This window comes from Sceloporus occidentalis, unplaced genomic scaffold (assembly GCF_023333645.1).
Source record: "Sceloporus occidentalis isolate IW3139 unplaced genomic scaffold, rSceOcc1.0.p SCAF_208, whole genome shotgun sequence".
NCBI classification, from domain to species: Eukaryota; Metazoa; Chordata; class Lepidosauria; order Squamata; family Phrynosomatidae; genus Sceloporus; species Sceloporus occidentalis.
Genome location: NW_028317188.1, coordinates 567,632 through 639,720, shown reverse-complemented (window position 1 = coordinate 639,720; position 72,089 = coordinate 567,632). Strand labels below are relative to the sequence as shown.

The 72,089-nt window shown below is 39.0% G+C and overlaps 2 protein-coding genes across 2 annotated transcripts; both read right to left on the bottom strand.

Moving 5' to 3' along the window:
* Positions 1–26,978: 26,978 nt before the first annotated feature.
* Positions 26,979–46,737, bottom strand: LOC149277629 (pyridine nucleotide-disulfide oxidoreductase domain-containing protein 2-like). The gene is made up of 16 exons (XM_089502676.1): positions 46,623–46,737; positions 44,418–44,437; positions 42,181–42,274; positions 41,075–41,148; positions 40,246–40,398; positions 39,884–40,037; positions 39,450–39,511; positions 39,110–39,207; positions 38,287–38,428; positions 37,620–37,754; positions 36,957–37,029; positions 35,310–35,466; positions 34,848–35,002; positions 33,397–33,503; positions 30,569–30,689; positions 26,979–27,055 (listed from the first exon to the last, which is right to left on the bottom strand). The coding sequence occupies exons 1-16, from the start codon at positions 46,735–46,737 to the stop codon at positions 26,979–26,981; spliced, it is 1,737 nt and encodes a 578-aa protein (XP_089358802.1).
* Positions 46,738–49,868: 3,131 nt separating this feature from the next.
* LOC149277628 (BLOC-3 complex member HPS1-like) lies at positions 49,869–64,494 on the bottom strand. The gene is made up of 17 exons (XM_089502655.1): positions 64,384–64,494; positions 63,329–63,463; positions 62,724–62,866; positions 61,132–61,240; positions 60,803–60,963; positions 60,064–60,166; positions 59,174–59,243; positions 58,798–58,859; positions 58,535–58,702; positions 57,864–58,043; positions 57,079–57,146; positions 55,433–55,564; positions 53,983–54,048; positions 52,874–53,018; positions 52,034–52,147; positions 50,826–50,908; positions 49,869–50,031 (listed from the first exon to the last, which is right to left on the bottom strand). Exons 1-17 carry the CDS (start codon positions 64,492–64,494, stop codon positions 49,869–49,871), a joined length of 2,013 nt encoding a protein of 670 aa, XP_089358781.1.
* Between the last annotated feature and the right edge of the window lie 7,595 nt (positions 64,495–72,089).

The following is a 72,089-nucleotide window of genomic DNA, read 5'->3' as shown; positions in this document are numbered from 1 at the left end:
CCCACTTCTTAAGAGAAGCGTTCCATCTCAGCAGTTTCAACTTACCTGCCACTAATACTAATACTAATACTACCCTCTCCCCTTTCTCCGTACCGTATGTTCCTCTTCACCTTTAGATTGTAAGTGCCATATGCCCTGAATATAATGTATTGTCAGAAGAATACAATACTTCAATGAAGTTCATTTTTTTCCATTTTTTTCCCATATAGCGAGCGATAACCAACACAATCTTACATTGCAGCCTTGCAAAGCTCTTCCTTTCCTGAAATAACCTTTCGGGCAAGCAGGAGAAAGCTGGATGGAAATTTCAGCATCCACCAAAGCTTTAGGGTAGAGCTTCAGCTGCTCATAGCAGTAGGAACGGTTTCCAAAATACCTGCCGACAGAAAAAGACCACACAATGGAATGAAAGGACGTTTCATGAAGTTCGATTTCAGCCCAAACATTCGTTAAGCTATAAGAGGGGATGCGTGCTCTCTGCAGTAGCTCCTTCCATAATGGTCTCTACAGAATAAGGAGGCCGCCAATGCCCAACGTCCAAACGATCCAAAGATTCTTTATCATGGTGAGACACGCACCCTACACATGCAACTTAACGGCTTCTGATATCTAACAATGACAGCCTTAGTCCATATAGCAGGGGCGTCCAACCTGCGGCCCTCCAGCTGCTGCAGGACTACATCTCCCATAATGCTCTTTCAGCTACGGGCCTGGCAGAGGAGTATGGGAGATGTAGTCATGCAGCAGCTAGAGGGCCGCAGGTTGGACACCCCTGCCATATAGTGTTTTTAGTCCGCCATGTGCTTGTAGGCAGAGCAAGCGCTCCAATTCTTTTTTTTTTTTTTTTTTTATGATAAAACTACAAATTAAGCACCTTCATGAAAAGCCTTTTAATGCGATTTAGTGTCAGGATTGATTTCGGGGGCAAATGTATAAAATTTTCCGGGCTTTCCAAGTCCCAGATAATGGACCTAATATAATTTCCAGCGTTTATAGTATAATTAGGGTACATACAACAGATTGACTGGTTACAATAAATAATACCTGTAATCCTTAGGGTCTAATCGGATAGCTTCACTAAAAAGTTCAATTGCTTTGGTGTAATTTCCATCTTTTACCGAATAAATGCCTTGCTCTAAAAAATAAATAATCATGAATAATAATAATAATAATAAAAAATAATACAAATAATTAAAAGACCGCTATTAAAACAAAAGAAGACAAATCAGCCAAATGTACAGTCACATAAAAAATGATAGAGCTCACACAACACAAACAAAACCAAAGGGCGCATTTGGAAAGACAGCATAATATTACTAATTCTTAATAATAATATTAATATTTCTGATTTCCTCTGCTTTGTTGTGCTACTCATTATTCAGCTCATTTCATCTTTCAGGAGAAACGCACCATGGCTGGCCTTTCATGGTTAAATTGAAATCACTGTTTAGTGAATGAACCCCTAAGCCTCATGTTTTTTGGCCACAAAGCAGGCAGCGTGAGGATCGGAAGCCTCTGGGACTCATTCGGTAAACCCAGAGTTTGCAGGCAAGTCGATGCAAGTTGAGACGTTTTAGCTCGTCAACTTAACTATGCATTAAAAGAGACCTTGCCGGGTTTCTCTTATGAGCTGCTTGCCAAGAGGTCTTCATACATAGTCCTCCCTGTGACACTAAAAAGCCAAACTAATAAGTTCCACTGAACTTTCAGACAAGGCCATTATATATCATAGGTCAAAAGATAGGATCAATTGCATTTTTAGGTATATCTAGAGATGGGAAGGTCACCCTGTCATAATTCACTAATTCATAAATTGCGAAGGTTGACCATATGGGACATGCCAATTATGAACTGCGGATTAATAAAGAACAATGATCTCTGTTGTTGTCTTGGCGTATTTGTTCTGTCCCAGCATTAATAGGTTATTATTTTCAGAGAGGGGTGTAGGTGCGGTCTCTCCAAAGGTTTGTTGCATGTGTAACAATACTATACGTCGAGACTTGCTTTACTTGGCAAGCGGTACCAACGTGAGATTAACAGACTGTCACAGGCTTTTTTCACGGCAATAGTTGATGAGAAGTTGTAGTTCAGGAGCAGCGAAGATTCCCACCAGTCTAATCGTCTGTGATTGGTATAAAAATACTAAAATACGCAGTAACTTTCTATAGCTGAGCATAATTCTGCTTTTCTAAGTATGTATCTATGTTTAAATGTCTATAAGCCAGCAAAATAAGTTATATATACATGTATATATATATATATGGTTAATATGAGAATCCAACTCTAAACTAAAAAACACACAAGGCAGGCAACTGTATGCGTGTCTTCTAAATGGACCGTTAATGCAAATTGGAAAATACATTCACAAATTGATGTGTTTATTGCGGCTTCTGCAACAAAACCCAAAGGATATTAATACAGAATTCCTCCCCAGTTATTCTTGTAGTGTACCTGTGTGTATCAGGTAAGACATTTTTGCATCTATTTATTTATATATGCAATTTAGCATATAAAACGTGTTGATATCCTATCCATTTTGCTTATTCCACAGGTAGGCTTTTTTTGTTTATATCTATTTTTTATATATTTTTGCTTTAATTTACTGCATATTGTGACCTCTTACGTGCTCCCATTTTTGGTTTGACATGGGCCGCTGTACAATTATATCAGCAATTGTTGGATACATTATAGAACGATTACGTTGCAGAATGATTGTAGGAATGCCATTAAATGGCAATGGGGTGCAGACTTTCTTTTTTGGTGCCCACAAAAGGTCAAACAAAAAATGAATATGGGACACAAGCCTTTAAAAATCTAATATTAGCTGCAAAACAAAGAAAATTGCACGTATATTCAAATGTCAGGAATGGAAACAACTCGCTGGTTAATTAGGAGGCACGCAGCTAAAATGTCACCTTTTCAAAGTTCCACTTACCAGCAAGATGTCGACCTCTTTGGATTGAAGAATTTATGCAGCCACCCTGGGAAGAAAAAGGAACGTGTGTAAGCAAATACCCTACGACCTTTGATAATAAAAAAAAACTTTAATTACCTTTCAGTGAGACTTCAAGTTCTAGAGCTGGTTCATCAAGTGGTAACTTGTTAGAGATTATAGATTTCCTGAACTGCACCACCTTTATTCCACCACGGATACTAAATCCTCATATACTGAATTTGGGCCAATATAGGTTTTTTTTGCCCTGTTTTTTTCACTAGTGAGGATTGCTAGTGATATTATTAATTATGAAATGTTTGTGTCTGGCATTGCGTCTAGCCCGTTGGCTATAATGTTTCAATAAAAAAAGATCACAATCTAAGAACCCAGGACTTTTGGCCCTAGTATCACAACACTGCGGTCCAAACTAGAACTGAAAATATCCAACTTATAAAACATAACCTGGCCAGCTATGCTAATGAACTGCCCATGATGCTCCAAAATATTAGCCTTCCGTGTATCAAACGCTTTTCTTACAGGTTCTTCTAATAACCCTAACTTCATAACATTCAACTTATGCTTACACTAGAATTCTATGCTCCAGTGAAATTTCAACTTCCAACAGGCAAGGAAAAAAAGAGGAAAAAAAACATAAAAGTTTGTGGGCCTGGCTATCATCTGAAGAATCAACCACTGACTTTGTATGCAAAATTATGATGCCAACGATATGGGGTAAAGACCACTAAAAACACTTGGTTTAAAACTCTTTGAGATCCCAGGAACGCAATAAACACACGCGACAACGGACCATTGCCTTTAGACTTCGTCCAAGTCAGCCGTCTAATTCTGTCCTTGCGCATGCATTACCTCCTGCATTTTCCCTTCATTCTCTTTGTTAGCATTGTGCTTCTTGTCAAGCTTGCTTCTGGTCTTTGGCCGTATGTGGCTGGCAGCATTGGCCACAAACGCGCTGGTTACATCCCACTCGGGTTCCTACCAAAACAAACCAGAATACGTCTGCATTATTTCCCACCACAATTTGAAGACATGAATCATTATGGTTTTAAGAAGCAAACAGTCCGAGGATGTCACGGTGCACACAAGGACAAAACGAAAGAGGAAAAAAGGAATACAAAGTAACCAAGCAATCGGTTCTATGTAGACATCTCAGCATTTCCATAATCTTATTTGTCTGAGTACCTGCTCGTTCTCTTCCAGGTGTTTTTTCTTCTCCAGTTTCTTACGTTCTTTCTGTCTCTGTTGGATAGAAGAGGAAAGATGCATCATTTTCTTTACCACAAAGCTAGAACAACTTCGAAAATAACAGAGTCTGTAAAAGGTGAACAAATGTAAAAAAAATTTTACATGCTGTTTTGTTCTCGGTACGGATCTTTTTCATATAAAAAAGTGAGTGTTTTGGGGAAGGCTGGCACTGTTGTTATTGTCAATGTGACGAGAGGATCATCTCATAAACTATGCATCAACAGAAGAATGCGTCTCAACTTCACTAAAGCACAGACTATTGCGCAAGAACCCACAAGAAGCCCAGCACCCTCACAGCCTCAGGCTTAACAAGGAACTATCACCATTAAAGCTCATAACATATCTACATTCATACAAACAACCTTAATCTTGGGGATTTTTTTGTCTTGTTAGCAATCATTGGCAACTGTTCTGGGGGGCTGTAAACATTAACCTCACAGAAGCTGAGATCAGCGTCTCAACGTGGCCGGGTCAGCATTATTTAATCAATTTTCTGTCCCGAGGTTCTCCTCTTTCTCCTCTCCTCTAACCCCCTCACAACCAATGCCTTAACCAATCTACAACAATCAGGCAGGTTTCTAATACATGAATATTGGTTACTTTTATCTGTAGGCATTGTTACTATTATTTAGGATAATTATAGAGTGAAGGATTTGGGAAAAATGTTAGATTAAATTAGTGGATCGAATGCTCAGTACTCTTAAAATGAATCAGGTTGTGTTTCAATTATAATCTTGTCTTAAGGATATCCCTACAAGAGCGGATGACCAATTAAGCTGTTCCTTCATTCTGGCGCGCACATTCCAAAAGTGCCAAAGTGGTAAACTGAAATCTTCCGTACCTTTTTCTTGGCTCTCCTTTTCTCAGCTTTTTGCCTGGACTGGCTGTCTTCAGACAAATCATCATCATCAGAATCAAATTCTTCCTCCTTCAGGCGTGAAAATGAATTAAAAAAAAGTTACTTTACATGACTCCCTGTGCCCATAGAGAACCCAAAGTATTCTATATTTTGGAAGTGCTGCGGGTCATGAATTGTCAATCATTCCTAGACTATAAAGGCTCAGGTATAATGCATTCACTTCGGATCCTGGAACAAATAACTAAAACTTCATCTTAAAACCCTAACAATATCAACTTTAAAATCTCTTTGAATGCAACGCAGACAAATTACCAAACTTACTTCTTACATAGGAAAAAGGTCATCAGATGACATGGCTCATAGTTACGTTCTTGCTTCTGAAGATATTGCCATACCTGAAGATTAAGGTCTTTCCTCTGCATTATCTCATTCCGACAGCCACAGATGCCTTCAGCAGTTTCAAAGTCCATTGCATTCTCTGATGTCTCGGGGTGATGCTGCAAAGGAGGTTTTCTATTAGTGATGCTTAAGAAGTCACCAAAACTAAGCAGGCTACAGGCTGTGAACTCTCACAAGTTCCATTATGGATCAGAAACCTAATGAATTATAAACCACTCATCTGAATCTCAAGCATCTGCCTGCTACGTGCTCTAAGTCGGCACGATCGTACTGCTGTGAGTATATTTGGCAGCATAAGCAAAAAAAAAAAGTATAAAGTAAAACAAACTGCAACAAACTCATTTGGGACCCCCCCCCCGGTCAGATCAGAATCAGGTCAGATTTCATAAAAAAAAATATAACTTTCATGCAGATTCTTCTAAGCGATTATTTATAGCTTTTAATCTCTTTCTTCCTATTTACAAAACTCTTTCTTATGTTAAATAGAAACATAACCAACAACTTGATCCTCGCTGTCAGCCTCTATGGAACAGTTGTGCTGCTTAATAAAGGTGCTGTTCCACCTAGATGTATTTTCCCCCAACGTTCCTAAATAACTTTATTATCTACTTTTCTTGTATATTTAAAAATAATGTACCATTTTCTGTAGTTTTAGCAGAAGAGGCGCGTGCTTGAAGGTCTATTAGTTCAAAGGGGACTGGGAGCGGTTGTAGGAGGTCAGACTGCTATGATGTAATACATAGAGCAGGGCTTTGGAAGAATGACAGGACTCATCTTTAGTACCTTTATAAAACTTTTAATGCAGTTTATAAGTGACAGGGACCATTGAGGAGAAAGAAACATGACAGGTTTCTTTTACTTCTTTTTACACAATGAAGTACGTATCTGGGGATTTCATACAAGGCACCCTAGGTGGGACAGCACCTTTAAAAACATTTTGTTATGTATTTTCAAAGTGGGAGAAAGCGGATATGAAGAAAAGAGGAAAAAATGAAAAGAGATTAATCAAGAGGTAGTTTTATATTTTTTTATACAACACTATTGTGTTATAAAACACTTAAATGCAAATGCAAAACATTTTTGCCATAAAGTATCCCGGATTGCTTTATGCCTATCCCATGCATGTTTAATTTCTCTACGACTTCAACTGGGAGGCTGTTCTATTTAGCTACCACTCTCTCAGGGACGTAAAACCCCCTTCCTAAAAGTAACGGGAAATTTAAAGCTGAAATCAGTTTTTTTTAACAGTCGTTGCTTAATATTCCGTACAGACAGATCAAAATTATTTATGTTAGCAAAGCAAACCGGTCTTTTGCTAGGGATGACGACTGTTCCAAGCTCACAGCAGATTGCGGGTTAAAGTTGGCCATTCTTGTGACAGACTGCATTAAATCGAAGACAGTATGGTGACAATTAAAGTTAATTATTTGAGCTCAAATTGCTGACTCGCGCATAAATACTTGCTCCTCTGTATCTGCGCATGTGATAAGGCATCACAGGAATATAATAACCCCCATTAAAATGATATCTGACCTTAAACTGACTTGTGACTCTGCATGCCAGTAGCCAAAGGATGAATGCAAATACCGGCCTGGGAGAATAATCCACAGAGCTTTCTAAACGCATTCCCACGGCATGAGTCACACACCGTAGCTTTGTTTATTCATTCGCTTTAATGTTATAATATTAATGGCAAGTCCATCATTCTGCCAACACGCTATTATTATTATTATTATTAAACTTTAGACACTCTTGGTTACAATGTTTGCCAAACTATAAATATTTGAAAAAGAAAAACGTAAAAGGACACTCGAACGCTCATATACGCCTCCATGCATATGATAGCAGCGTGGTCCCTTTAAATTTTCATGGCGTACCTCTTGTAAATTCATGGGGGGATTCCGCAGAGCCCCCCCATTTGCATCTTACTTTTCTCCAAGTTCCCTGCTCTATTTGAAATTACTTTAGTGAATATGTACCCGCGCTCTTATCTTTTGTCCCACGAATGAGCATTATATGCAGCTGGCAGAGTGTTGAATGATCTCATCTACACTTATTGGCAAACCTTTTAAACTTTTTTATAGCACAGCTTTTAAAGATTTTTTCCTTAAGTTATATGAATGTTCAATCTGTTTATTATATCTCAAACTGCTTGAAAGGAGCCAAAAATAATATTCCTTCAGATACGAAATACTTTCATGTATTTTCTTAACCCTTTCCCAAGGCAACTTCAGAGTAGATCCTGAAATCCTTCATTAGTAACATAGTAATTTAGGTTGACACAAGTCCAAGTTTAACCAGAGTTGATGTGGAAGAAGTTTAAAAAAAAAAAAGAAAAAAAAATTGTGCCTGGGAAAAAAAAAAAAACACCAACATGACAATCATGTTTTTATAACCCATTATATCCTTAAATACTCCTTATGGCCAAAAGAAACAATATCCAGCCCATACTTAAAGGCAGGCTATTTTCCAGCACAACCTCTGAATAGTGAATTCCACATATTTACTGTTCTTTCTGTAATGAACCCTTGTTTGTGTTTAATTATAAATAGTTCTGATAAAATATCGGAAACCTTTAATATAAATAGCAAGGAATGATATAATGCCGCTATTAATTCAGGTCATGATTGCATTCAGCATGATTTACTCTGCTGAGATATCACCAGTTAAACCATCAGTATCAGGTTCACCTAATACTTCAGCTTCATAAATGGGGTTCTGGTATCTCAAATATGTAAGAAACCCTCGTGAAAGTATTCTTTAAGCTGTAAAGCACTTAGAGCAACTAAGCTTTAAAAATAGTAGGGTTCTTTTAGAGAAAAAAGAGCTACTTTAATTAAATTTTGTAATTTTTTTAGAAAAAGAAATACATTTTAGTTAGAGTTTTTTTCTTCTCAAATGTATCTCTCAGTTCTCAGCTAATCAGGAAGAGAGACACATTAACGGCATCAACGAGCGGCTCATGGAGCTCTGAACATCTGAAGCTGTCTCAAGCTATTTTTTCAGATTCCTCTATTTGTTATTTCCAAAAGGACTTTGGGGGGGGAAGAATACGCATATAAAAAAAAATCTCCACTGCCTCCTTAACACACAAATGTGTCTTTATAACCGTGCACATTTTGCTGTATAAAAATAGTATTTAATTAAAAAAATATGATCTATTCTTTAAATAAATTATTTTCTATCATTTGTTATTTCACAACATACATAAAATGCACACTCAAACTCACATTAAACCGCTCAGGGTCAAAGCTGCGCAGGTTCTAGGAGATTTGCACATGCACCAGATGTCCAAATTGGGAGAGATGTGTAGAGGAAGGAACAAGAGGAGGGGAAGGGCAAGGCCAGCCCCAAAGTGCGCATGGCCAGAGAGTGGCCACTTCTTGCCTTACATGAAGAGCCCCCTTAGGATGCTCCGCTCCCACATGTAGTGGCCTCCTGCGATGGAGGTCTGTGCTGCAATAGCATAGATATAACAGCTAACTGGGCAGGTCAGGGGCAATCAGAGGACCCCCCCCAACTGGTGCGTGACCCCCTCATAAAAGCGTGACAGTGGGGAAACTACCCAGGACAGTGTCTGAAAAATCAAGCCTGCCTTGTGAAAACACTTGGGAAGTATGCGGATGAGATCACGTTCCAGAATGCCAGAGTTAATAGCGCTACAATAAAATTCAGCTAATTCTCTGTGTGGAAGTAGACTCAGAGACCAGTGAATACATTTCAAAGCGGCTAATGGAAAATCAGGACGCTACCAACTCCTTAAGAGATGAAAACATAGCCATTAGAAGCCCTTTCTCAAAATGGACTTTCTACCGGTTACACGCAATCAGAAATGGACAACATGTACGTGGCTTAATGAAACCTATGATATCAGAGGAATACTGATTACTGCTGGAACACAATATTTCCCATGAGCGATACATATTCTAATATAAGGCAATATCGCAACAAACACATTTTAAAGCACCGATTTATGTGACTTGTGAAAGTACATCGAATCAATGCTAAACGGAGTTTAATAACACAACTTTCACATAGCGCATCACATAACGGATCTAAGATACAACGTTACAAGTAACATCGGTATCTTATTCGTGACTGTCGGAGGAAGAAGAGAATTAACTTGGCAGAGCTGTGATCCAGACTTGTTTACTAAGAATTTGCCAATTTGCTTCAAATAAAAGGTGCAGTACCAGAAATGAGTGAGCACTAGAGCATGGCACAGTTTATTTGCCAACACGGGTACACAGCTGAGCTCCAAGGTCTCGCTGCAACATCAGATATATATATTTTTTTGTTTCTAGTTGCTCATATTTTTAGAAAGCGACTTGGCTTTGTGTCACAATGAACAGAAGTACAACGCGAACAAGCTTAGAATTAAAAATGGCGAGATATCAATTGTGATGGCTGTTCCCACGCATGCGATAAAATGAGTCTCGTCTTCAGGAGACAGCTATGGAACTAAGACATCAAAAGGCAATACTTAAAGCACACCGTGTGAATCAACAACTACTTAAAGGTATGATGAAATAAAAAAAAAAATATACATATATATATATATATATATATATATATATATATATATATATACACACACACACACACACACAAACGATATAAAAAAAAAACCACTGCAATACTCTTCTTTTTTTTTTTTACATCGTGTCTACTGGACTAATATGGCTTAATCCATATATATATATATATATATATATATATATATATATATACACACACACACACACATTTGGCGCAGTGTTAACCTTAAAGAAACATGTATACTTTCAGGTAAGTAAATACTCCTGTGCACAGCGCAGCTTTCCATACAAAATAGATGGCAACAGATTTCATTGAGCTTCTGTAGTTGGAACTTTGTTTGAGTAACAGTGTGTTGTTGTCTGTTTGAAATTCTATGCGAAACAATGTAAAATTAATTTCTTTTTATCCGAGTGTATGCTCTAGGCGATGACAAATGGTTCTCTGTTCAAAGGGCTGGAAATAGTAGGATAAAAACCTTGCAGATCTGAGAAGCTCTCCTGGAATTAGCAGTTAAACTCAGTGGGTCTCCTTGGGAGTTCAGTTCAGACAACGCTGCACATATTATATCCACGGCAAGCTGCAGTGTCGCTGTAGAGTCCTGAGTTTTGCTTAAAGGAGACGCTCTAATGTCTCAGGCAAGATCCTGAACATAGAAAACATATTAAAGTACTTGCATGCAGGCGCGGACATCCGCTGCAGCTACAATGTGACAAGACCACCAGTCTGGCCATCATTGCACAGAAAGTTGCTGGGGGGTAAGGAAACTTGCAACGGGCACCAGAGAAGAAGTCAATCTAGGCCAGGGGTGGGCAATTAATTTTCCCATGGGGCCACATGAGAAATTGGAATGGTTTTAGAGGGCCAGACCTCTACAAACTACAAACTCCGAAGCCTTGTCCATTTTGTTAACTTATGTGCTGTTTAATAAAGTTATTCAAGCCTACGTCATTGGTAGAGGTGCTTGAATAAGTAAGGCCTGAATAACTATTAGCACAGCACAGAAGTGAACAAAATGAACAAGGCTTCGGAGTGCATACCGTATTTTTCGCTCTATAAGACGCACCTGCTGATAAGACGCACCTAGATTTTAGAGGAGAAAAAAAAGGAAAAAATATTTTGAGCTAAAAAATGGGCTAAAATATTTATTACAATAACTGAATAAGCTATGAACACAGTAAGACACACGCAGTAAGACACACACAGACACAGTAAGACACACACAGACACAGTAAGACACACACAGACACAGTGAGACACACACAGACACAGTGAGACACACACAGACACAGTGAGACACACACAGACACAGTGAGACACACACAGACACAGTAAGATACACACAGACACAGTGAGACACACACAGACACAATAAGACACACACAGACACAGTAAGACACACACAGACACAGTGAGACACACACAGACACAGTGAGACACACACAGACACAGTAAGACACACACAGACACAGTAAGACACACACAGACACAGTAAGACACACACAGACACAGTGAGACACACAGACACAGTGAGACACACACAGACACAGTGAGACACACACAGACACAGTAAGATACACACAGACACAGTGAGACACACACAGACACAATAAGACACACACAGACACAATGAGACACACACAGACACAGTAAGACACACACAGACACAGTGAGACACACACAGACACAGTAAGACACACACAGACACAGTAAGACACACACAGACACAGTGAGACACACACAGACACAGTAAGACACACACAGACACAGTGAGACACACACAGACACAGTAAGACACACACAGACACAGTAAGACACACACAGACACAGTAAGACACACACAGACACAGTGAGACACACACAGACACAGTAAGATACACACACACACAGTAAGACACACACACACAGTAAGACCTCCCTCCCTAACCCCCCTTCTCAGTATCTCCCCTCTAACTCCCTACCCCCCCCTTCTCAGGATCTCCCCCCCCGCCCCGGTCACTTACCTTAAACTCCTGTGTTGGAAGCGTGAGGCGTTTGTCTCGGGTGCCGGCGCTTCACTGCTGATCGCCGGCGTCTGACGTCATATGCCGGCGCCCAGCGTAAAGCGCCGGCACCCGAGACAAACGCTTCCAACACAGGAGTTTAAGGTAAGTGACCGGGGCGGGGGGGGACACCGGACTCATTGGTGAGTCACCAGGACACTCTTTGCGGGCCGGTCCGAGCTATTCAGCGGGCCGGATGTGGCCCGCGGGCCGTGCTTTGCCCAGGTCTGATCTAGGCTGTTGGACAGCTGGTCTTTTTAGTGGGTTGAACAGGGATGTTGCACTACACTACACCAACGGGTCAAGCTTCATTGATCTTGGATGTTGGGACAGAAGAAAGACCAGCTATGGTCTACAAATGTTAGTGAGGTACAAGCTACACACTCTTATGGTGCAACTTTCCCTTGAATTAGCAAATTAGAGTGGCTGGTATTGTGGGGTTTTATGAATTATAAGACAAGAGTCTTCTCAGACCATGCACTAAGCATTTCATGATACCCATCCAGTCATCATTTATTGTATAGAACCATTGGGTCCATCTATTCCCCCATTTTCCAATCTAAAGACTCCAACCTTAATCTGCCCTCACTGTTCCACTTATTTACCACCCCTCTCAGTAATTCTCCTTTCATCATAAACAATATTTAATCATTTTCTTGTGGATAACACATTCTGTATGGAAACTCAGAAACCCGTTGTGATATCACCATATCTGCCCGATGTACTTTGTAATATTTCAACATGTCTGCCAAGGTAAAAAAAAAAATCACCCTGGCAGAGTTCATGAAATATTACAAGAGGACTTCATTTAAAAAGGACTATACAGTAAGACTGTGAACAGGCGAGGCTTTCATTGTACGAAACCTAACAACCAAGCGCAGATGTGGCATTGCATTGAATGTGCTTTGAGATAAGGTTTATGAATTAACTGGGCAATTGTTTGCATTAAGTAAACCAGGTGCTTGGACTAAAGGAGGTGCTTTGTAGCAAGGTGTTTCTTGGCAATAGTCGGTTTAGTTAATCATTTTAAGTACAACAACAGAGGATAATCGCTTCTCGGCCTTTTGGCTAAGATCAAGTGTAGTTCCTCTTTGGGAAGGGGGGGACTATGCTGGCCCTCTGGCCTTAGGGTTCGGGATAGCAGATGGAGCCTGAGGTGGAATTGCCCGGCAGAAATGCTGGAGTCACCGTGTGTGGTATTGCACGCCACTGCACACGGTGAGCGCAGGTTCTCGCTGGCGGCCTACCAGCACTACCTTTTCCCCAGGTACCTTCTGGTCCTGGGGTTAAGACTTTATTTTTGAATCTGGCAGGCCAGCAATGGCCTGTCCCTAAATTATTTTTCTTAATTTATATATTCACTTCGTTTACACGAGTGCCAATTAATTTGCCCCCCCTTTTGGAATTCACGGCTTTCAAATTCACGGCTTGGCCCTCACTATTCTATGGCACACGATTTTGTACTCACGTTTTGGACACTGTTTTCTTTTTAAGAGGCAGTGAAGCCTGGACTTTGCTGGAGGAGGATTGGGTGCCTTCTGGCCCCTTCCTCCCTTCCAAAAAAGCCAGCAAGGAGTCTCACTCTTCGGGGTGAGACTCAAGATCCGACCCTCCCATGGGGGGGGTTGGAATTTGTCCGAGTTCTCCGTGAGGGAACTCGGTATCGTAGTCTGGCTTCTGCTGCCTTGTGCACAGAATGCGGCACCCAAAGGAGCACGTCCCTCGGGCTCCAAAAAAAACCCCCAAAAAAACCAGAGGATAATCTGGTAGAAGAAGTGCCGAGGACAGTTTAATGCTGAATAAAATATTGCACTGGCCTTGGATGCCTGGAAATACAATAAGCGTCACACATATAGCAGGGTAAGGACCGGCATCACTGGTGCATGACGACAAACTTATTTTTTCCGGGCAGTTAAATGTATACTGACAGCCCATATAACTGTGCTTAAAAAATAAGAAAAGGGGCAGCCATTCTAGTTTTGGAGTTTTTGGTACGGGGATCAGTGAAGTAAACTATGTTTGATTTAAAAAGTGAAATTTCTGTAAAATTATGAAAGTGTGCATTTGCCTGGCAGGCTATGGTGAGATCCAGAGGCAGATCAGGATGGGAGGTGTGTGTGTACGTGGTGTGTGCGCGGGTGGTGTGTGTGTGTGTGTGTGCGCGCGTGGCTGCTAGCTGGATACACGCGGCTGCACGCTGTGAAAGTTTAGATTTGTAATGTAGCATACCCAGCATACCCATACTACATCTTTGGCAGCCGCCAAGACAGCTTAGTCAACCCCAGACTGGTCCTGTGCCCGAAGAAATACCCCCATCAATAAGAATGTCATGTTCTACATGGAAAAGTAGGTTATATTATGATAATGAAACAGTCTCCCTAACAACTTCAAAAATATTAAGTATATATTATATAACAAAATTGAAAGTGAAAACATGTGGCAGTAGGAGTACATATACGTTTATCAAGTGGGGCAAAAAAAGACTTATCCATGTTCATAAAGAAGCCTTTCCTTGATTAACAATATACAACTGTGCCATATTTACAGCCTGAAAGCAGAAAAGCCTGTCTTATATCGGGTCCCGACAACATTCTTTATTTAAAACTAAACATTTATCCCTGTTTTGGATCTGTGAATGCGCCTTTGTGGCAGAGCCGTTAAGCCCTGCATTTTCCATGAAAACAATCAGACGACATGACTCATATCACTCCATGTACTTATTCTTACACTTATTCTTACGACATGTTGAAGATGTACTTTGATAGCATACCAGCACTCTGGAGCGTCGGTAACTGTGACATTACTGCTAGAATGTGACGTTACATTTCACCCTAGTGTAGTAATACAGTAAATGATATTCACAAGTCTGAAGTAAGCTTATATTATGCATTTTATATTTTATAGAACGAAGTCGGGTGATTACTGTGATTACACCGCAAACTATTCAAGATTTGCAGGAGCCTTAAAACGTAAGTAACACTTCATTCCGAGAGAACGAAGCTATGATGTACGAAGGGTTCAGGTATACGCTAGATTTATGTTTATGTAAATTAGCACTACAGTTAAGATCTCATTGCTGCCTCGTAATCCTATAACCGTTTATGTATTTGTAAGCCCCTAACAGCCAAAAGAAAGCTCTTTAACTGTCCAGGGACTACAACTCCCATACTGCTCTAGGGCTGTACGAACTGTTGGTTCACCACACCACAGATGTCAATACACTGACTAAGCCTAACAAAAAGTGGGGAAATAGATATGCTAAATATTATTTCTCCTTACTTGCATACGTCCAGATATGGTCCATAAAGAGGTAGCGGTGTCTATTTTGTGTACAGGAAATGATGCCATTTTTTTTCTGGCAGGCAGCACCACTCATTGGGCTTCTTCCCAAGCAACATGGATCATGACTGAAGCCTGTTGGCATAAAGTTCAGTATCTGTATTTACCTAAGGCCTGACTCAAGCCAGCAACCCCAGCCTACCCCTCTGCAGAGATATGATGTCATAATCAAGCATAACCAGCCTCCTATGGCTATGCCAATTGGGAGGGTATACAATATACCGGTATTTAAAATAAGATGGTATTGGTTACATAGCCATCTTAGTTATTCTTATCCAATATCAGAAAGTTATTTTCTAACAGCAAGACGTGTCTGCTCTACGTTTTATTTCAGTATATTCCCACTTGAACACTCCTAAGAGTCAGTGTAATCCGAAAGGATATTACAATCCATAAATATCCAGTTCCTAAATTTCTCAGCGGACATAAGCTAATAACAAAAAAAAAAGAAATCTCATTTTAAAATATTCTTTAGTTATGTTTTAGTTTTGGTTATAAAAATGTGAGAAAAATAGAATATAGAAATTCTACAAACAGGGAGAAAAAAAGCAAACAAAAATGATTATATTGAAGGATTCCATGCCTTTAATAAAGGCAGGAAACGTTAACAAAAAAACCTGGAACCATTACAATGCGTTGCCGGCCGTGGTGAAAGGGTGTAGTTTGAAAAGTGAGGCTTTAGTAGGAGAAGCGAACTGGCCCAGTGTCCTATTAGCAACCATTATCAGGCTATTAGCAACCACTAAATGCATACCGATCTCCCAACTGCTACACTACCCACACCCATCATAGCTACCAGCCCAGGCTTTCCAATCACCATCCCATCAAGATCACAATGTCTTTTACATACTACCTAAAACTCTTATATTCCTTCATTTATAGGAAAATGGATATCGTCCTATAGGTCCAAGAGAAGATGGAGTCTTCGGTCAATGATGACACATTCATTGGACCATCAAAGAAAAGTTGCAGTCGCTTATACTTTCAGATGCTATCCTGAGCTAAACCTGCTCAAGTATACAGTATATGCGAATGCAATTTTCATACACAACCAAGATGCAGCTTTTTTTGTATGCATTTCCCGACAGTTTCCTGTCTTTTCACCTTAATATGTGTTAATCACCCCGCTTGCCGTTCTAGAATTGCCCTCAAATTGAATGTTTTCAGCAAACAATCATGTCTATTTCGGTAGCAGAAAGTACAAACGAGTCGTGATGAGAATCGTTCTGGCCACAATATCCCAGCCCAAATTAAAATGAGGAATTGGAACATATAGAAGAGGTCCATAAGTCGCTATAGGGAGCGGAGTAATACAGAACAGCATATGCACCTTTTAAAGGTCAGAAATACAGAAATGATATGATATCAAGACACGATGAGGCAGTTTGTGGTACTCCAACTCTACTTTTACTACATTTATCAAAAGATTTGCTTTGTTTAAGACCCGACATTAGCTGATAACCTTGAACAGATCACAATTACACCAGAGGTTTCCTATGAAACTACCTAATAAATGGTAGCCTCTTAAAAGCACATGGACCCCATACTGTGTGTAGGACCACAAGATCCGGAGTAACAGAGTCTCTGGCACGACTAGATGAAGAAATAAGCATTTCTATTGCACATTCAAATAAATTTACAGGATTCATTGTGGAAAGTTATTCAATCTGTATACCAAGGGAGCAGCCATCAAATTTATGATCTCAAGATCAGAATGATAATTATTATACATCAATGGATCTCTCTCCAATTAAGCTGCTGCTTGTTCTTTATTGGTATACTTTGGAATGTTTGCATTTTATATTGCGTTTGGAAAACAAATGTTCTTCTAAAAGTTTTTCTCAGTTACAAAAAATGATACAAATAATTCAGAGTAACACAAAAAGCCTGGATGAAGCCAAAGGCCCTTGCCCATACATCTAACCACACAACCCTGGGGTTATATACAGTAAGTGCCCCTCTTCCCCATTTCAAATGTTACGGTTCAGGAGTGATGTAACCCAAGTAGTGGTTTTGCAAGAGAGAGGCAGATCACAGACTCTCCGTAGGGCCCATGGAGGCTGGAAACATTCACCAGACTGGCCTTTTAAAAAGGGATCTCCCACCATGTTTTTTATTAGCGTTGTCACATTAAAAAAAATAAGTTCAAAAAGCGTTCCAGCTCTGGAGCCGAATCTACTATGGAGCCATTAGTCAAATTTGGGATTAACATAGAAAAAGATAGTAAAGTTACATAAACTTTAGGGGCCTCAGAGGTCTCTTCTTCAGATAGATATCTCCTGGGCACCTTCACTCCTTATTATACAATCTTATGGTAAACAATGGAATGGCTCATTACTAATCACCTAGTCACCAACACTCTGATTAATGGAGGTCAATGGAGGAACTGACTTCATTTGCATTGCCATAAAACATCACGTCTGTGTGGTGTTTGAGCAGCCAAAATATCACATGACTAAAAACAATGGCCGCCTCCAGGTCTGCAGATAAAAGGAGTTTATTGGAACAAAACCTTTTTGTTATTGCCAACTTGCATTACTACAAATAACACCAGCGTATTTAATGCTCAATGAAAAAAGATTTGTTTTGCGAGGGACTTCCCCTTTAATTACACATAACGAAGTCGGCGTAACAAATTACAACTCAACATTTAGCAAATACACACGAGAGAATCACGTGTCCCCAGGGGCAGGAATATGGTGTAAGCGGATACTGCGCATATTGTTTATGTCTCTGTATATTACATATGCCCTTGTGAATACCATGTCATTAATTGAACTAATGGGGATTTCCAGGACATCAGGGGACTAACTAACTGTGTGTGTGAACTTCTTTAAAGTGTCACTTTTTGGACAAAACAACTTAAAAATACATATTGTTACCGAAAGCAGAAGTGAATTTTATATTTTACGGACTCCCATTATATGTAAGCCCCAAATATTATCTTGCATTTATACGGTCCCTATATAATGGTATTATGAAGAAGAATTGGATATATAGAGAATGAGATATGGAGTGGGGGTCCAGCACCTTAGTGCAAAGCTGGACATACCGTATTTGCTCGATTATAAGACGAGGTTTTTTTCAGAGCAAATGCTCTGAAAAATACCCCTCGTCTTCTAATCGGGGTCGTCTTCTAATCAGACCTCAAATAGAGGTCTGATTATGAGACTAAGATCCAGATCCCCCGCACCGCTGCAGGGGACCTGGATCCTCCTGTCTCCCCCCCCCACACTTACTTACCGGTGCTTCCTGCTGTATTGCCGGGGCAGCGGGTTGACGTCTACGCGATCCGCGTAGACAACGTCCGCTGCAGCCGGAAGGAGGTGTGGCTAGCAGCGGGGGTTGTCTGCGTCCGTCGCGGATACCTTCCCCGACTGTCAGAAATCAGAGTTCCCCGCACAGGTGCCGGAACTCTGATCTCTGACAGCCGGGAAAGGTATCCGCGACGGACGCAGACAACCCCCGCTGCCAACTCCACCTCCTTCCGGCTGCAGCGGAAGGAGACGTCAACCCGCTGCCCCGGCAATACAGCAGGAATTTGGAAGCACCGGTAAGTGTGTGTGCGTGTGTGCGTTAAATGGGGGACATAGGGCATTTCTGGAATGCCTTATACCCCTATATGCCACTCTGGCACTTAGGGGGTTAAAAGGCATATTATGGGGCAGAGTGGCATATAGGGAGGTATAAGGCATTTCAGGAAGCAGAGTGGCGTTAAGGGGGCATTTAATAGAGCACTCTGCCTCCTGAAATGCCTTATAGAGTGCTCTACACAATGCCTTTTAACTCCCTTAATGCCACTGCCTCCTGGAATGCCTTATACCTCCCTATATGCCACTCTGCCCCATAATATGCATTTTAACCCCCTAAATGCCAGAATGGGATATAGGGGTATAAGGCATTTCTGGAGGCAGAGTGGCACATAGTGGCACAGAGTGGCACAGTGGCATATAGAGGGTTAAAAGGCATATCATGGGCCACAGTGCCATATTGGTGTGGCAAGCCTGGGGGCAGATGTGCGTAACTGGGGGACAGGTTGGAAAATACAAGGAAATAAAAACAAAAAAAATATTTTTCTCAATCATAGCTTTTATTTAAAAAAATAGTTTACATGAATTAACATTTACTGGTAAAACTTTTTTCCTTTAGGGTCGTCTTATATTCAGGCTTTTTCTTTTTTTCCTAAGTTAATATTCAGATTTTGGGGGGTCGTCTTATAATCAGGGTCGTCTTATAATCGAGCAAATACGGTATTTCTGCAGCGTTCAGGAGCCAGCTTCGTATATTGAAGAGCCATGAATGGATGTGTTAATTGATCTTACTGTGACAGCAATAAAAACTAGGTGCCATCGGTAAGAGTCTAGGAGCCGTGGCTACCTGTTTCCACGGATTAGTCCAGCCGTGCCTGAAAGTTTACAATCTAAAAGCCTGATTAGGTTACAATCACTTATCATCTGCCCAGAGAGACAAGACACACAACTGCAATAAATACCCAAAGCAGGGCGATTTCACAGCAAAAAATATCCACTATTTGATCCCGGAACACATGCTATAGAAGTCACTTGTTACAGGCAGTCCCAACATTGTTAAAGCCACGTCTGAAGAGTACAGGACCCACAAAGATCTGGGATCCACGTTACAGCATTACTGCCCCCCCCCCCCGTGTGCTGAGCAACACAACATTAAAGCCTCAATTCCCATACACCGTGTACTAACACAACATAAGCTTATGCGCAGCGCCTATAAACGCTCTGTCTAAATGAATTAATGATAAACCTGTTTTTTGGTTTTTTTTAAAGAGATTGCTCAATAGAAAAGATGATGTCACAACTTCTTCCATTTGTTTGCGGATCACATCATTTTGCAATGAGCCTTCAACAACTGCAGGGCCCATCAGATCAAATCACCGGACATATTCAGTAATGGCGTAGAAAAAAAAAATAACAAAGATAAATAATACTCCTATATTAAGCACACAACGCAAAGGGTTAAGGGTGACGGTGTCGCATCAGGTGACAGGCACAATGTGCGGCCGATATGAAAACGCAAGGCGGGCAATTACATTTAAATCCGCTGTATACTAATGTGACGAATGTGTACCCCGAACATCACTCCTGGTGATTCACGGCTGCATAACGGAGCTTCGCTTAAGCAAGTGAGGAGCGAAAAAAGAAAAGAAATGATTAGAGAGACGGAGCGCTTTCCAAAGAGACATCTCTTCCAGGCCCTATCGCAACAAGTGGCACTGTGTGCACAAACCGAACAGCTTCTAGGCTGTTGTAACATTAGTGGGAAGGAATGCTGATACAATGTATTCACAAAAACATCGCACAAACCTAACTTGGCATATTAACCCTTTACAGTATCTGGTACTACCCTGAATTCTATGCCCACGTGATGCTGTGCCCAGCCAGATCCTGACACTCCAGGTGTGGGATTAAGTCCAAATCGCGAATTGTTACACTGTATTCTTTGTGAATGTCATCACCCCATGTTATGTATACTGGTGTCATGGGCCTCTGTATGCACCCATTGTGTGCCCTGATCTTGCCACCAGTGAGCGTGGTTTCCATGCCACCACCCTTACACACCTGCCCACAGCACATAACCACCTCTCATGCCTAAATTTAAGAGCGGTACAACCATCAGCTGTTTCTGCTGGATCACAACTCCCATCACTCTCAGCCAGGCAGGCATTATTGAGCCCGGTGCCGACGCGCAGCTTCTTTTGCTCTCTATAGTTTATTCAAGCATTTGTCTGCTCTTCGCAGTTCTTGCCCACCACAACTGAGGCTGCCGCTCTGGCCTCTTCCCACCAACTTCACACCCTTATGAAGAGACTCAACGGCCGGGGGCCTCGGCACTTACCTGCCCGACCTGCAGTCACACTGTGTTCCCCGATCTGCTGGAAGAAACAGCTCGGATACTCCGGCGGCATCACCCGCCCCAGGCGGCTCTGTCCCTCCGCACCCCCACCTTCCGCTTACAGCCTCAGGCTCGCCACCCTTGCCAGCCTAGGTACCACCCTGCCGCTGTCACTGACCACGCCCACCACATACCAAGCTATGAGCGTAATGACCGTCCCACTTGCGATACGCCACACCCACAGAGGAACATGGCGCCGCCCATCCCTGCACGTGGTCCGCCTCTCACTTTATTATGTGAGAAGTTTGTCCGTGTCCGCAGAGGTAGGAGGTAGTGATGGGAAGTTCGGATCATTAAAGTGAATCGGATCATTTCGATTCGTTCACTGAAATGATCCGATTCATGATCCGGATCTTCGGATCACTCAGTGTGTCTGCACGGAGTTACTGTTTTCCAGTAACTCCGTGCAGGCACACTAACGATTGGCCCCGCCCCTTTCATTATGAATCCTCCCCCCTGCCTCCAGTGATGTCAATGAAGGCAGAGAGTCGTTCAAAGATTCGGATCTTACAGGGATCCGAATCTTACAGTGATCCGGATCACTGTAAGATCCGGATCATTGTAAGATCCGGATCATTGTAAGATCCGGATCTTTGAACGACTCTCTGCCTTCATTGGCATTCTAATCATTCAGAGAATGTCACCATACTGTTATAAATAATACATTAATAATCACTGCCCCCAGGATTTACATTCCCCTTTACCTGCAACTGCACCTTAAGCTAACTTTATTAAATTAATCGAATTAACCCTCACCATTAAATTAACCCTAAACACCCCATCAACCATGACTGCCCTAAAATTAACCCTTAACACCCCATCAACCATGACTGCCCCTAAAATTAACCCTTAACACCCCATTAACCATAACTGCCCCCAAATTAACCCTAAACACCCCATTAAGCATAACTGCCCCTAAATTAACCCTAAACACCCCGTTAAGCATAACTGCCCCCAAATTAACCCTAAACACCCCATTAAGCATAACTGCCCCCAAATTAACACTAAAGAGCCCATTAAGCATAACTGCCCCCAAATTAACCCTAAACACCTCATTAAGCATAAATGCCCCTAAATTAACACTAAAGACCCCATTAAGCATAACTGCCCCCAAATTAACCCTAAACACCTCATTAAGCATAACTGCCCCTAAATTAACACTAAAGACCCCATTAAGCATAACTACCCCCAAATTAACCCTAAACACCTCATTAAGCATAACTGCCCCTAAATTAACACTAAAGACCCATTAAGCATAACTGCCCCCAAATTAACCCTAAACACCTCATTAAGCATAACTGCCCCTAAATTAACACTAAAGACCCCATTAAGCATAACTGCCCCTAAATTATCCCTAAACACCCCATTAAGCATAACTGCCCCCAAATTAACACTAAAGACCCCATCAACCATACCAATTTATTAGGTAATTTATCTGGAGTACATGCAATTAATTTAGGGGCAGTTATGGTTAATGGAGTATTTAGGGTTAATTTCAGGGGCCGTTATGGTTAATGGGGTCTTTAGGGTTAATTTCAGGGGCCGTTATGGTTAATGGGATCTTTACGGATAATTTCAGGGGCAGTTATGGTTGATGGGGTATAAGGGTTAATTTTATGCTGATGACTGAGGGTTAATTTAATTAATTTAATAAAGTTAACTGTAGGTGCAGTTATAGGTAAAGGGGGGCAAACTCAGGGGAATCTAAATCCTGGGGGCAGTGTGAACATTATTAATGTATTTATTTATAAAAGTATGGTATCAGTGATATTCTCTGTAAGATTCGGATCCTTGTAAGATCCGGATCCCTGTAAGATTCGAATCATTCGACTCTTCGGTTCATTCGACTCTTTGGTTCATTCGACTCTTCGGATCATTCGACTCTTCGGATCATTCGACTCTTTGAACGACTCTCTGACTCTATGAGTCATCGTTCCTGTGTGAATTAATGAGCTGTAACCTGACCCCAGAGTGCTCTGCAGATGACTCACAGCTCTAGGATCAGGTTACAGCTGCATGATTCACAGACTGAACCGCTACAAACGAATCGTTCAGTCTAGTGAACCGACTCATCCGGATCACTAAAAAGAACCGGATCAAATGAACGATTCGTTCATGATCCGGACATCACTAGTAGGAGGTAAATGCTGCGATGCGGCCGGTAACGGCATCGTTATACCGGCGTTGTGGAAACCATTTAAAAAAAAAATAAAAAGATCCGTGGTGTTGTGTGTATTAAAGTATCGCATTGTTCATTTTCTTACACAATCGTGAATTGTTGATTTGCATAACACTGTAAATGGTTACAAAGTAGACTCAAAGCATGTATATTTATCAGGCCACAGGTAGACAAATTGTTTCTAAAGGGAGACAATTTAGTGCTGTGGCTATTTTCCCTAGAAGTGGTGGCCCTGCCAAGACAACTCCAAGAACACAACACAGTGAGGTGAAAAAGAACCCTGGAGTAACAGCTAAAGGCTTGAAGGAATGGTTGGAACTGGTTAACATTTTTGTTTATAAGTCTATAGTACATAAAACACCGAACAGGCATGGAGCCCATAACAGGACACCATCGAGGAAGACGTTGCTCTCCAAAAAACATTGCTGCACATCTGAAGTCGACACTGCGCAACGCTGCTGAGAAAATGTTTTGTGGACTGAAGAAACTAAGGTTTGGGAATAACACACGGCACTACGTATGGCGTAAAGAGGGCACCGCATACTGAGATGAAAATATCATCCCAACGGTGAAGTATAGTGAAGGAAGCATGGATAAGGGATTCCCAAGTTTATCAATACATAAGGCTTGTTTTTCCCTCAGAAATCTCATGGCACTGCAAGGGATTCTGGGTAGGCGCATGCAAACAAGGTTAACAATTATCACCTTTGCCTCTATATCCATTTTATACATGGATCCCTTGATAATTGTTGACCTTATTTGCATGCGCCTACCCAGAATCCCTTGTGGTTGTGGCAGTGCCATGAGATTTCTGACTTGTCTGGTGTCTGTAGATGAGTGTTTAATAATGCATCTACATACCCTTAAGTTTTAGTGGAAGGGTTTCCATCACCTTTACCCACCATAACTTATGTAATGGTATTTCTTGGCTACCCCAAGCCTCAAGTATTAAGCCAGTATCCCAACCTCATGCTGACAAGTCCTATGAAGGACAAAACAGCTATCTATGCGTAGCAATCTGGTTATTGTACTTCTAACCCAGAATCCCTTGTGGTTGTGGCACAATGAACTTTTTGAGGAAGAATCAAGCTTTTAGGCTTGTTTGGTGCCTATAGATTAATGTTTATTAATGCTTCCACTACCCCCAAGTTTATCAAGGTATTGTACAGGAGAATGTCAGTAAAAATTGTATGATGTGTCAGATCTGATCTGCAGCTACAGGAAGCACTTATTTGAGGTTACATCTGTCAAGGGAGGCTTGACTGGTTTTAAATCCAAGGGTTCACTTACTTTTTCCACCACCACTTTGAATGTTTGATGGGTGTGTTCAATAAAGACATGGAAGATTATCATTGTGTGTTATTAGCTTAAGCACTTTGTGTTTGTCTATATTTGTGACTTAGATGTAGATCAGATGGCATTTTATGAACATGAGTGGCAGGCACCACACATGACGGATTTTATGTAGACTTGGGATACATCGAGTGCTTGGTATGAAAGCACACTACTCCATACGATCTTAATGGCTCACTTATGTGTTAATACAAACTGCAAAAATCTGCTGTGAAACTGTCCTTTAAGAAAAAACATGACTTTTATATGTATCACAAAGAAAAATGGTCTGTAAGCTGGTCATCGCTCCTGTCTTCACATAGTCCTTTTTGTAAATTAAATGTCTCCATAAATGTAATGCAAGTTAAATTACACGCAAAGGAAAAATATATCAGAAAATGATAGGAACATTTTATGGATTTCTTCTAGCAAAGTCCATGGATATATTCTGGCCTAATTGACTAGGTCGCGGGTGGTGGCACCCTATTGGGCCATCAAGCTCTCTGCATTAATCAATATAATTACATTCAATGTATTAAATGTATTTATTGAACACATTCTTGAATTGGTCATTTCCAAATAACATACATACATATTGTTTTTTGTTTTTTTTTATATGACTTAATTTAATAATAATAATAATAAAATTATACTCTAATTGCAATTTTTTTTCTGCAAACTTTTTTTTTTTTACTGAAATAGCGTACATGTAAAAGCAATAGGGATATGATTGAGCAGCGTGATCTTCAAGGACACAGATGAAATTGGAAACTGGTACATCCCCCTATCTCCTGCTATCTCTACCAGCCACATTTAGAAAATGCTATCAGCTGTGTTCTGTCATATCTGTTTTATAAAAGCAGTAATTGCAGTTTACTTTACAGGCTAAATCCATACCATACTAGGATGGAAACACTGCTGTGCTAAGTAACAAATAGGGCTTAGTTTCCTGAGCTTAGGTCATGTGTATAAAACAGTCCACCCCAATACAGAACCTCGATAGATGAAGAAGAAAAAATAGTGTACTTTTATTTTTCCCAGAAACGTAGACTCATACATTGTGATAAATGGAGTGGGGAGTGGGGAGTGCCGCAACGTCGCTCACGGGACACAGAGTTTCCCCATAGTCATCCGGAGACCCAGAGAAGTGGTGCTTCACCCGGAGTCTACAAGCAAAGCTTGGAGAGTTCCCAGGTATGGTTATAAATAATCATTACCATGCCCACATCTCTCAATTTGCTGGTACAGGCTTTTTCTCTCCAATCAAATCAGTGGACATCTGTGAAGCAAAGACCTTCATTGCAGCTCCCTCTTGGCCACTTGAGCACTGCAAGTTAAGGTGGGTGATCCCCTCCTGCCTTCAGTCACACACCCCAGCAAAAGTATACTGATTTGGACACCTGAGATGGGGATCATGGCATGGTGGTGGAGATAATGGCATAAGGTAAACACCCACGTTTATGGTGTCCTAAGGGTTTTTCAGCACCCTAGACAAACTATTTTTTATGTGATGCTCTTCTACATGCATTTGTTTGCTTATATGTGAAAGAACATCATGAAGTTGCCTCCCAGCTGCACAGAGCCCTATAGTTTTCTATGTGATAGTGCTGTACTGGGCACATTCCGGCATAATTACAAAATGGGCTTATCAGAAGTGAGAAACTTTTTTTTTGCTTACCTAAAATTCCTGCTTAGCCAGTCCCAACTCTACACTACCCCCCCCCCCAAGTAGGTGGGTTGGGGCAAAAGTGGGGCAGCTCAATAGGAAAGTGTTTGAATATTGGGACAATCAGGACGGTTGAGAAATATACCAACATACGTGTTTTCGGTACCACAAACCTGTGAGTGCTACTACTGTATTTTTTTTATTATGCATTTAATGAATATATGCTAATTCCTTGTGAATATATTTATGTTGTTTTGGTTCCTCTGTGAAGTTAATATCTGATGGGCGCGTTCATTAGAATAATGTTTTTGTTGTTGGTTGTTTTAATAAAACAAACAATGCAATGGGAAATATCTGTTTTTTTTTCTGAATGTGGCTGTTGTCATGATATATAAAACATACATAAATGGAATAAGACCCGACTAATGATTTCAGTTTTATGCTGACCTTTAACACAAAACAATTCATTTTTACATCCTGCTGATTGAAATACTAATCCCATCCTAGGAAACAGCACGCTTAAGGTGTTCCAGAGCGACTAAAGCTGCATTGCGTCCTGATGCTCCCATCACGCCACCTCCTGAACGGAAGAGAAGAAAGATCTCATTTAATTATGAGTCACAACAAATTTTCTATTATTATTATTGATTGTGCACGTACTAATAACTTGATGTTTAGTCCAGACAGAATATATATAAAAAACTAATTTAATCCATTGGGTCATCAAGTTTGTTCTAGCCATACCTAGTACTTTAAGTAACCATGGTCAGGGCCAGACTGGCCACCTCAATGAGGGCCATGTCCAGGGGAGTGCGAGGGGTGCACTGACACGCAGGTGCCACAAGGGTTAAGCAGGACTGGTTGGGGAGATCATGGAAGAAGAAAGACGATTTTGTAGAATGGCTGCAAATTCTGTGTCAGGTAAGTTTTTTTCATTTTGAAAGAATGCATATTAAAGTACTTACAGAGGGTAAGTGTTACTCACAGAGTACTTTAAAATGCAATACGGTATAGAAGGTTCCTCTTTTGTAACATCAAAACTGCAAACATAACAAAAAATGCAATCTTTGCATCTGTGAGCTCCCCGAGCACGGCACTGCTCATTTCCACATAAATCTGTTTCTTGGGTGGATTTGTCAATTATTTGTCATTGAGAGCTACAGTCGTGTGAAAACAAAAGTATACCCTCTTTAAATTCTATGGTTTTTATGTATCAGGACATAACAATAACAATCATGTTAGCAGGTCTAAAAATTAAGTAAATACAACACTGTGTCATGATTTATATATATAAAAAAATAAATAAAGCCAAAATTCCTCCGTGACGATGTGAGAGACAGAAAATTATGACTTCAAGTTATTGCTGCTAAAGGTGGTTTTACAATCTATTTGAATCATAACATGTACTTAATTTTTCACACATGGCTTCTCCATTTTGGCTTTATTTTTGTTGAATAAATCATGACACGGTGTAATATGTAATGTGGTGCTATTCATTTGAGGTTATAGCTGCCTAATTTTTAGGCCTACTAAGGAACAGATGATTGTTATTATGTGCTGATATGTAATCACATAAAATTCAAAGACTGTGTACTTACCTTTTCATACCACTGTATATAATTTTTTCTGCTTTCATTTTTGGACACGAAAGTTGTCATTATTGTCTCACTGATATAGCACCAACAGAAAGGCAATGTATAGAAAATCCACAATAGCATCCAGTAACCATGGCAATGCTACCTAAATCCCTTCTTAAGTTAGACATACCGGCGGCTACTCTGGAATTGCTAAAAAAAAACCAAACACTCAAAAGTGCTACAGAAGAGTACAAAATTAGTGGTCTAGAATCCTTAAATCATACCAACCCAGGGGGGGCTGCTGCCACCCTTGCCAACCCTCTTCTGCTGATAAGGCCCAGACAGTGTTCAACCTTCTGGTCCTTTTTTAGGTAGAACTGTATTTTCCTTGCAAGTCATTCCTTTTAAGTTAATAATTGATAAAATATTGGCAAGTCTGAAAAATCTTCATACAGGCCAACACTTGACCTTACACTAGATACATTTATTCACGAACCACACTATAACAAACATTATAGACATTTTAATGGCCTATCCACAAAACCTCAAGGCAGTCTAAGCTGAGTGATAGTTTTCATACAAAAATCCAACAGTTATCCCCTAAGGTCTTCGCTGACGAAAGCATTTCAGACATGAACTATCCCATAAACATCACCTAATGTGGCGTATATTTTTAAATTGGGGAAAAAAATTGAAGACTTGGGGTTTAGCCCCCTTGGTCAATCCCAACACCATGTCTTGTCACTCAAGCCTTTGCTATTGGGTCTCAGCGGCACTAAATGACAGATTTTTAGAACACGGTGTAAGGGAAAGCCCTATAGCTTTTATCACCATTCCTGCACTTTGTGTCTTTCCTTCCAATATCGGTGTAGCTGTCATCTGTTAAATATGAATAATTGGATTTACACGAAGGTGACATTTGCAGAATGTGGTTTTTGGGAATCCTGTGCCTCAGATAAATTGTGATTTAACGTTTTCTTAAAAGAGTTGTACAGAAAGTACATAACAATGCAACATTAAGAGTAAGCGTTCATAAATATTAAATACTATATTGTATACTTGCGTTGCATTGCACTGCACACTCCCTGTTGCTCAATAGATACATAATATTGTGATCTCACCCTACTATTATGCACATAGCTAATGGGAGTAATGCCTGTTTACCCAAAGTGATGTATAACTTATACAGCTTTTTAGAGAAGTAATCAATGTTTACAATCCATGCATCGGTCACAATGACAGTAATGACACTGCAGTCACGACAATGTATGGGCTTAGCAAGGAAATGACTAATTACAAAGCAATGTCACGTTAAGTACTTATAGACACTGGCGGGGTCAAAGTACCGGGTGATATTATGATGTAACAGTACTCAGTACTCCTCAGACCTGTACCCAAGAACACGCTATAGTTCAGGATTTAAGAAAGCTATTTGATAAAAACAGTCTCTCCTAAACATATGCACATTTGTTGCCAAACCAATAATAAAAATATATATATATTCAGAAACATATTGATTTATTTTGGCTCCTATTTGAAAACATAACATTTATTAAAGAAGGCAGGGTCCAGGGGGCTGTGCAGAGCAGGGCTAAGGGGACAGTTATCGTTTGTTAGCCCTCACCTTACCAGTTCTTACCTACCTGCTACATACACTACCTACTACAAGCCCAGGCTAGCCATCTGGCAGGCCCGACATTTGCCTGGTGTGCCGCTGGCCGACATCAACTGGTTATGCCCGGCCACACACAACATGAGAGAAAAAAAATGCAGCTGCGTGCATGGACTGCTCTGGGTGTTAGCGTAAGAACTGCAAGTGAAATCGCTTGATGCGAAACGCGTCAAGTGCTTTTACTTGTTTCCTTGTAAGGCTGAATATTATACAATGGGCATCCTGCTTCCAAAATATTCTTTATATTTCATTATTACTGCACCAACCGGCTGGGATTGCCCCCCTGGACAGAATGTTGTAAGCCTTTCCCTTAGTTGGCAGGAGAATAGCAGTTTCATCTCCCTGACTTCACTTTACATCATGAATGATCAGCAAGGTTTCTTTAGTGTCACCTCACTGACTTAACTACGCATTATGAAGGGCCAACTCAACCCTTCTTGGAGAGACATTCGACAGGGATGGCCCTTCATCATGCATACATTTCAAAAAAAAGAGTAAGATAACTTTTAGGAATAGCATTGGAAACCTTGCACTTTATCCTGCCCCCCACCAGTTGAGAAACCTCAACATCCTCTTTCTAACATGTTTTATCTGATGTTACCGTAACCTGTATGACAAAATAACTTACACCAATCTATAATGCAACAGTATAATGTTGCAAAACTATGCCCTAAGTAAGAACTTCTATCAAAAGGACTGGTCTGGACACAGCTAAAAGCTTCCCATACCATAAACAATAAGTAGAGTAGACAGTTTGTCAAAGCTTAGCTCATTGCACCCAAGTGTTAAATAATCATTCTGTATAACAAGTATATAAAGCAACAACATTTAAAAGTTTGCATACCTGGATGTGCTCCACTGCCGCACAAATACAGACCTTGGATGGGTGACCTATAATTTGAAAATTGTGGTATTGGTCGGGCAAAATATAGCTGATCCAGTGACATACTGCCATGAAAAATGTTCTGTTGATATAAGTACAGACATGAATACGTATGAGACATTTCAAACATTCTGGGGTAGAAAACAAAATGCATATAGTATAACTATATCTAAATGTATCATATCATCTGATTTTTATTTAGTTCTTAATTTGACAAACTTGATTCTGCTCTCATCTCCACCGCCATATCCAGTTGTTCACTAAATCCTGCCTCCTTCACCTGTAAATTTGCTCCAACTTGAGACACTGCTAGAATACCAATTCATTCCCTTGTGATATTCCATCTGGATGATTGCAACTCCATACCAACTGGGCTCCTTCATCCACTCTGAACACCTCTCCCAGGCTAATTTTCTTATCCCATCGCTCTTCATCTGCTACCCTACTGTGCAAGACCCTCCATTCACTCCCCAGAATTAAACTTTATCTCTTAACCTTCAACCCAGAACCTTTAACAAAATGCTGACCCCTATATTTCTCCTCTTATCCCCAAATACTCTCTTTTTAGCCCTCTTTGCCCTTTCCAGAACTTGCTTTTCTCTTCTACCGTTATCATCTCTTCCTACCTGTGCATCCAGGATTTTACCCGCACTGTACCTATTTTTTAGCATTTTCTACATGATTTTCTCAGACCTTCCCATACTCCCATAACTTTAAATGGTAATTAAAAACCTACCGATTCAAAAAAGCATACAACCCCCCCCCCGTAATACGTTCAACCTGCAGAAGCCTGAAGAAACCATCCACCCGTTCCACCATGGAGATCTCCACACCACTGACTTTTCCATAACCCTTTTGCAGCACCAAACCATCTAGTAGTCCTTCTTTTTCTGTCTCTTTTCCCCTCAACGTCTTAATAGATTGGGAACTTTTAAGAGCAGGGTACCAGTATGACTTGTTCATCTAATTGTATATGGTCATTGTTAATGCTATTGTTAATTATAACTGTCCCTCTATTGAGATGGTGGCATAGAATCTGCTGGCGCTAAATAAACTAATTAGTTCAGATAACTCATTCTCTAACTGGAAGAGCACATTTAAGTGTTAATTCTCTTAAATAAGCTATTATTATCCCGTAAAAGTAATTTTCATCTGTATATATTTCACAAACATCTGTGTGTAGGTGTAAGTAAAACGAGAACTCAGATTTCCGAGAGCTGCCTCTCTCTCTCAGCTGCTCGTAATGGAAAAGAATTATAAAAATGTAAAACTGGTTTGTTCATCTGCAACATTTGCCGTGCCACGCAGAATTCCGCGGATGCACGCACTGAAGATGGGCAAGTCATCGCTTTCTCCTCCAAATGCTATAATGAACTTTTGTTCCTGTCTGCGTTCTTTGTAGTCTAACATTCCAGACAGCCTCTGTATTCACAAGCATGACACAGAACTAATGAAGCAAGCCCAAATATCCAAGCAGAATAAAATCAAATACTTTCATTTCTCTAAATCTGTAGAAGAACCTTATACTCTTCTGGCATCCTCTAGGGCCCTATTCACGCCACGTCTCAGGTAGGTGTACATTAAAAAAAACTAATGTTGCCAAGTAATACAACGCAAGGTAAATAGAGAAAAGTAAAGATGCTTTTCTATTAAAAGGCATGCTGTATTAAGCATACATTAATATGGCCAAAAGTGTTGGGACACCTGACCATTACACCAACAGGGACTTTGATGGCATTGGCACATCAAGAAATACTACTTTAAATAGGGAGTAATGTAGTTAATTTTCTTCTTGAATAATTTGAAGATTTATTTAACTTTCTTTGAATATGTTAAAGCCGAGTAGAGCTGTAACCGGGGCTCTTGGTGCTGGCATCATATCCACTTTTGGAAGCGGAATGGGCATCGCCTCCAGGTTGCTTAAGCTTGCCCCTTCACCAAGTTCCTGGGCCAGCTGCCCGTCTTGTACCATGGAAGTTACTGTTTCTACAAGCTTTTTATTTTGTGATAGCTCAGTCTAGGATGGTCAGATAGAACTCTTGCTGTCCATGACAAAGAAAGTAGAAGCACAGAAGAGTTTTTATCTGCTCATCTGTAACCTACCGAGAAAGTAACTCCCCATAAACAGCCCAACTATTCACTTAGGAACAAGAAAATATTCAATGTTTATACTGTCACGATAGCGTGAGTGAACCAAAAAGTGTCATTATCAGTAACTCCTGTCCTGCAGTCATAATAACCATATAGTTAGTATCTATCCACGATTCTCAGCCATTCTTTGGCAAGCAGAATACTTGCTGAGGATTGTGGGAATTATAGTCCAACAGAAACAGGACAGTCACCCCTTTGTATTAACAAACGCTTTATCCTGTTTTGCACAAAAATGTGAACACAATTGTAAATTCGAGTAATTTCATCAAAGCCCTCTTGTTGAAAAATAAATATAAAAAAAAATACAATTAAAAATGTAATAAACATTTCATTGTATCTAAATGCTATACGACGGCTCACTGGCTGAAAATATGGATTAATGGTATAATTCTTCACGCTTTTTATTTGCAACATTAAAAATTATTATCTTAATTGTCGTTAAATAGTTTTGCTGATGATTGCAGTTTACTAACTTTAACAAGCTTTTTTGTTTTTTGCTAATGATTATTAATTCCCTCCTAGCTGCTGTTACTTAGAAAATGGTATTGTTTACTTAATGGAGAATCATAGCGTTCGGCTTTTATATTTTTGCTGCCAGCTAGATTCCAGCTTTAAAAAAACAAGCAGAAGTTACTTACGCCTCCAGAGAGTCCAAATATTCTTTCCAGATCGGGTGGTGTGAGAATATCTCTGCCTATCACAGACGATTTAAAACCAGGAGCATATTTTTCTATCCAGTCAAACACTAGAAGAAGAAAATGATATTGGCACAAAATGATACCTTGGCAGATTTCAATTGTTAAAGAAAAGCCATATAAGGTAACAATATTACCAGGATTCTTAGGACATTATGAGTTGATAAAAAAAATTGACTGTCACTTATGAGTGATATTATTCTAGAAAAATGAAATACATTTTCTAAGCTGTATGACTCGATGCACCCAAAAGAGCAATGATTATGTTTGTAAAGTTCTATTTAACTACAATAAAAAGTTGGGAATTTGGAGGCGACAAACCTATAGCTATTTACAATCCTGTTGGGAAATAAGCTGACCCCAAATTCCTTGCAGAAAACACTCCGCGTATTTGTATGTAAGAGCTTGTCTTAAGCCAATGACTGGGAAATGATGTGTCCCTAGGGTCAAAAGGCATGGGGCTTAAGGGAACTCTGAGCACTCCTGACTTAGCCCCACCCATGTTTATGCTCCACCCATTTTCCGACCTAGGGGTGTGTGAGATGTATCACTGACCCTGTGTGTACTTTGACATGGTAACATTACGTGGGCTAAAAGATATATTTAAGCTGTGTGATGTCATAAATGTACAGGACCTCATCATTAAGATGTGGATGAAAGGTCTCTAAGGTATAAAAGCTTATCTTACGCAACATATCACTCAGCTCAGCTGGCACTCTAGATACAATTAGCCCTAATTTGAAAAAGTAGTTATATCCACGGGCATAAATATTGCAGAAAAGCAACTGCATACATTAAAATTAATGATGAAATTATTCTTATACTGCTTTAATTGAACGTATTACTGTACCTTCTGCTACTTCACTATCAATTGCAGTTCTTGGCTCATTACAAAGGGAATGTTGTTGGTGAAATAGAAAATGCACTAAGGCCATTAGCAGTTTTCTTGTATTTTGGTACTTTTATGTATCCCAAAAGACATACGCAGTTCAAAAAGGCTTGCATAGATTATGTATTTCCTGTTTTAACTGGAATATTTGTCAATATGAGCTGTTTACCTTTTCTTAGTCCCTAAAAATGTGTAGTCTTTTGGGAAAAAAATAATGTCATTATTATCAATTCCATTTTTAACCCGCTTGTATCCATACGGACATTGACGTGTTTTTATTGACGCATGTTTTTATAGTATGTAGCTGGCATGTTGGCAATGTTTTTCATGTTAGGAGGCCCAAAGAGGTAGTGTGGTTGCCATAGAAAATGGGTGCAATTAGAAGTGGTATATTTGTCAAGGGGAGGGGTTATAAATATAGCCACACCCACTTTGGGTGGCCCTAACACAATTTCTTTGTTTAATCTCTGAATGGAAACATCTACAAATGTCTACTACCATGTACCTGTATCTGCATAACGATTCCGCGCCTCGTCATTCCATTGACGGTCTCCACTAAGACTGTATGGAGTATATTGGGAGAATATTGAAATAACGTGGCACCCGGGAGGAGCGAGTGTGGGGTCCAGTGATGAAGGAATGCACATTTCAATCATAGGCCTGTAACGATTGAGAGGAGTACATGGAGCATCCTTGGTTGCTCACTCTGGTGAACATTCAGCATCACTAGACTTAAAGGTTTCTCCTTCTTTGCTTATTTTTAATCTTCATATTCACTGAAAGTTATTTACGCACAAGTAGATTTAGAAAGTCCATAAAAATCCACTGCCGTACGTTTACATGACATTTCACAGTGATTTGAACCCGCAGATTTATTGGCTTAATCTAAAACTAGGGGATCACAAGCTTTTATACACGTTGCCTGAAGTGTAAAAAAACAAGAATTCCAAATTAAATTGTGCCTTACCTGGAGGAGGGTTCTCCTCTACAGGAATCTTCATAAGCATCGTTAAGGAGTTGCATTTTCTCACTGTTTAGGTGGATTGAGCACTGGTGATGTGGCAAAGGTTTGCCATCGGCTTTATTTGGCAAAGACAAAAAGTTTGGTAGCTTGTCTATGGCAACTGTATGTAAAACAGAGGATAAGTACATAATATATTATCATTAGACAATACAAGAATGTATCCTTATATCTCTAAACGCAAATCTCAGTCTATAAGTCAAAAGGGAAAAATAAATTCGTGAGCACAAATGGCCGTCCATCCAAAGTGTGCTTCTGGGAAGAAAACTATTTTATTTGTGATAAATATTTTAATGGAAAATATGGCTGTGACACTATTAGGGAAAGATATGCAACCCAGTATGGGGCCATTTTTGCAATTAGGCTCTCTGCCTTCATCCAGATGGTGTGTGCATATAAGACACAATTAGAGGACAATACACTTGTGAACTTGGATTTGGCGATTCGTATGAAGCCCCGAAAAGAGGCCAGACCCCCCCACGAACGCAATAAAATGAACAAAAAGCTTCTCTCTCTCTCTCTCTCACACTCTCTCTCTCACACTCTCTAAAGGTTTCCCTACTTTCTCTCCTGGCCACTTTCGCGTTTGCTGACCACTTCCGTGTGGTCTTTTTCTTCTCTTTTCTCTTCTCCATTCTATCTTCAATCTGCTATCGTCTTTCTTCATCTGCATCTCCATGGACATAACTCAGTGGGAAATTCCACCAAAACAGAGGAGCTTGTGGTGACGTCCTCCCCAATCATCCAATCAGGAAAGAGGACATCACCTCTGATATTTTGCCCTCGGTTCACTTGAGGGCTAAATGCCGTTGTTTGTTTCGGTAAAGCCCTCTTCCCCAATTGGTGGATCGGTCAGAGGACGTCACCATAAACGCTGCCATTTAGGTGGAAGTTCGCACTGTGTTATGTCCACAGAGATGAATGGAGGATGAAGAAATTAACAGATTAAAGATAGAAGAGACGAGAGAATAGAAGGGAGAGGATAGAAGAACATGGGGAAGCAGAAGTGGTTGGCAGAAGCAGAAGTGGGTCAGAGAAGGTAGGAAAACATCTAGAGAGCGTGAACAAGAATGAGAGTGTAAGAGAGTGAGAGTGAACGTGGGCACCGAGCAACAAGTTTGGTTCCCAAATCTAAAATGCCCCCGAATTTCCGGCCGAACCAAATGGCCACGGAATAGAATTCATTGCCCGAAAAAGATATAAAGTAATATGGCCAAAACAACAAATAGATAAAATTTTGATCCTAAAAATAGTGTCACTGTGGCATTTTTCTTGGCAATCCTAAAATGTATGAATTTGTTAAAGAAGACCCCTGAGTTACAGAAATTGAGGTCTACACATGTGTAACACCTTCTAATTCGATGTATATGTATACTATGGAAAAACAACAAACGTTAACAAATGCCTTATTGTACATTATATTATGCATACATCCAAACATAACATACAGATTTGTATCCAGTTAGTACAAGTGAGCTATTTATTGCAGCTCACTTGAATTGATCACCCCACAGCTTATATTACATTGTTAGTTAAGGAGCATATATCTGCTTTCATTAACTGATTACTGTAATTAAGTCTTGTTGTACCTACCATTTATTTTGGTAACTGGAGACTTGGCATCAAACTGTGAAATCATTGTGATAAAATCTGCTGGCAATTGTTCCTAAAATATAGTTTAAAAGAAAGCATACGATCTGCAGCAACTGAGTAACTTAATCATCTTAATGGTCATCAAGTGATTTGGACAAGCCAGAATCTCATAGACATTACCGGTACAGTAGTCACATGAATCAGGTTTAACTACATTCTCCATGAGGAAATAATTGAATTCTTGTGCTGCCAGCATTAATATTTGTCTTTGAGCCAATTAATCAGAGGGATGTTCCTATGGTATGTACAGCGCTTTAGATGTGATTTAAATAGCAATGGCCAGATAATGTTGACCTGTGGGACAGTATAAGATAACCTTGGGTTGTAAGATTAATTTAACTATCTGCCGTTTTAAGAACTTGTGATTCTGAAAGTATTTCCGAAAGTATTATGCTTCAAATGTTATGGTTCAAATGTAGCAAAGTTCTGATACAGTAAACCATAAAGTGACCCTTGGTGTGTATCAACCTGTCTGTCTATCTGTCTGTCTGTCTCTATCTATCTATCTATCACACTATACTCTCCACTTACATATATATCTCAGTTTAACTAAGGTTATATTGACTGACTGTGTTGTTGAAGGTTTTCCTGAACGCATCTTACCTTTGGAGTTAGATTTAAATATGTGTGATGAGGGGTGGCATTGGACAGGACCATCCTGCTGTGTACTTCTGTTCCATCCGTTAAGACTACACCATAAGCTGTTCCATTGCTATCCACCAGGATCTGTTCCACCGTCTGGGAAAAAATAAGTTTAATTAGAACAACAAACATGTTCTGATGATTTAGGATTCCTAAATATGCAACGATACTTCAAATTTGAGTAATTACACTCTCGTAACTGCCCTCTTCATTCTTCCCACAACTTTTATCTCTATATTCAACCGCTATTAGCTCTTTCCATTCACATATCCCGGCTTTCATTGAGGCTGTATCTTACCTCTGGAATTCCCTACCCTGTTCTGTGAGACTCCCTCCTGCTCACGGCAGCTTTAAATAGTCACTAAAAAAACTAGCCACCTTGAGATCTTAACACTACTGAGTTCATCAATTATCCCTTGGCCACAAACAAGTCATCCTCATCCAAGCAGTTATCTTGTATTGTCTCAACTCAACTCATTAGATTGTAAGCTTGCAAGAACCAATATGTCCTAATATGTGTTTAATGTTACTGTCAATTTCCAGTTGTCTTTGTTATATATTTTTAAATATTTTCACTGTCCCGTATTGTAACAGCGCTATGGAATCTGCTGGTGCTATATAAACATACCTTGTCTGTGTAAATTTCTGCACCTAATGCCATTGCAGATTTGGCAATGGCATTTGAAACCATGCCCATTCCTCCTTCTACATATCCCCAGGATCCTTTCTTCCCCTCCAGCTCCCCCATGACATGATGCAGCAAGACATACCTGGTAGACAGAAGTGAGGGTATAGCCTTAGAAGTTAAAATTTCTGTCTGAATAGATCTAAAGAGGTTCAAAAGATTTGAGTTTGACTTAAGCATCAGTATTAGCCAGTTGCCAATTGTGAATCCTTAAGTAACCCCCATTGTTGATTTCCCTGGCCTGTAACATAAGAATCACATTCTAGTGATGATCTTTAAATTGGTATGACATTTACTTGTAATTCCTTTGTTCAGCAAGCTCTATTTGTTTGGTTATGTTGCAGTTCACCCTGTTCAGTCCTTTCATGTGGACCTTCACTTAAAAACATTCATAGGTTGGCCATTAAAAATATGTTATTTATCAAGAATGGGAAGACATAAAAGCTCCATGGAAAAATAAATATTTCTTAATATAATATGCTTATATTTTACAGTGAGGAAATTGAAACATTCCTGGGAGAGAATACGGTTAGAGTCTCAACAGCAGGAAATGTTGGCAGACTAGATGGGCCGAATGGTTCTTCTCTGATGTCGAATTCTATGTTTCTATCTTCTGCTGAAGAAGGGGGAAGCTGTTTTCAGGTGACAGTTGCTCTGCAGTACGAATACTGAATTTAGTACAGATGAAAAATGTCATAAAACTGGGATCTTGAGATCTGTGGGACCATTGTAAAAAATGTGATATAAAAAAACATGTTCTACACACCCGCTTCCTGGTGTTGCCGGGCTTGCCATCGCTCCAATGACAGCATCTGTAGCTAATGTGCACTTTAAGGGTTCCGACTCAAACCAGTGATCCAGAACCTTAGAAAATAACCAGAAACATTAGTAAGCAAAATTCCATACATTTCTAATGAATCACCATCAGTTAATTATACACATTGTTTCATCTTTTTAATTTCCTGTATTGAAATGTAAGAGTTGCATATGCAGAATTTTACTAATTTTGTTTTGGTTTGTATAAATTTGTATAAATGTGTATTTAATACATTGTGTGTATTTCCTTGATTTTATGCCTCCCAAATGAGTTGCAAACAGTTACTTACCTTTGATATTGGAGCCGTGAGGACTTCGTAGTATTTAGGAAGATCGCTACCCAGTGTTAATCCTAGTAAGATAAATAATATGAGAGGAATGACACAATCAAAGAAATGTAATGTCTCCAATGTGTACAAAAATAAATCCAGTATATTAACTCAAAAATGTACATTGTAGAAAAATGAACACTATGCACGAAATTGAAAAAAATGCAGATACTTTGAGATCTTTTTCTTATATATTATCATTTCCTGTAGCCTTTAGTACTAAATGTCAATTTGTTACATAGCAATGATACACATTACATTAATTTATTTAGTGCCAGCGGATTCCATAGCACTTTTAAAACAAGGGGCAATGAAAATATGATTTATTTTTATGGACCCATTTCCCAGATCTTCCGTCAAATGTCCCTAGAGATTTATTAAACAAAGCATGCCACCTGCTTTAAGTAGCGGTCGGAGTGTTTGAAATGACTTTAGTTTTTGGAGAATTGATCCTTGGACCATGGCTACGGTGTCTACAGGAGGGGAGTCCAGAAGAGGGTCAATGGCTGCCACCAAGCGATTCATAAAATCCTCATATTCTGGGTATGCCTAGGAGAACAGAAACTAAATTAAAGTCACATATTGACATTGAATGTAAAAAATCACACTAATGGTTCATTAAATTGAAATCTCCCCATTACAAACCATTAAACACTAATGGAGAATACACATTAATTGCAAATTCTCATCACTGAATGTGTGGATGGTGATTATACATTTTTGGGGTAGGACTTACAGGATAAAGTGAAAGTCTCACCTTTGCATCTTTTTCAGAAAACTGTGCAATCTGTTTCTGGTTTTCTGTCATATCTGAGCCCAAAAGAAGAGACCTCGGTCGTTGTCCATTAATATCCTCTAGTAGTGGGGTAAACGAGTGAGGGTTTCGAAAATATATTTTTAAACCATGTTTCTGGGTATAAAATGATTGAGAGATTATATATTGAAAATGATACTTTGAAATACTTTCAACTTCTTTTTTATACTGAGGTGTTTCAGCATGTCCCCCAATATGTCCAAATGTATGTTTGAAACTGTATTGGCAAATACCCAAGTCCTAAAGACCAAACACAGAGAGTACCCAGGAATGGTTATAACACTACATAGTTTCACCTAAAACTATTTCGAGCCATAAATAAAGTACAGAATATGCTCCATTTGGCTGCCCCCAGCTTGACCCCGTACAGTGGATTTACGTCTTTAAACAGATTCATGTAAATTTTAGTTTTTCATCTGTGGAACGCATCTAGGAATCAAATCCCTATTAAGTAGATTTAAATTGCAAAGTAGTTTGAGCAGATCTTGTTCCAAACCACCTGACCTGGTTTGAATCGCACAATCATGCAGATGTTTAATGTGTTCCTATCTCAGAACAAGCAACTAAAAGCTAAATGTGATATTTAAAATCCAGTCTCAGGCATGTAGCAATTAAGAGGCTATTCTATGCATGCAATATTATCTGATCTATACCATTCTGTACATCTCATACAAATTAATTACTGGTACCAAACATGCATTATACCGTTTGGGTTGTCATCTTCTACACTAACTTAAATATGAGAAAATAGAAGACAAAAGATCAAACACACCTTTAGCTCTAGATCCTTGTATATCTGGGGCCGCAAGAGACTGAGCAAGTACGACGCTCTAGAGAATTTAAAGCCTACCAAAAAAAATATGTAAATTTTATTTTAGAAATTATTATTATGAGACAAAATATGCTTCGCCTATGACAAATTAACCCAATGTTATGTCACAGTTTAATGCCTCATACAAATTAATTATTGGCAGCAAATATAAAGCGTGATAATGGATAGCATTAATTCAAAAAGACTTCTGCAGTGAAGATCAATCACTTCGCCTCCCAAATGGATTCCATCTACTAAAGGTAAAAATCATGCTACTTACTGTCAGAGCAAACCAGATCACAGTCGGCGACCGGATCACAGTCAGCGACCAGATCAGTCGGCGACCGGATCACAGTCACAAGCAGGCAGTGCTGGTTGCCCCAAGAAAGCAGCTTGCAAGTGATAAAGGATTGGGACATCATTTTGGCTTCTTCAAAAGAAGCTTATTGGCACTTTAAGAGGAGAATGTCCCAGTGAGAAAGTCTTATGAATACACAGTAAACGTATACTTAATTATACAAAGAACCTATTATGATACAATATCCTTATTGTTGGAATCTAATTATTGTGGATGCAAATTCAGATCCTTATCCATTCCAAGTTCATTACCTCGAATTCCAGACATCCTGACAAGGCATTCCAATTCTAATCTGTCCACATGTAACCATTACCTAGTCAATTCTTACAAAACACATCCGTTTCTTATTTGTGTGTCCAATCATTATTCAAAACAGGTTTTGATAGCTTTATCCTTTCTAATTAAGAAGATGAATCTGCACGAGGTAATGCGGGAAGACAACAGTTTAGGGAGACCGAGATTTTAAGGATAAAGAAAAATGTTTCCTTTGACAGCTGATAAGGACCCCATTATGAGACTTATGTGTATATTTCCATTGAGGGAAACAGATGGATAATGTTTCATTTCTCCTTGAACACAAACTGATGTACTTTATTTTATTAATAATGGCCTGTCAGAAATATATTGTTCTCTAGACATCTACAGAGGTTTCCTTTGGAGAGAAGAGATTTGAAACGTGCATTAAGACATGGAGGTTAAACATGTTCACCTGGGATGATCTCCTCTGTAACTGCAGCTCCACCGACCACTTGCCGCCGTTCAAGGACCACTGTGTTCACCCCAGATCTTTGTAGATAAGCTGCCTATGGGTTTAAGCATCCGGACACAAACGTAAATAGAACTTTGATCTTAAAGACACTTGGGACGTAGGGTGTACTCCTGCAATTGCTCTTCCTTTAAAGATCGGTCCCACGTATATGTCTTCAGAAGAGGACATTTTGGCTTTCTGCATTTTTTATGCATTATAACAGGCCAACTCCATTGACTTTTTCCTACTGGCCATGCTAAGCTGATCAAACTTAAGTCATAGTTAAATCAAGAAGATGATGTTGGAGAAATCTCCCCGCATTAACTATGTAGGGCCAGCTCAACCCTTCTTGCAGCAAGAGCCAACTGGGCTAGTGGGGTTGTTCCTTCGTAATACAAAGTGAAGTCAGTGAGCAGAAATGTTATGTGTATTAGGAAACATGACAATCTCTGCTTACTCTATGTATTTAAAGTTGTCTTTTTTCTTTAATGGCAGAATCATTCTGTTGTCCTAGATTACTAAGTCAACCATCTTTCTGCTGTATGGTCTAGAATAACTTACATGTGGGGGGAAAACAAAGTTAATAATTTCTATAGCATAGGCAAACTGCGTTATAGGTTGGATGTTGTCAGATATTTTATCATAGAAAACATGTATTCCATATATTCTGTACTTTACATGAACACAAAATGGAGTCAGAGCCATTTTATTTTACTTAATCATGTAGTGATGATTTCTTTTTGTGTTTGTTCCCTCTATAATAGAGAACAAAGGAGTATTCATGTATATAGATGTTTCAGCGTATATATGATACAATTAATGTTATCTTCCATGAGAAAGTTAAGGAGTAGACGCTGCATATCTTTAGAAATGTAACTTGGAATGGGGGATACATGGGAAGACTACCAAGGCCTGAGTTACTATCTAGGAGGTAGCACCTGGCGATTAGGGTGACCAAGGATAAATTCCAAACACATATGTAACGGTTTTAAGTTAATTCTTAGACCAGAGCGTCTCTCACAGGTAAATTAAGAAATTACAACGGTGTAAATATGAGTAGAAATCCTAATTTTAATGGGTAAAACCCACCGTTATGATTGGAGAATTCCAATCAAGAGGTGGAGGCTATGATAATAAGCTCTGTTTTTAAGCTTATGTCTTGGATAATTAAGAAAAAGAAGAAAAAGGAAAAGGACGGACTTATTCACCAAATTTACCCCAGAGAATTGGAATCTAAAGATCCTGGCACCATATTTCACTCTTAGAGTTACTTGGAGTTCTAACCTATATAATTTGTAGAAAGTTATATTCTTTCCCACTTAATTTCTTGCCACTGAACCTGGATTAATTTCTACAAGGACCAGTTGGACAACCGCAACAAGTGGTGGTAAATATAATTGTTTTATTATTCTGAATAGAGATGAATTTTGTCTTCTTCATATAGAATTCCCTGTTTCTGGGAAATAATATATTGCATTATTGTATATGACGGCTTGTGAGACTGCAGCTTATAACCCGTGATAATAACAATAATGAAAAGGTATTTTTACCTGTAGATGAAGTTTGACATTATTTGCATCTATTAGGAATTTCACTAATACTCGTAGACATTATTAAATTTGTCATATTAGTTAAAATAATATAAGAGAAATAGTGATATCTTTATTACTGCCCAGATTATTATGAATTTTTGGTTGCTGAGTGGACTGGAAATTAATTGTGTGTTAGACTCATATAGTACTAATTCATATTGATAACTATCGATAATATACTGTATTTGAATTGATTCATTTTTGACATGTTTTAAGAACGTTGTGTTTTATATTATGCACTGTGTGACTCATACATAGATTTTATAAATTGTATTCACAATAAATAAATATTTTTGATTGACTATCTTGGTGATATATATCTGATTTGAATTATAATTGTCGGCGATCTGAAAGAATTTAGGATCGGAGATAAAATATAGGGTATCTCCTTAAATGAATATTGTGGATGTGGTACTGCAATGTTTGGTAGCGTCGTTATTTTGTGTGTGTGACGAAATATTGGTTTTGCCTATTTTGTCTCATTAATATCCCTAACAATGTACAGATGGGTTGGATGTGGTCAGCACATAATATAGGCGCCGTAACTTTATTTCCAGTACCAAGAAAAAATGTACAGCGTGTACAGTAGTTAAAATCACAACTTACCGCCACCAATCCATTGTGTCCTAAAAGAGTATGAAAAAAAGAATAATGATTGGAGGACAAACTTGTGAAACAATGTGCTCACGTTTATGTGGGGATACAAATGCGTTGCTGTTTACTATGGATATAGTGTTGTTAATATAATCAATGATGTTCCTTCATCGTAACAGATCGCAATTATTTTAGGCTGAAGTCTGAATCATATATAAGGCTTGTGTTGGTTATCTCTTAATTAGCCATCCCACTGTTTTCCACTCAGATAAAACATTAGTTTCACTCTCGATTATCTCTCGATTATGTTAAGCAAATAAACTTTATATCTGCCATTTTATTTTTTCCCTTTTTAATCGCATAAAAAAAGAACATAGACACTGTTAAGAAGCCTTTTTTCAGTTTTTTTGTGGCAGAAACCTGGTAACTGAGGCATGTGTTAAATGACCCCATGGTAGTAGGCCAGCAGCTGCACAAATAGTGCGAGGAAAGAGAGAGAGTATGCATGTATAACGTAATAATGTATGGAGTTAGAGTGAGCGAGTGTGTGGTGCTAGTGTATGGGGTTGTAAAATATGTTTGTGTGTAACTGTATGTTGTCGGAGAGTCTGTGTGTGTTCAAATATACGGTGTTAGACTAAGTGAGTTTTACTGTATGGTAATAGTGTGTGTGTTAGTGTGTGGTGTTAGTGGGTGTGAGAATATAGTGTTTCATCCTGTGAATGTATCCTGTTAGCATGGATGTGCTACTGCTTAGTGTTAGAATATCTGGGTTTATGGTGCTTGCTTGTGTGTGTGTCAGCATGTAGCGAGGGGATAGTGGCATGAGAGAGAGAGAGGACGTAGGTGGATAGCGTGTGTATGTATCCGTAAGTGTATAAGTGGGTGTTAGAGCAGGTTTGTGTATATGTATGTGCATGTGTTATGGGGGCATCAAAGACTACTAACCCTAGGCTCGCCCCTGGATGAAATAGTTATTACTAGCAGGAATGGTTTGGACATTCAGCAGTACTAGGAATGGTTTCTAATGCAACATATATTTATAAGTGTTTTAAAGTCAGAGAATATGTGGAACGAGACCTTCAAAGGGCTAACAACTTTTCAGAAAAAGGGAAAATATTTTTTTAGTTATGCTATTGATCGAGAGGTCGTTTCAAGCTGCTTATTGATACGAATACTGCACTGTTTTTTGTTTTCTACTCTATCGTCCTATGACATTATGGCAGCAAAAGGGGCTTTAGTAGGCCGCCGAGCGTGGTGGTGACCGAAAACGTCTGAATAGACAGTGAAGGAGGACCTGTGACTGTAAACTAAGATAAAGGTCACTGATATTGCAGTTTCATTCTGACGGTTAATTTCAGTGTACTTAAATAATTAATCTGACAGTTCCTGAAATGCCAATTGATGTCAACGAACCTTATCAGGAATCTACCGTATATCCATCAGCTGTAATAACTCATGTAATAAACTGAAAATTTATGGGGAAAATGTGCCCTCTGTGGATGTAACGCTGATTTTGTCAACCAAACCCTATTTAAAGTAGAAGCTATGTTCATTTTACTACAAGAACAACCTCGCAGCTCAGTATCTCCAACATACGTTGGCTGAAGTTAGGCCTGGGGTGGAAAACAGCCTCCACCTTATGTTTCTATATGAAGTGCTCTACAGGGAGAGTAAACCCCACCCCTTTCAGCGAGATTGACAGTTATCCTGCTCAGCAGCCCAGAAGTATGCAGAACGCATACAATTCATTTAATGTCGTTTTAATGTGTGAGCTTTGTACGCTCCTAGGCAACACTCGCTTAAGACTAGTCTGAAATATATAAATTCATTGGTGTCCGTCAACTCTTACTTTGAACCTGCAAGGGACAAAGGGGGATTTATATACTAATGTTCCCACCTGCCGGAGTATTAGGTGCAGGAGGTGCCTAGCAACCAATTCACTTGTTATCCACTTGTTATTATTCTTGTTATCCAGTTTTCAAATCACTCCTACAGAGCGAATATGAATTATTAAACTTCTAATAATGTAGACTAACTATTCTCGCTCTTTATTATCATAGCATATGTAAGGTGACGGCTATACATTTAAATGTATTGATTAGGTGAATGTTTATCTGGAATTCTACAAGCACTTCTGCCAACGCTGCTTTGCATTTCAAAACACTAGACTTAGACACGAGTTAGAATACAGTCGAGTTCCCAACAGAGAATTACCTCCTCCAATAATCACAGCATCATATTTCAGTTTCGGCCGTCCAGGGATTTGAGAGTAAGCTCTCCTGCCGGTGCGCACAATTTTCATAAAGCATTGCAAGCCTTCAGCATGCATCTTCCTATGTCATCAGATCAGCTGCAACAAGTCGCCAATGTGGACGTTCAATTGACTGAACCGTGGACTTTGGCATAACCTGAGAACGAACTTGAAAAAGGAGCCGCATTCCTTTTTATGGCCTCAAATAGTAAGGGGAGGGACAGCGAAGACACGGCGCGTAAAACACTCAATCCAGTGAAGGGTAGAGACTGAGAAACCGTACTGCGTGTCTGTACTGTAATGGGCGTGCAGTAAGACAGCTGACTCAGCTGAACATTGAAATGGAAGCTCAATTCACTTACAGCATTAGAAGAAACGGCCAGAAAACAAAAAAACATTGTGCACGACCGTCACCTAATCGTTTAAAAGAGATCTTCAAGATTCTACGACATCTGTTATACGTTATATCTTTAAATACGCACAAAAATGTTTACATAAAAAACAATTATGCAATTATGTTGGGCTTAAACAAAATGTGAAGAAAGTTTGTCTTTATTTCAACATCACATTTACCCCCTAAGGACTGAGCTTTTTGAAAAAAAAAAGCTATTGTTACACCCTTTGTTACAATGGCTGTTGTAACATTTCTGTTGTCCTTGTGTTTAGCTTTATTATTTTTTTTCTCTCATTTAGTGTATCCACACAAGTTATAAGTGTGGGGTTTTTTTGGGGACAAGATGTATTTTTCAGATACCATTATATTGATCATATAAAATGATAAAAAACGAAAGAAAAAAAAAAACAAAAAACTTTTTCTGGCTTTTACACATCTACAAAAGCAAATGAAAAAAACCTGCTAACAAGATTCTAATATTTGTCCTGAGTTTAGAAATAACCAATGTTTTTATATTGTATGTAATGGGACAACAAGTACAAATAGTATATTGCTATTTCCGAACCAGTTTACCACCCATGCATGGGGTAGTCGGGTTGCTGGGGGGTAAAAGGCCACTTTTGGGACATGCACAATTTAGTTTTTCAACTAGGAATTTTTGCATCTGCTTATTATGCACCATATCATATTTATGACATCTTTGAAGCCAGACAATTTATACCCATAAAACCATATATTTTCAAAAACTAGCACCCCATGGTATTTCAAATGCTGGTATTTTATTTTATTTTTTTACATTTTCTTGGAATTGGATGGTTCCCCTAATCATAGTGACACCCCTGAAGCATTATTTTTAAATGTTATTTAATTTTTATATATTTTACTATTATATATATATATATATATACCGTATTGGCTCGGATATAGGCCGCACTTCTTTCCCCCACTTTAAGTCTTTAAAGTGGGGGTGCGGCCTATATTCGGGGTCTAGCGCCCGACGCCCGGGACATGCAGTCCCGGGCGCCGGGCAGGCAGCGGGGTTAGGATACAGATCCCCCACAGCGGTGCAGGGGACCTGCATCCTACTCCCCGATACGCTCAGACAGCCTCCCCTGCCAGCACTTCCCACGCAATACGCGTATACAACTTCCGGTGCCGGCACATCCGGCACCGGAAGTTGTATACGCGTATTGCGTAGCTGTCCCCCGCCGGCCTCGCAAGACACCCGGGAGTCAGCTCCGGTAAGTCGGGGGGCAGAGGAGGACAGTGGCAGCATTTCTCGGGGAGGGAGGAGGACAGTGGCAGCATATCTCGGGGGGGGGACAGTGGCAGCATATCTCGGGGGGGGGGACGGACAGTGGTAGCATATCTCGGGGAGGGAGGACAGTGACAGCATATCTCGGGGGGGGGGCAGAGTGGCAGCATGTTTTTTTGGTGCTTTTTTAAAGAAAAAAACTTTTTCTTTAAAAAAGCACCAAACTTTTAGGGTGCGGCCTATATACGGGGGCGGCCTATATCCGAGCCAATACGGTATATATATATTTAAACAAATATATTTCACTAATCGCATAGTGATTAGTATGCTGGGCTCCATTGACCTGCATGCTGATTGCAGTACCTGGACAGACCGTCTGGGAACTCTTTCAGTTTTTACTGGGCGCCGCCATCTTTAGCATACTGCCTTGTGGTAGACAATAGAATGGCTCAGTCCTAATCACCAAGATCACCAACACTCTGATTAATAAAAGTCTATGGAGGAAATTATTTAATGGTACAACCAGGACTTCTTTAGCATGCCGTAATCAGTCAGCTCACTGGGGTGGATAAATCAGCGTGGTTATCTGGGTATAAAGACATTTTTCTGCAGATAATGGAGTTAATTTGAACTAAACACTGAATTTAGTTTATGGAAACAAAATTAACTAAATGCTAAACGACATTATTGTATACAGCATTCTATTTAACGTTCAAAGGAAATTCTTCCCCTTTACTGCAACATCAGCCATGGGGATCAGTGGAACATTTTAACAAATAGAAAAATATAATCAAGATTTGCTTAAGTTCCACAAAAAAGTAAAAAAAAAGTACATGTAAAAATCTGGCACAGGCTTGCATGCTCTTCCACTGCATTTTCTGCGTTTTAGAAACAGAACCAAAAGATCCAAAGGGCCAACAGCAAATAAACCACATTTGATGCCAATGTCACAGAAAGGGTCTCACAAAAATATAATGCACAATTCTATAAATAATGTAAAATATAAACATTTTGGTGCGGACGGCTCCATTTATGCAAAAATACACAGAAATCAGCTTAAAAATGTTATGTGTAGGTTTGAACAGATATTGTTTATTTTCCAAAAGAGCTGGATTCTATGCACGAACGCTTTGTTTAAAGTTGTTGGTTATTACGTTGCAATTGGTACATTGTAGCCATACACATTAATGACATATTGGGTAGAGCCTTTCAGACACAAAGTATATATATCTATATCTATATATATATATATATATAGATATATATATATAGATATATAGATATATGATAAAAATGCTTATTTGACAAAAGGCACGTAACTTCCTGTAAACCACACGCGACTGTGTAACACGTACACTTCTAGCGCTTTGGAAGGCCACAACATCCGGTACATTCCATATGGGCAACACAAAACCAGCAGGGCCTGCAATGAATGTCCTCTATACCATCCTCTACACTCGAGCCCTGAGGGTGTTCACATATAATGTATGTGGGGGACCCCAACGTGCGATGTTCCTTGCGCAGATTGATCTGTCGGTGATAGATTCTGTTTCTTTCACTTTACAGGAGCGGAATGCGGGACGGTTCCCAGAGTTTGCGAGCGATGTCCTGACATTGTCGGATCACGTACTCTGGTGGGATGATTCCCAAATGCACAGTGAGGAGTTCGTAGCACTTTACCAGCTCGGTGTGGTGATTTTTGCTGTAATAACGAAGCAGTTTCCTAAAAATGAAAGAGAGAAACTCACAGCTGAACTTAAAAAATAAGTTAAAGCATGAAGACCATCGAAGGCAAAAACAGAGCCTCTAACCTTCCTACCTAGATAATAATTACAAGCATTAAAGAATGTTAAGCAAAGATGTGTCACTTTAACCTTTCCACAGTCATAAACGCCTTTAAGAAGCTTTTCTCTGCTGCTGTTGAAACAAACCTTCCCGTCGAATTAAGCATTCCCTGCGAGTCTGAATGCGAGGAAACAAACTAAACATCACATGATTAAAAGGAGTTGTTTTTGGAAAGGGTTTAGACATTCAAAAGTAACAAGAAAGACAAAACGCTTCACCAAGTTAAAAAAGTACTGAATTCAGCGTAACAGTCGGCACAGAAGTGGGGACGGTTATACTGCTAGTAGAGAAATTAATGGGCTTTAAATGTAACATGCATTTATCTTTAATATGTAATTAATGACACCCTTCCTACTCGTCTCCAAAAGTAGGTGTCAAGTTATTATGCCCGTGAGCGAACAAAAAAGATATATATATATATATTTTTTTTTTTAACAGGGTTAACCAAAGTGGGACTTTAAATCCATAATTCCAGCTGTGAACCGTTTTGATTCATTCCGCATCTGACTTTAAAACTAGAGCCAAAACTGAAATCTGAGTTTGACACATGAGCATAAGGAAAATCCAGAAATATTTATATATAAACTATCCGATGGGACATAGATAGCTAGAGGGCAACAAAGACAACTAAATTTCAATTACAAATAAATGATTACAGTCACAGACAATCACCTGTAATATTCTCCTGCTAGCATCCCTATGGGTGCCGAGTCATCTCCTAACACAGGAACCTCAATCACTTCTAGCTTATCACCCTGAAAATAAAACAGATGAAACATAATGTGGTGGTGGGTTGTAACGTATCAAATACCAGTCTCTTCCATTATTGGGTATACTTATGCTGGATTATGCATGAGTCACAAGAAACCACAATCATAGTTTTCATTTTATAGTCTTAATTGACATATGGTAGCATTTTGAGAGATATGGATATTGGGGGGCAGATGGCCGGTCAAAATGGTCATTGGCCCTACAGATTATACAAACTGCTGGGAACTTATATATGCTATAGCCTATACAAGACACACACCATCTGATCAAATATATCATTGTGTAATCCATTGGAAGAAGAAAACAGCATTATTCAGAGATCTAGAAAGAGAAGTTGAAAATTTTTAACTTTTTCCTCTTACCATTTTACCTCCTTTACCCCCACTGGACAATCAATCAACACTTTAATCACAGCAGCTACCAAACATGTGTGTAAACGTAGGGAGGTTTAGAACCCTAATTAGGTTAAAATATTAAAAAAAATATATTTAAGGTGTAGTAGAAATTCACTAGTGTGCATTTGTCAGCCCACAAAGCAACTGGTGAGAAGCAACTGGTTACAGCATTCTGTAAGTGTGTCCCATTTACAACCCCCGGGGTTCCAAAATGACTTGTAATGAAACATACAATTTTTTTTATAAAAAATTGTCTCTATTATTTTTCTCAAGATAAAGTACAATTCTGGTCTCCACATGAACCCTGCATGTAAATATTTCTCCTGCCCTTCACAAGTCCTTCATCAAGTCCTCATCCAATCTTATTTGCAGAAAGTATTAGACCGCTACAGCTTCGAATAAAGGAGACAAAATCGGGGTGGTTGGACTGGCCCTGTCCAAAGACCAAGCAACAATGAGGTTTTTGTTTTTTTTATATATACTGAAACAGATTTTTACAGCAGAATCGACTAGTTTTGCTTGACAAAATGCTGAAATTTCATTCTGGAATTGAAACAATTCTCAAGGCAGCAGCGTATAATCTAAAATCCCTCTCTATCAGTCTACTAAACTTAACACTACTCCATGCATTCTCAGCTTTCGACCTACCATATATATTTATTGCAGCATCAGAAAACAAGATGAAATTTAATGTAAGATACATATAATACTCACCGCTTCATTCTCAAACCACAGGAAGTAACAGCAATAATAATCTCCGTCTCGAAACGTTAGCGTGGTGTACCCTTTCTGAAGGTAACGGCGGGACATTCCAATAAGGGACCAGACCTTAAACAGAAACAAGTGATAGCCAATAACCCAAGTACTTATTGCAAATGGTGTTTGAACAAACATTCCTGCCTGATATTTGTAATAAGAACTGCACATTTGTCGTGCCAAATGTTTAAATTCTAGTTTCACATCTGAATGTTAAAAGGGACTACATCCTCAACCGCCTTTACACAAGTAGAGCACTAAATAGTCTATATGTTGTGCAAAAAGAACTGCAATGAAATGTTTAAATGTATAGCGGGAAATGGATTTAAATGAGTTGACCCCCCTTTTTTATGACATCATACATCCGAGCAAACAAACAATCTACTACTGTAGTGGTCTATTAGTACCAAAAAGTAAACATTCTCCTAATCCATCTTTATCGCTAAATGCTTTAAAGACATGTTAAAAAAATCACTATGGGTAAATACTTGGACATTAACTGCATTAAGTCAATAATTACTGAAAAATACTTTTTAAATCCCACTAGCGGTTCAAGCATTTGAGATACAGAGGGAGAATTTTACGTATCCTTTAAAGACTGAATGTGAAATGTCTTTGACTTGTCTTCCTTCCCAGACCTCGTAGTTTATTACAAATGCTTCAGGCACGCTTCCAAGATCATGAGCTACTTCAAGCTATTCTCTTCCTCTTTGTTAAACTCTTTTCTTGACTGCAGACTCATCTGTTAATGTTGCTCACTAAGCATTTTGGACACACTGAATGCTTCAATGCAAATACCTTGTTTTTTATAAAGTTCGCCAGGACGCTGTTTCCCAGCTCAGTAGAAGATTTATCGTCAATGTTAATAGAAGGGGCCACCATTTGCCCCACAGAGCGATCTATGTAGATAAAATGCACCAGGCCTGGAAAGTCTTCCAAATAAGTAAATCTTTATGTTAAGGAAATTAATAAAAAAAACTATTTGCAGGTCAACTTATTTTTTTAATACACTTTTATCAATCACCGCAGAATAGGAGAATTGCGTTTTGGGATTTTTCTGAAAAATTATACGCCAATCAGAGAACAGCGAGAAAGAACAGAGCTCAATTTATCCGTCGCACATCCGTTTTTTTTTGGTTTTTTTTAGGGCCAGATTATGTTTTTGACTTCTAAAAGAAAACTTGACTCCTATAAACAAAAATCATTGGCTCCCCTCACATTTACGTGCCCATAGCCAAGGTACTTGTGTTTTAACATAGGCTCAGAAAAAATCTAGTTGAACAAAGTTAAAGGTTATCAATATCCTTGAAACTGAAAAATATAAAATTATAATGACAGGCTCCAGTGATGTCACCATGACATCATAAAGATATGTTCCAAGAATTGCCAGTAAAAAAATAACCTTTTGCCCCAATGCAAAGTTCAGGAATAATAAAATTAGTGTAGCATCCATGTTTGGTATTCTCCTTCTCAGGGTTGTTTTTATTACCTACCTTGTGGAAGAAGAGTGAGAGTGAGAGAATGAGAGAGAAAGAATGAGAGAGAAAGAGTGAGATAATGAGAGTGAGAGAGAGAAATCTGAAAGATGTCCACATTGAAGGAGAGGGCTTTAAAGTGAAGATTAAGATATGATTCAGTGAGCTATAAATACAATTAGACATTAAATAGTTAAGGCCTAGTGCAAAACACTAACATTCCTTCTTCATTATGAATCGTATGCATTAAAGTACATACAATCACTGGATTGTCACTCACCAACATACATTGTATTGTTACTTGCTCGTTGTCAGGTGAATATCATTTATTTATTGTTAGAGTTTGACCGCATTGCCCATCAAAATGTTGATCTCATGAAACAACAGACCTCGTAATTTAATGCAAGCCCCCCCAGACAAATAAAAGGATATTTGACCATTGTGATATTCCTTTTACTCTTCACCAGCAAGAACTCCTTCCAATCCATCAGCTGTTCTCTGTAAAAAGACAACAAATAAATTCTGTTATCTACAGAAACCCCCCTGTGCGGTTTGAAAAACTCATAACCATCCATTTCGGAGTGTTATCGGGGCTGAGGAAATGTCACATTTTATCTTCGGCATCACAGACTCACTCGGTTCCATAAACCATGCCCGTTCCTGTTCAGTAAACCAGTAACTAGCAGGTGTATTCTTAGTGTCAATTGTAATTCTCTGCTAAATTGACAAACAGGGCAGATACAAAGTGATGTAGCGATAGTTATAATGGTGCGTTATTGCCATATTATGCTTTCAGATAAACATACGCTGCGTCTTGTTCCATTATCAGCATAATTATACATGCCGATTGCAAACCTCAGTAAGACACATTTATCATCTAAACAGATACCTGACGCAGAAAAGGTGTTATTAATTTACAGGACATTTTGGGACCTGAAATGAATTATTACTTATTAAAACTTAAAACCCGTGCCTCATTTTTTATGATTTGTGTAATTAGTTACTTGTCGTTTAGCTACAAAGTGTCTCCAGACTGCAATTTTTCAAAAAATCCAGAATGACTGTTCAGGCAGGTGACTTATGGAAGAACTATCACGGTTACAGTGAATTGGGGTAATTGTTTGCACTTTTAGGTTCCATTTATCACGGGTTTTATCACGATATGTCCAGTTACATGGAGTATTGCTACTTCCACCAAGTCACCCTTACTGTTAGTCAGGAGCACAGAAGGAGGAGAAGATAACTAATTGTCATGCAACACAAAGGCAAACGCAAAAGTTTGTGTGTTTGAAGGAAAGTGATAAAATGGTAGATCTGCTAAGTTTTATTTATGGAATACAAAAACCTGGGATCAGGGCTGGCCCAAGACATAATGCCGCCTGGGGCAAAGTTTAAAATGACCCCCCCCGATGTCGGGGGTCATTATCTACCCCCCCGTTGTACTTCACTTACCTTTCAGCAGTCCTGCGACGAGTCTCCCTGCTCTGCCACGGCTTTACTGCTGAGCGCCGGAAATGACATCATATTCCGGCGCTCAGCATTACAAGCCAGCACCGAGACCGAACTAGAGGGCTCGCAGAGGAGAGAGAGAGAGGGGTGCCCGCTCGGTTCCCTGCTTTAAAAAAACAAAACAAAACAAAAACGCTTGAGGCAAAGTGCCGCCTCTTCAAAAGTGCCGCCTGGGGCAGTTGCCCCACTCTGCTCCATGGTAGGGCCAGACCTGCCTGGGATTAATCTTTTGTCTAAGTGGAACAGCACCTTTAAATAAACAAAATGTCACCAATAAATTAAAGTGTACTAGAGACAACATGTTTAGGTGGCAGTAGTACTGTAACCCAAATAACACAGAGGGGTAGGGACTTGTAAAAGGCCAAGTACTCACTGAACACGTTTTCTGGCACGAGTCTGCATATTCGGAGTCAGGGAATGCGTTCCGCTTATTGGAGAGGCCAGAAATAACTGTCGATATACAGAACACAGCTGGCGTTTCACGTTTCCACAAACCTGAACGAGCCTGAGGACAGAACACACAAGCCATTAAACATTCATCGCAATGGACAGCCCCGAGGATTCTGCAACACCGTCTACTTTTTTTCTGATACAGATTCTAGACAATTCTTGGATTTTCTGGAATATAAAAGATATAATCTACGCCAAAAAAATAAACAAAACATTTTATATTCTATAATCCATGGTTAAATATGTATTTTCCTAAACATGTACATGCAAATAAGTGCAATCTACATTCTTAAACAACGTTAGTAGTTGGTTTACGAAATCTACATAATTTGTTCATCATACGATGAACAAAAGAATGTTTATAAAAATATAAACATTCCTTTTTTTTTTTTTTTTTTTTTTTTTACACCCTAATTTACTTTCATTAATTTACTTAAACGCAAACCAACATTTCCAAATGCCAAACAGGGATGCTTTTGTTTTAGGGTGTTACTAAAGCTTCCATGTGACCCGTCAATAGCTATTTATGTAACTGAATAAGGCATTATTGAAGAACAATCTTTTTATTTACACAATTTAAAATGAGACCACATTTTCTGATGCTGATATGTGTGTCGTTGCGACTTTTAGGGCTTCTCATTGCCGTGATAGACTCATACTCGGCATACATATTCCTAAACAGAGAGACTCGGTAAATGTTCAACAATACTCAATAAATCACAGTGTGGCATAAAATAAACCCCACTACTCTCTCTTTCATTTGTCAGTAAAAGCACTCGCTAACTAGGTTTTCAGCATCCCGCCATATTATGGTTTCTTCTGGCAGCCATACCGCCAGATAAAGTTTTCATTTCATGAACCGTTAACAAAAGAAAAAAAACGTATCACAAACACGATTTCTCTAAATGCTGTCTAGTGGAAACATCTCCTAGCCATCTAGAAACAATAAGTTCTTTTATTCAAAACCATGTGTTTCAAACAGACAGGAAAACCACAATTTTATGGCAGTCATTTTACCGTCTTCTTATAAGACATAAATTACGACAGCATATAGTTCCGCGGCAGACAGAGTATAAAGACCACAACGCAGCATTGTCATAGACAATGGATCCTATTTATAAAGGGTAAGTCAGACAAGCAGCACAAAATGTAGAGCCTTTATCAGAAACACATCGGTTGCTATGGTGATTGCCTCATATGTAGAGCTACTCCAGAATAATAGTCAAACTTTTTTTTACAGAATTTGTAAAGCAAACTTTGACAATCGGTGAGTTGCTCGCACATTTGCTTTCTTCCACCGGTTTGTAATCCACTAAACTGAACCGTTGGGAATAAAATCCAGATTGACAACCAGGGCTATGTTGGTTACACGCAAAACCTACTCATCAGACACAAATATCGGCTATATATATATATATATCATCTCACCTAGACATTTCCTACTAATTTGTCTAGCACAGTGAAATGATTTTTCTTTACACGGAGCAATCTTCTGTGGAGGACGGGCTCAATGTGATATCTTAAGGTTCTGCACCGTAACATTTCCTTAGAATAATAGAACAGACTTACTCTTTTGAGGTCCCAGTCTCATTTCGAGAGAATACTTTGGTTTTGAACTCAAGCCAGGAGTTATGTAACTAAATAAATAGAATGTACTTATTGGAATCGGAATTACAGTTTTACCGAGAACATTTTGAAAGAAATCACAAAATATATGGAAACGGCCACAAGAATTTAAAATGAGACAATGAAAAATCAAGATGTGGTAGAAGCAGAAAAAGGAATGCAAACAGAGAGAAGCTGACAGAAACAAAAAAAATTGATTTAGGAATTACTGCGGTGTAGAAGATTAAATAAGGAACATTTTAGACATCTTATCACGTAAAAAAAAATTAGAGGTCTCATAAAGAATCAATACTTAGTGTTTTCATAGGGGTGCCCTCCATGTGGCTCTCAAGTCTACTTGTGAAAATGAAACACCAACATCCTCATCAAGCTTCCAAAATTAAGGGATGTCCTTTTATTAGATAAGTAACAGTAGAATCCATGCCATATTACTGTTTTAGGCTAGAAACAAGAGGGCACATCCCCCCCTCTCAGTGTACATGGCTGGGCATTAACACCAATGAGAAATGTCTGTGCGAAATGCGCTGTGCATTATTCTGTATGTTCAGTTTGCGGTCACCGTAGGAATACAATGCAATAGCATGATACGTCGAGTCTCTGGGGATGATGATGCATTATATGGGACTGTTGGATATATTGGCTTATAAAACGTAGAATTTGGGAAGGTGCAAAATTCACCTATGAATAACACAACGTATACAGACAGAATATGCTGCTCAATAGCCCACCTGTATCTCACGGCTACCAAGGCTCTTCACAAACCTATCTGTCCTTTGTTTAAGGTCTGACATAAAGGGATGTGATCGCAGAATTTGGTGAATGTCCTGTCCCTCCAAGAGTTTCCTCTCGATCAAACTAAACCCATCTAAGAGCTGGTAGAGAGTGAGAGCGATATGACTGCCAGCGAACTGTAAATAAAGAAGTATTACATTAAAGAACCCTCCTGAGAAAATACGTACCAAACAGCTGTATTGTATATGTGTGATCTCAGCGAACATGGACCATGATCTGGTCATGAATGGACACGGTTCCAGTTTGTTGAGTACAGAAATTAACACCTCAATTTTTTTTAAAGTAAAAATTCACCCCCCCAAAAAGACCACAAAAGGCATACATTTAATGTTTCAAACACCCTCCTATTGTGTGCAGAGCAATAAATAACCCCTTTTCAACGATAAATGTACCAAAATCAGAAATGCAGAATAGTAATACTGTAACAATGCTTGGATGCAGCACAATTAATTCGGTCTCATGATCAGAGGTTGCCATATTTTTCATGGATCAAAAGTTACATTCTCACACGCCGCAAGCTGTATATCCATTCTTTTTACATTTTATTAGAGACCTTTGCTTGTTTCTTCTTTCCCCTTCTGGTGGATACTGATACAGAATTCCTTACCTTTGTAAGGAGAACCAGGCATATTCCAGGCCACAGCGGTAGGCAGTACATGGAATGAGGCATCATCGGACAATAACCCTCTCTCAAGTTGGCGTCCAAAAAAACTCTCCTTGTGTTCAAAGGTTCATGTAACGAGCCAGCCAAGGCTTTCAGACTGTCTTCAGCCATCTAAGAAATAAAGAACCACCTAAGATGATGAATTCTTACAGGAAAAAAAGAATACATGGTGTGAACAAGGGGCATTTGTTAAGGCAAAGTTCTACCTGAACTTCAGAATCAGCAAAACTAAGCGTGGGAGAATCATCCTCAATCCAGCTTCCAGTACCTAAAGATATATGATGTAAGCGGATCGCATAAGTAACACCAGAAAACGATACATTTAAAGGAATATATCTCATAATACAATTAAGTAGGGAAAGATAAGCTCAAGTGCTAGTAAAACAATCCAATTAATGTTAAGCAGATCTTGTGCATTCAAATTGAAATGTAATGGGATTCCAATCCTTCAAGAAGTGAAAGTTTATGAACTAGATATTTGGGCAGCTAATTTAGAATAAAGCCAAAGTATGTTATTTAAACAAACAAGAGCGAGCAAAGTGATTTTGGTTTCGTAGAGCGATCCGGTTCCTTAATGCTCACCTAAGCTACTGTTGTTAGGGGATGGATCTGGAGTATAATACTGTTCTGATGCTGCGTTCTCATCCGCTTCCTGGAACATAAAACAGAATTATTGTAACAGCTGAAGGTATAGTCCAGGACCTAAGTCATTTCTGCTAAAGTTGACTTCAAGCCCCATCATACTCAGCAGAACACAACAGGAGCTGAAAGCAAGTGCGGCCCGAATGTCACAACTTTACATTACCCTCGTAACTGCAGGCAACGTCGCCTTCTTTCCACAAGCTTCGTATCAATGCAAGTAGCGACCTCATGTGGTCATACCTTTACACAGGCATTGTTAAGAATGTATGTTTTTTATTTTATTACAGTATGTATTCTTATCATTTGTTGGTTTAGAAATCACCATCGCATTCTGCAGTACAACACGGAATAGGCCTCCTAAAATTGATCAAGTTGTGACTTATATTTATGTATAATAAAGCTATGGACAAACATGGTGTTTCTGCTAAAGTGACCAACCTCCATCGTTATAACTACATTAAACCACACACCAACAGAAAAAACACCAACACTCACTCAGTGAACATTGGTTTAGTAGACAGGTTTATACACAAATCAGCATGTCTTGACAGTTTCGTCTAATATGAACCTAATCATTTGTCTATTTTAGAATTTTGACTCAAACATTTCCGTACCCCAGGGTATAGGAACCTCAACGCGCTTGTATGTGCCCCTCTAATATTGTGAATAAATATTGTCCTATATCCTTGTGTTTCTTTTCAATTATATATTACTTTTAAAGGAGTTCAGGATGTTAAGAGTTTGTTTGTTATAAGTGCATATGGAACTGTGAATGACTATTCCTTATGCCCCTACATGTATAACACCAAGCTCGAAACGAATGCACTCACCTGGAAACATTGGTCCTGTAGCGTACTGAAGCCGGGATATAAATCCTGAACGATTAGAATCAAGGAGAGGAGATCTGCAGGCCTCAGTGAACTGGCATTACGACTTAAGACATAACAAAAAGATAACATTATTAGGAGCTTACAGTCATTCTTTACCATGAAATCTTTTAATAAGACGATTCTGATAATCCTCCAAGAAATAATTAGTTAGTTGACCACACACCCTTCAAACCGTTGTGACATGGTTTGGACATATTTAGCCTCCATTTATGTGTTCTTCTTAGGGACATTAAACTGTCCCTTTAACTAATAGAAGTTAAATCTGGGCTTTTTGCCAGTTAAGTATCATTCCTCAAGTTATTATATAGAGCTGTTTGCTACAAATGTGTCAATTTTAAGTATTTGGGCAGAAGTCTACATTTAAAGTGGGGTACTGTGGTTCAGGTTATTATACTATTTAATTTGTGAAGTAAGTATGAGGCATCAAAATTGATGGCTGAATCTGTTATTGATGCAGTTACAGCAGACATTAAGTTATTGAGTGCCTTCTCATCTTGATCTTCATGAGGGATCTGTTTTCACCTCTTACATGTTGGTCTTAACTACAGAATTAGACCTTTAAATCCCTACAATGTGTCTTAAACTATGATCACCAACCACGGGTAAAGCATTTTGCCAAAGTTGGTCCCTGCTAAAGTATTATATCACATTATTACAATATTTGTTTAAAAAATATTACCTGGAAAAAAGTGCCAGGAGTTTTGTGTCTACTAAAATAAAGGCATGAAGGACCTCTTCCCCGCCGCGCTCACTGCTGCTATTAATGTACTGAACTATCTGCTTCTCCAAAAACTCAATACATTGTTCACAGAGCTTGGGGTGAATCAAACGCTCCACAGCCTACGGAAGGACCAAGGAATGCAGACATTAGACTGGAAGGAGATGTATAGATGATGCTACTACTGGCAATGCTAAACATATGTTCCTAATTATTATAATTTGTACACAATATGTACTTGGTAACATTTATAAGCATGAACATCAACCAGATTATTACGCAAAGGTCACCTCTACTGCAAAACTCTGGTCCTCAAGTCGCAAGCGGTTGTAAGTCAAGAGCAGGTTCTGGAATGTTTTCCACACAAGGTTACGTTGGTCAGAATCAGAAGGTCTCAATCTGCAACGAGAAAATGCAGATATATATATATAATGTTTCAAAGCTTGATGGTCATGCTGGTGGGAGTCACAGTTACATTGAATACTAGGTCTTATTATGCTTGAAAAGAAGTGGTAATGAACGCCTATTCGATTAGGGCAGACTTGGAGGACTCATCATTTCAGCTACGAGATGTCCTTTTCCACTTCAGAATCTCAGATTTCACATGTAGTTAAACTCAGGAATTGGTAAAATAGGACACAGGGGGCTTTATTCACTCGATTTTGCAGGTGAGCTATGAAGTCACCATCCTAACACAGTTTACCCGCAAGAAAGTCTGAACTGGCCTTGAATAGTATAATGGTGAGAAGATGTTCAACAAATGCCATTGATTTCTTTATGCATTTACAGGGCCAGCTCTCAGAGGAGAAATATACTGGGGTTAACCCTTTATCATGCATAGTGACGACAGGGAGACTCCCATGCAGACTCGCGCTTTAGTTAATAAACCCTTAGAAAGCACAACTCCGAAATAAGGAATCAACATAATGTCTTTAAATGTGACATCTAAGATGAATATGGATTTTTTTTGGTTTGTCTTCAGACATTTCAAACTAGTTTCCTCAGGCTTTAACATTTCGAGGTGACATGACTTGACTTGGCATTTGTAGCATTTGATGGACCGTAAAACATTAAGCTCTTACTGAGAAATCTCCTAAAGCAAAATACAAGATATGACTAAGCAAAAGTCCCAACATTAAAGCACATGTGCAAATTAAAGTGCCATTGTAGTTAAATATAAATAGCACAAAACCACATGCTGCATGCATTTTATTTTTATTGTGCTTTAATGTGTCTGAATACAAAGGTTGTTTTTTTTACGAGTGGAGATGTTGAGTATTGCAGTTGCCTGGAAATTTACAAACTCCAGGAAAAAAAAAAATATATATATATTTTTATATATAATATTAAAGCCATACTTTATTTAAAGGGACACTCCAGAGCCCCTATGTAGTCCCACAAAGAATGCATATTAAAGTATGCAAAAATAAAATAAAGTCACTCACCTTTAGGAGAAGATGCTGCTCCAGAGCTGCAGCTTACCACATTCTCTGTCGTCCAGTTTTGATTCCTTGAATCAGCCAATCAGTGACAGGGGAGCAATACCATGAAAATCAATGGGAACATTTTCTGTGCATGCGCATGGGGGTTAGACCCCCTGAAACTCCCACGCAGGCGAGTAATGGAACTGACTGGCAATAAGTATGGCGTGAATGCGCAGGAGGAAACAGGAGATCTCCTGATCTCCTGCAAGCCAAGGCGATTGGGGGGGTGACGCATTGCATAAGTGGGGGTTCGGCTGAATCACTCCATGTATTTACAAAGGGATAAGAACATTTAATTTAATTTGCATTAAATACCACACTGTGTATAATACTAAAATTAAGTTTTGCATTGGGAAAAGGAAACTTTCTATTCAATAAAAAGGAGTTTCCAAACTTACTCTTTCTTAATTAGCTGGCTGTCAAAGGTGACAAGACCAAAGTGGACCTCGCTCATCCTCTTCAAGACATAAAGTTTTCTGCGTAGGTCGTCCTCGTTTTCTGATCCATCCCCATTTACTGCTATGTACAGGCATTCCCCAAACTACAGGAATAAAGCAAATGGCATCACCAAACTCTCAGAACCGTGAGAAGTTACGCCTCTGCCTTGGTTCAGCTGCACCTTCAAGGCTGCCATTTTTATGATGTCAAATAATGTAATAGTGCTTCATTAAAACCACAGCAATGTCAAGAATTTCACTTCTAACTGGAAGCCATGCTTGCTCATTCTTGGAATATTTTAGATATGTAAAAGGTTACTTGTTATTCAGAACTAATTCTGGTATTTTGACAAAAACCATGGTTATTAGATTTCTATACTAGTAATTCTAGATGCATCTAATGTGATTAAAGATCAATTTAAAAAATATTGGTTAATGCAAAAATGGATGACATTACAGGGTAATTTGTACACTAGATAAAAACTTGGATCAATGTTTCCAATCAACCTAACTGATTAGAAAAAAAGAGAAGAAGGTCATAAATTAAGATGGGGAAAATGACATACCATATGGAGAACGCAGAGATGGCCACTTTCGGCAGTGAAACAAGTGTACGTGTCATTGATTTTCTCCAGCAGTGTCACAGAGGAGATGATTAAAGGAGCAAAAAGTGTATTGATGCTATCCCCGAATGATTGTAACTATAAGGAGGGAACAAATACTGCTAGGATTTACAATGTACAATAAAACACAGAATTCACAGAAATTAGACATAAGCTAAATTGCGGTGCTGAAAAATGAAACGCTTACAAGCAACATTTAAAAATGTGCAAGTGTTTACAAATGTGTGTAATGGTGTGTACAGGACAGTATTCTAATGTAGGATTAATAAAAGGTATATTTCATAAATACAGTGTATTAGTAAAGTTATGTTTAATATATTTGAACTCTCCAATGTTTGACCATATTGACCCAGCATGGCCAAACACAAGGTAGAGATATTTTCCGAATGCTTGAATGCTTGTCATAAGACGACGGACAAATATTAAAAACAAATGCAAATTGTTACAGCTTCATTTGCTGCTGTTGGCCGGCTCTAAATCACCTTTCTATTTGAAATAATTCTCTTATTATATCATTTTACCCTCATCACCAGGTTTAAGTAGGGCAGGACTGGAGATAACAAGGCAGCCATGGCACTTTAAGGCAAATCCATCCAGCGGCCGCACACACGAGCCCATGATCGGCTGCTGGGTTGAGCTATCAGTTGGGTATGGAGAGGTCTAGGGCTGGGTTTAAGAAATAATGGGGGCTTCAAAAACAGGTCGGGTTCCCAATAACAATGTAGGAAGCCCCCTACATAAACATGTTAAGTATACTTGGGTATGCATGTCGGAGGGTTATGGCGTTAAGCTGTACGTACAGCATTACTTTCAGATACTCCGGAAAATGGAAATGAAGCAAAATCTTTATTTGTGTCACTCAATAAAAAAAAATAAAATCAGAGCGGACATTTAATTTATGTTAGGGTTTGTTGCATACAACAATCTATATGCATTCTGGGAATTTTCATTATGATTTTTATTCAAAGTGTTTATCATATATACTGTATGTACATTACCTGGGACTCATCAGGTAAACCATATCTAATCTTCAAGTTCTTTTCAAAGTCCTCATCTGCCCAGCAAAAAAGGACTTCAGCCCCCTCAGAAGCAATAAGTACGCATTTCATCTGTCAACAAATGTAGAATATGAAATCAATATGTAACTCTCCAGTAACTATACCAATAATTATCTGATGACTTATTTAGCACCGCCATAAAGAACCATCTCAGCGTGGTGTTTGATCAGGGGAAGGTATCCAATATAATGGCAGATTCCAGGCAGCTCATTAGAACAAAATGAAATAAAACTAAAATGTCTTATAATTTGAAACTATATACAGTAATTAGTGTTTAAATAAAAATATCACTTTTGCAAAAGGACTTTCCCGCTGAAAAGTGTTTTCTTCTTTTAAGTGAGCAAAGCCTGGCAATCTACAAAAAGATACAAGAGTAATGAAATACTTCAGGGTGGGTTTTAAGGGCTTCAAAAAGTAGCCATCTGACATGTTCCTTTAAGCGACGTTATAGAACAGGGGCATATTTTGCACTCGGCCTAGGGCAGCAGGTCCAATGGGCAACATGCTATAATAATTGCAATAATTCATTAACATCTAAAAAAATAAAATTGCTTGACCGTTAGCAGTTCTCGCTGCTTTTTTACTGCTTCTAGGATAAACTCATACATTGGCATGGGGCGACTTACATGGTCGTAGGATTGACTCTCTTGCTGAGTATCGGACTGCCAGGCTAGCATGCCATGTAAGTGCAAACCCCAACCCAGATGGTAGATGAGAATCCATTGAGAAGAGTATGAATTCTCATGCTAAATGCAATTGTATGGACACAAGAGCTCCCTGACTCAACACAAGAAGCAGCAACAAGGAAACTAGAAACAAAAAACATGAAAAGAAAGCAAACAGTTTGCTTCACTTTGGGCATGCACCCCATTGTTGTAATACGCTGGAAGCATGTGCTGTCATAGTTCACCATGGACATCATCATTGGCATGAGTGCCAATCGCTCAGGGAACGCAGCCTGTAACTTCTGAAGTATAAACTGCTTCTTCATCAATCTAAGTAGATTCTCTAAAGTCTAGTGGCTCTTCAGTCGTACTCTCAGTAATCACACTTCTATTTAGAAAAGTATTAAATGACATTTGATGCTAAAGTCCTCTGCCTCTCCCCAAGCTAGTTACCCCCAGATACAGTTAAATAATGTCCCGGGAATCATATAACCAACATACTCGCCTACAAATAAGCTTCATTCTTATCATAACTCACCTTTTATGCTCTTTAAGTGACAGTGTCTTTTAATCATTTATAATTATAAATTATTTTTATAATTTTTAGAGGCAATTTCTGGCTCAGATTTTCTTCATTTTACCTATCAAGTAAATATAAAAAAAATAGCATTATTATTATTTGTCATTGGAAGAAATGTAGTTAGCAACCAAAAACAACTTCAGTGGATATAATGTATCGAGTCAGAGCTATTCCACCAAACTGATAAAAGAATAATTTAAGGGATGGCTTCTTCTGTCATTAACATGGCTGGGAAGTGAGAAGGTCACCTTGTGGTCCTGTGGATTTGGGGATTTTACATCTGGTGACCAGGCTTAACCCACAGGCAGGTCACACATTCCACATTCTGTGTACAAACAGTAATGAGCGTACAGCGTCCACCTCAACATTTCCAGGCCACATCATATGACTTCCTAATTCTGTCACTAAATTTACTTTGTGATATTTATTTTCCCATATAATAAAAAGTTAGAGATAGCAAAGGATAACCAGAAGGATCAGTTAACCAGAGACACTTTATGCAGCAATTCTTTAAACTAATGTCTCGAGTTAAGGAGCCCATCTACAAACAGTTTGATAGTAAAGCAGGATGATGTCTTGTCTTCCCAAACATGGTAATGAAATCATTTTAAAAGCTGTCCTGAATTGGAATCCAAAGTAAACACAACTTAAAGAAAGTCATCAGTGTTCAAGCAGGAATTCCTAGACATAATAGATCAAAACTCACTGAATCAGAACAGAAGGAATGAATAGAATGACACCAGAACTTTAACCATTAACCCTTTGAAAGCAGGGCAATCAGTGTAGCAGAAGGATGTGCATATTATATACTATTCAGCCATTTAAATGCAATTTAAAGGGCAACAGCATCTGTTACACTAAATATTTAAAGCAACAAACATGTATGTGTATAACAATTATTTGCACTGCCAGGGAGTTGTTTTAACACATTGCACGACTAGTATAATACATACCAAAGCATGAGGATCATCAGCCCATGGGTGATACACTGGCTGCTGTGTCCTCTTACCAAGAGGTGAATTAGAGGAGATAGAAGAGCATTCAACTCACCCAGAGCCCATTACTGAGAAGCACACAGGAATCCAACTTTCTTCTTGCTCCACTTCCTCATTGAAGCATGTGATGCAAGAAGTGAAACCATGTGACCTGTGTGAGGAGGAGGAGGAGGAGGAGGAGGAGGAAGATGATCAGGGCTTCAGCAGATCTCTTACAAATGTAATCCCCTGAATGCATGACATTTTTACCATAACAAGTTAAAAAAACACCATACTGACACTCAAAGTGTTAATTGTATATCATTTACTCTTAATAATGTGTTGGAAGGAGTAATATTGTATCAGCCAAGTGTTTATTTATTTTTATTTTTTTCTTCTTCTAGGACTTGCTTTTTTGTGATATGTCTTTCTTGTCATTTATTTATAACATTTAGATTTTTTTAACTGGAGGTTCAACCTTAGAAGGTTGAATGGAATGATCCAGATAAAGCTGCCGAAAGGGTTACTTTGTTTGTAAAGGAAAAAAACACTTTCAAAAACATTAGTCAGAAGTGTTACTAGTGCAAATGGTGCTGTTACCATAGAAACCTACTGATGGCACCTACATTGGTTTAGTTGCTATAGTGATAAGACCACTTTTTACACTTTCCACAGGTATCACTTTCTTGTACATAACCCATATTGTGATGTTATCTTTTCGAAACAATTGTAGTTATCACTTATAATATATAATGGGTGTTATTTATAAAGGGGATTCAATCACCAGGAGCGCACTGTATATGTTTTAATTTACACTATCGTTCTAAAGTTTGGGGTCACTTAAACATTTCCTTTTTTTTGTTGTTAATGTTGTAAATTACTATTGTAGCTCTAAATAATATTTTCATAGGCGTACAGAGGCCCTTTATCACTCCCATCACTCCTGTGTTCCAATGGCCCTTTATCACTCCCATCACTCCTGTGTTCCAATGGCCCTTTATCACTCCCATCACTCCTGTGTTCCAATGGCCCTTTATCACTCCCATCACTCCTGTGTTCCAAGTACGGCACATTGTGTTCGCTAATCCAAGTTGATCATTAGAAAGCCCTTTTGCAATTATGTTACAGCTAGCAATGTTTCACATCAGCTCAATCATATATATATATATATATATATATATATATATTTGTTTCTGTTTATTTGTTACATATATGTGTTTTGGGTCTGTTACGCAAACCTAATTTACTAAGCAAACACGCTAGGTACTCATTATAATACTTTGTGGCAAACAATAAAAAGTTTCTTAATCACACAGATTTTTCAGAAGGGAATGTCACCCAAATATTAGTGCGGTAACTGCAATTACAGATAAACAGAGTTAATGAAACAATATGAATATGAGCAAAAGCCACCTTTCTAGTGCTAATACAACATAAGGGTATAATACACGTTATTGAATGCTATAAGAAGGTATATGTCCGATGTTTTCCCCTTTAACATACATTCTACTTAGTTCATATTAACTTTAGGGTGAACAGAGCTTTTTATGTCTTAAATCAATGCAATGTCTAATCTAAAAACAGGAGTACAGCCAATACCGACTTACAGTGATAGGTGTTCATGGACATTTGTGTTTTTGTAACCTTGTAGGCTGGCTCTAGTTTACTCAATGAATGATATCCAGTAAAGGAATTAAGCTGGCTGTTTTATTTCACTTTATTTGTTATTTTAAAATTATGCTTTAGCATCCAAAACTATGTGCCAGTGTAATATTTTAGTGTTCCAAATGGAAACAGCTCACATTTTCATTATATTAGACTAGAACGAAATATATTTGGACAGCATCAGAACAATAGAAACATATTGCTAAGCTTATCTTTATAAGTGGCTGAAGGATCTTTGAGTTGTGGCTTGGCCCTAACACAGGTTATACCACTTCATGGCTGACTTGCCCACCTACTGGGCTACTCACCTGCTTATTGTGGCTTGTTTGGCAAAGATCAAGTGTAGCTCTTGCCTGGAGCTAGGTCCACGCTCGACGTGAGGCTGTGATTTTGTAGAGGTTGCACAAATTAATTTGAGGACAATCCAAGCACTTTTTATTTTTTATCCTTCACTGCAGTAACCTATGATTGGTGAGTGTGCTTATTATTTTTTCAGGGCTGCTTCACTTTATGCGAAGTGTCACATTGGGTGATTGTACCAATAAATGCACCACAGCTCTCAAAGATCCGGATGCTCTACAGGAAAAAGACCTGCTGCAAAGGAAGAGGTCCTCCTCGGTTTGGTGAATTCGAGAGGGTAGCTGAGACACTGCCTGAGGTCAGGCTTAGGGCAGCAACCCTATAAATACTCCACTATGTACAGTACATAATTGCGAATGTGAAAACCTGTGAATCTTTAAGCCCTAAGGAAGTATCCTGTAATAATTATAACATGCTGCCGTCTGCTGATTGAGCAGTAGATGGAGCCAAAAGACTAATCATTTGTTCACAGATCACCAAGACAATCTCCAAACGCCCAATTCTATTATATCTACAAGGCAACAGAAATGTTACCACATGTGCCCTAAACATAGCACACAACATGCACTTGTCATTTTGTATTGACTTGAATTCTGCTTTTTATACACATGTAACCTTTGCCATGCTGTGAGATTTAGATGCAACTCTATAGGGTTTGTGCTGTGGGCTGTGACAATTAGAGGCAACAATAAATAAAACAACGGGACATACGATATATACGTTTAGCTCAGTCAAGAACACAAGGCTTAAATAACTTGTCATACAGCGAGTCATTTGTTGAGGCATTCTCAATGTACAGCTCACATGCCCTTACAGAGCAAAAATCTCCATCAGAATATTAGATTCATCCTACGCACAAGGGCAGTCCAGGACTGAAATAGAAGGCCAGATACATCTCAACATGTTAACCAACAGCCCTGGGTGTATGTTTCCGCCTCTCTTTGGCCTTGGTGCAGTGGGTATCCCTATAGTCATAGTGAGCAAAAAAATCCACACATTTCCTTTCTTAGAACACCTACAGATTTATAATGGGAGAAACCTCGGGAGAGCCCCCAGAGAATCGCAGGGGAAGAAACTATGTTCAAAGTTTGAGACCAGTTCTACTCGCTCTACAGGGAAAGTCTCATATAACCAAGTGTACCCAGCACTGGTCAGACTGTATCTAAGCATCTTCTACAGTGCTGATACAAAAAAAGTCTTCTGGAGAATCCATGTGGGATTTAAAGCCTTGACTTAAAGCCTTGATTTAAAGCCTTTCACATAAAGAAATGGCAAAAATTAAACAATCACTCAAGCCCAGCAGAGGTCTATCCTGACCGACCTAAGTATGTATTTTTCTCAGTTTTTGAAAGTCTATCACCTCACTCACGTAAAGGTTTATTTTTGAGTTTATTGTAGATCTGATCCTGGAAGGACTCTCAGAAGGACCAGTGTAATCAGAAAGTGAGTCAGGCTGGGCAGCTCAACCCTATCCCTCTATCCATTTTGCAAGTCGAGAATCGTTTTTTCCCCTTTGGCTTTGTAGCTGTGCTCTCAGGACATTGTCAAGTGAAATGCGTTTTCTAACACGTGATATTCCTGATACTACGCAGAGCGCAAATGTAATAAGTTCCATCTGCAATGATTTCATATGATTCTATTGGGACAGTTTCTAGTAGGGCATTGAATGATGAGTTATATGAGACAAAAATAAAATAATTCCACCAGAACATTTGGGTGGAAATATTAAAAAACCTAGCTTGCTTTGAATGTTACTCCAAGGTAATGGTGAATTCACTCATTTTCTACAAGCAAAACTGCTATCATTTAACACCTTTCATTGTCAACGATCAACAGGACACTTCAAAGCATGAGGCGATCAGAACCCATCAGAATTTACAGTAATTTATACTATGTTCTGGCAGATGAAGAGAAGGCAAACAATTGGCATATTTTGTAATCAGATTAGCCCTGGAGTCTGTTTTTTATATTATCCCCTCTCTTTTGCTCAGCATGTAATGGATAATGGTTTCACGGAAAACCACTGGCTGACAAGTCCCATGCTAGCATGAAGAAATGTCAATGAAAAATTCTGTCATACACATTTATAGCTAACATTATTAAGTAATACAATTTGAATGTGTAATGCGTTTTTTGGTAGTTTAATGGTACATTTCAAAAGACTGACCCTGTATTTATTTTTCATAAAATTCTGTAGACTTTTTCTTTTTTTCATCTCTATGGAAATAGATATATAATAAGGGAATTTTGAAACATACAGTGAAGTTTATTACTGAATGGAGGGTCTACTATCACACAGGATCAGTGCATCTATTTTACTAACAATACTCATGGGTGGATTAGTTTAATGAATTTCTGCCAGAATTTCTGCCAGATTTACAGAGAAGCGGACGAAGAAAGAAGACAGAAGAAAAAAGGAGACAGGGACACGGAAGCGGTCGCCAGAGAAGGTAAGGAGACATTCAGAGGGAGTTTAAGAGAGAGAGTGAAAGAGTGTGAGAGAATGTGAATGAGAGAGTGAATGTAAAAAGCCCTTTGAACTGAAAGGGCACAAAACGATTCATCGTCTGAAAAAGTATGGACCGAAAATGAAATTAATAATTTGTTAGAATAGTTTTTGGTCCATTTGCACAAGTCTAATAGACACTTTTTCTTTCATTATTGATGGTACGATCTATGCATCTATGTTAGGCAAATGCTGCCTTTAGACATTGTTCTACAATGTTATCACTGATCCCTTCCGCCATGATATCCCATGTCAGTGCACCTTACTGTTAAACATTAAATAATTAAATAAAAAAATAGGTTAACAAATTAACAAAGGAAAATGTGGTAAGAATTCAGGTAGTACATCATGAAAAATGAATTCAAGCACAATGCTTATATAAAACCGTATGCTGAATGGACTAATGCATTATATAGTTTTGAAAAGGAGTGTAACATTGGTAATCTTTGAACCCCCCTTACATCAGAGCCTCTACGCAACTGTACCTAGCGGTCGAGCTCCGCCGTTCCACGGATTAGTGGAGATGCTCTCTTCAGAACAGCAGAGACTGGCAATCATTAACACTTTTCATTATATAAAAAAGGTTTTGGTAGCAGTATACACTGCTTTGTGTGCCCACTATGTAGGAGGTGAGAGTAGGATCTCACCCTATTGAGAGTGTGCCTTGACGTGGCGGGTGAGCTTAATTATGCTTTGGCCAATTCATATAACCAAAACCTCTCATTTATATTATGTTTATATATTTGTTGCCAACTTTATTAGGGTGAGAAGCGCAGACAGTATTTTGTTTTTTGTATACATTGTACAGCCAACACACTGTATTTGCAGCATGCTCACACTGTTTGGTAGGCCTCATATTATACATTTGTATTATTTGAGCCTGAGACTAGCTTAGC

What these genes read in the sequence shown, in the direction of transcription:
- LOC149277628 (XM_089502655.1), bottom strand. Translation starts at nt 64,494, where the DNA reads ATGAAATGCGTACTTATTGCTTCTGAGGGGGCTGAAGTCCTTTTTTGC. An exon ending in CGTGCCAGAAAACGTGTTCA is followed by an intron (nt 54,049 to 55,432) that starts GTGAGTACTTGG and finishes GTCTTTTTACAG; the next exon opens with AGAACAGCTGATGGATTGGA. An exon ending in AGGAATATCACAATGGTCAA is followed by an intron (nt 53,019 to 53,982) that starts ATATCCTTTTAT and finishes ATAAAGATTTAC; the next exon opens with TTATTTGGAAGACTTTCCAG.
- LOC149277629 (XM_089502676.1), bottom strand. Translation starts at nt 46,737, where the DNA reads ATGCATGCTGAAGGCTTGCAATGCTTTATGAAAATTGTGCGCACCGGC. An exon ending in TCCAGTTACCAAAATAAATG is followed by an intron (nt 35,467 to 36,956) that starts GTAGGTACAACA and finishes TTTTACATACAG; the next exon opens with TTGCCATAGACAAGCTACCA. An exon ending in AGAGGAGAACCCTCCTCCAG is followed by an intron (nt 35,003 to 35,309) that starts GTAAGGCACAAT and finishes CAATCGTTACAG; the next exon opens with GCCTATGATTGAAATGTGCA.